General features: G+C 39.5%; 1 protein-coding gene across 1 annotated transcript; it reads right to left on the bottom strand.

The window, feature by feature from the left end:
- Positions 1-43,225: 43,225 nt before the first annotated feature.
- Positions 43,226-71,703, bottom strand: TES (testin LIM domain protein). Its single transcript, XM_032998787.2, has 7 exons — positions 71,553-71,703; positions 59,468-59,553; positions 50,879-51,131; positions 49,401-49,736; positions 45,872-46,087; positions 45,160-45,318; positions 43,226-43,935 (listed from the first exon to the last, which is right to left on the bottom strand). The coding sequence occupies exons 1-7, from the start codon at positions 71,577-71,579 to the stop codon at positions 43,744-43,746; spliced, it is 1,269 nt and encodes a 422-aa protein (XP_032854678.2). The 5' UTR covers positions 71,580-71,703; the 3' UTR covers positions 43,226-43,743.
- Between the last annotated feature and the right edge of the window lie 386 nt (positions 71,704-72,089).

The following is a 72,089-nucleotide window of genomic DNA, read 5'->3' as shown; positions in this document are numbered from 1 at the left end:
GATTAGAACTCAATGTGGAGAATTTCATGTAAAGTCAGTATACTGTCTGTGCATTTTGATATCTGTGGCACTAAAATGCTTTAAGTCATATTTTCTCCAGTTTCTCTCCCAGTTCAAAACATTCAGTTACTCAAATATTTGTGAAAGGTTTGTTTCTAAAGATACCAAGTGCCCACATATCTCTCTTCATCTTATTTTAATCTTATTTGAATATTCTGTATGTTCTGTTGGAAGTCCTTTATCAGAAAGATCTAAAATCCATAGGATTAGTAAGTGAATGTTATTTCAAAGGGGCAACTTATTTCTGTATACTTAATTTCCAGCATATCAAGACATCATTGCAGGCTCTTGCTGAAAATTATTTAAGTAACCCAACTTTGTTTACTTCCTTTTGACAGGGATATTTTATGAGATGATTGTTAAGCTAGACATAATACTAACAACATTTTTGTTCCTCTTCTCTTTTTTCAGCTTGGAGTAAGTGGGAATTTAACTACTTGTTTCCAATTTAAGAAAACAAACAAACAAAAAAGAAAAATAAAATGATTTAGCTTATTTATCATGAGTCAGTCTCTCTGTTGTACTTCACCCTGGGCACTAGGAAGCAAAATTTCTTGATCTTGTTTTGCAGCCATCCATCTGGTACACACATCCACTGTGTTCAAAATGTTTGTCTGTCAGAACCCTCTCTGACAGGTCGTACTGTGCTTCAAAGTGGGCAGCACCCCCAGCCTGCAGCAGTGGCCTGTGGCAGGGAAGGACACTCTGCTCTGTCCTGAGGAGCTACAAGAGTGGCACAAAGGACACAGGAGTGGTACAGAAGATGCCAAGCAAGACAGCTCATCCCAACTGTGGAACAACTTCCTTCCAAAAAATGTTTAAAGTACAACTTGGGTCATTATACTGCTGCTGTCAGCTATTCAGTTGCTATATGGAAAGGCATGTAAACCACTCAGCCACTCCAGGAAAGTAGATGTAAGAACTAAGACACAGTCTGCTGGGCTTGATGAAAGATAGCCCAGATCCTGCCACTGGCTCAGAGAGGATGACAAGGGAAGCATGTAAGGGCAAGAAAAATGTGCGACAGTACTCGCCCAGCATGTTTTCCATGTTTCCAGCGTATCATGATTGAGGGGTTTCCTTAGCTGTAGGCAGCATCTTTATATGACACAGCCCTTGGTGGCCTTTTCTTTCAGTGGTCTATCTAGTTGCTTTCTAAAACCCTGTAAATCTGTATCTGCAGTAACATTTTCATAGCTCAGGGAGGAATTTCCCCAAATCAGGACTGGGCACACCATTCAAGAAGTGGTCACTATATAGTTTTATATCAGGGACACACATAGCATTGCAATCACTAGAGTACATGGGCTCTGTGAAGGGTGAAGTGCTCTGTGCTGCTCACAAAGCAAACTGGCAGATCCAGCAAGGACTTTAAGCCACCTTCCTCTCCCAGTGCCATTGCTCTGTGGGTGAAGAGAAGCCCTTATACTGCAGGGTCACTGGGGCAGATCCTGTCGAGTGCTAAGTGCCCCACAATAAACTAAAAAAAAAAAATAAGCATCTGACATAAAGAAGCATCATGAGGGAAAACACTGTGCATTTGGGACAATTCTTTAAGTCTTGAGTTTGTGTTGTCAGGTAATTTCTAAATTTTCTAAACCACTCACAAACCCACTTATTTGTAACCTGTGGGGTGTAAGTACTAGAATAAAATGAATTCAGAAAGTGAACTTGACAATGTCATATTTTATGTCTTTATCTTTTCATCCGTGAATTTTTCTGTAGGCCACAAACTAATCAGCAATAAATCACACATCTTGACCTTAGATATCTTTTTTTTTCTGTAAATTAATCTCTTTGGATAAATACTGCACTTTGGACCGGTCTATTAATTTTATCTTGTTTTCACCTGTAGCACAATTTACAGTGTGGTTGTCCACTTTTAACACCACATGTGCTCATGTTAGGAGATTACCCTTCCCCAGCAGGGAGGAAATAGAGACTTGGTGTAAAATCTTTTATCTGTGCTTTCCACACAAAACTCAAATGCATTTAACCATAACAGAGAATACAAGGATGTGTGGATGTTAACATGTTTAAACAGCATCCCAGGCTGCTGCATTTTTACTGTTATGGTTACCCATGAAAACTGGATCAAGCTGGCACGTTACTGTCATTCCTTCTTCCTGCAGTGTAGGTATATATATTATATGTTTTATTCTCTTAATCCTTACAGCCAGCAGCAATTTAGATTAAATGATTCATTTGAACATCTGTTCCAAACATAAAATGTTGGATCCTATTGAGGATTTTGTCCCTCAGGGCTATAAGGTTTCCCAAGATTGCAAAATAGAGGTGCGTCTCTCTTCTCCAGTTCCCTGTGACTTTGGGTGCACTCAGCAAAATTGTCAATCCTTTGTTTTGTCAGTGTTCTATAGAATAAAAACCCTATGGCAATATATTTAACAGTGGTAGTATTTTGATGGTAGAAAATCTTTTGCATTTTTAGCAGTTCAACAGAGTTTGCCTGTTCGTTTATCAAAACTGTAAATAGAAGCAAAATAATGTCAGTGTTAGTAATACATGTATTTAATTGACTTGGCTTAAAATGACATGGTTTCCTAGAAGTATCATATAAACACCTAAGGTAATGAAATATTAGCTAGCAGTGTGAAGTGAAATTCTTTGAAGTTTGGGGAGGTTGCAGGAATGCTCTAATATGGACTGTAGATATGGAAGTTGGAAATTAGATTTAAAATTTTCCTGTTCAGCTGCCTAAACTCTGAATGCCTGAACACCACTAAGCACTGATTTTTTTTTTCACTCCAAACTTCCCCAGGGGCATTCTCTGCAAATGCAAAACAGCCTGATATCTGTCTCACGACTGAGTAATTAGTAATTATGTATAGAGTAATACCTAATGGTATATCTGTGCTGAGTACTCCCAGGGGTGCATCCTTACTGCCAATCTATCTGCTATGAGAGATGGGGGCTTGGGGAGAGAAGGCAGGAGTGCATTTGTACATCTCTTCTTGAAACTGTGTTACTGTACAGAAGGGGGAAAAAAAAGAAGTAAGAATCAGTGCAACACGGCGTGTGACAAACCATAAGGACCATAAATCAGGTCTTCCTTATTTCCTCCTTATTTCCCTGATCAATAGGCTCATGAGTCATCTTGCTGACAGCTTATTTCCCCCCTTTCTCATTTCTTTTTCCATGCCCTTCCCTGCTACTGCCTACTGCAGTGCAACTCTCATCCTCACATATTTCCTTATTACTGCTCTTTCGCATTTCAACTCTACGTGGCCAGGTCATTGCTTCTACCTTGTTTTCATGTCCAGAGTATTTAAGCAGTGAGATCTCATAAAGCACACAGCTCTCACATCGAGATCCACGAGAGTGGCCCCTTTATGGTACAGTTGCATAGAGGACCTTGAGAGGATGAAGAGTCAGTGGAGAAACTAAAGACCAAGTTTCAGTAAGACTATTGTCCATGCGAAATGGGATTTGTCAGGGATTTGTAACACAGGGAATTAGCAATTTTCTTAGGGTTTTCAAAAAGTACATCCTACACCTTACCCTTCTACTGAAGTCAAGTCCCTCCTTCATATTAAGCAAGCAGAAGAATCTCCCAATACAAATACCTTAAAAAATTCTTTAACATAGGGAGAACATGAGTTTTCCCTTGACCTTCTCTGGACAACAGCCACAGCTGGATTTTTAAAGCTTGTATGAGAAAAAATAAAAAGGGATCTAAATCTTTATTGACCTAATAGTGCATAGAAACTGCATCTGTTTAAGTTATTGGCAAAACTGGCCATTCACATCTTCATCAAAAATTTTTCAAGAAGATAACAATTTTTAATGTAATTCTCAGGATAGTTAGTGAAAAGGAGTACTTGAATCATGTTGATTTAAGTAATATTTGTCACATAGCACTAGCCATTATGACTTTTTCCATAATTGTAACAACCTATCTGAAGCGCTTTAAAAGAAAGTGTGTTCCAGACACTCCCTGTTGCTCACTTCTGCATTTTAATCCACTGAATCATCCCAAATGGTGTCAGGATGCATTTTTGGAATTTTCATAACCTTGCCTGCTGTTTTAACAACATATGTGCCCAGTATAGTTCAGCCGTATAGAATTTAGTGATAGAGAGCAGGACAAGTTGACTAGGTGATTAGAAAAACAGGATGTGCAAATGAATTTCTGTACAAGACTAGAAATATAAAATAATTCCCGCCTAAAATGCTCAATTTTTAAAAGAATAGTTAATGGAGCTTCTTCAAATCCAATGCCTATTTTTTAATAAACAACCCTCTTCCAAGAAATATCAGCAAAGAAAAACTGATTTTGTGGAGAGCAAGGTAAACAGGGGGTATATTGCTGTTCACTTGGGCAGTGTGATGGTCTTTGGTTAATTGGTTTTGTTCTCTGTATGCCTCACTTGAATGCTTCCTTGGCTGGTGTAGCCCAGCCGAAGCAGAGTCACATGCTCTGCTTCCTTCCCAAACATCTGCCCTAAAGGATGTTTTTTTTTGATTGTGTCTGCCCCGGTAACATGGGAGCAAGGGGCTTCCAGCACCCTCCTTGCCCGAATCTGAGCTACTGGTGAAATGCCATCTCCTCTGCAGCTTCCCCTCCTTCTTGCAGCATCTGGGGACCTGATGGCCTTGGTGGTGGTGTGGACAAGCCGTGGAGTGGCCCTGTCTGGAGTCACCTTAGGGCTGTGTTTTCCTGCCCTGTCCGGGCAGCAGCAGAGGGATGGATCTTGACCCCTGCCAGGATGCAGGAGCTTGCTCTGACTCAGGTGCCTGGTGGAGGAGGAGGCTGTACAGCACAGCCTGGGGCTGCAGGGGGAAAAGGCATTGTCCCTGGCACATGTTGGCACAGCAGAGGCATGCTGGCACTTGTGCAAGCTGCTCCTGGCTCCTAGTGAGGGCTTGCACCAGCGCGGCCAGCGAACAGGGTGTCCCAAGCCTGGAGGAGATTGCAGAGCAAATTCATCCACCCAGGTCACCGACATAGCCTGGCCTGGTGTGCCAGCCATGTGCTGCTGCCAGGGAGTCAACAGGAATTTTGTAATATCTCCTCTCAGTCCCAAACATGGCAACAAATCTTAGATAACAGAGTTCAACAGCACTCAGCATGCTGTCTCCTTGTTTAGCCATGTCTTTCCCTAAACGAGCTGGCTTTAGGAAAATATTTGGGGGAGCTTCTGATATTGAGCTGGGTTTCAATGGTGTCAGCTTTTCTAAAATGCAAGAATGTCATAAAGAGAGCATTGAAGATCGAAGCAATGCTGGGCAGAGCTCTGACAGCCAAAGGGCACAAGGTTTGTACCGGGGACACCAAACAGGGAGGGAAACATAGTAATGCTGCTGTCCCCTCAAAACTGCAGGCATGTCGTTGTGTTTCCTTTCTGTTTGTTTTGCTGCTTCCCCTCTAAACTTTTTACATCATTCTGGCTGCTTTTCCGAGCTGTGGCTCAGTGGGCCGGTTTGCTCATTGGAGTCCTCCCATTCCCCCTAATGCAAGGGCATTAAATCATGTTGCCATGGGAAGGGCTGTTTTTTACCTATTGTACGAGGCTCCGCAGCTGGGGAGGATGGAGAAATGGTATCAGTTAAATCAACACACCGCTTGACAAGTGCGTGAACTTTTGTGATCTACATGTTGAGGAAAAAAAAAAAAAAAAAGAAAGTGGATTTTGGCTTCTTTGAATGCACTTGAACTGGGCAGTGCCCATACCACAGCTCTGACTAACCTGCTTGGCACAATCAGGATCCCCGGGCTTCTCCTTGGAGGTAAAGCACAGCACTACCTATTACAATTTTTGAAGCAAAAATACCTAAGAGGTACTGAGGAGGGTGACTCCCAAAAGGTAAAAACCAAGCACCTGAGCAAAGCCTCCCTTTACCCTGTGATTTTCTGGGCATTATGGGCAGCCCGGCTGCAGCCCAGCAGCTCTCCCTGCCTCTGCTGCTGCAGCTGAGCAGGGATTACAGGAGGAGAGATGTTGGGTGCAGAGACTCTGGTCATGCTAAAATTTTACCATGGAAATTGACTTCATGCAATTAATAAGAACAGGAAATACTTCTTGTTTCTCTCAGGAGGGGAACATTAAGCAATGGCTTTATCTTAATTTGTCAGGCTTTGCCCTAGGGACCAAACTTAAATGGCTGGAAGCCAGTGGAGGACTGTAGAACTGAAGCATTAACACTCTGATAAATAAAGAAGAATTAATTTTAATTAGTTTTTCAGCTGAAAAATAATGAAGTTCTACATGCCAAAAAGCTGTAGTGGAGTAATGGAAAGGCCTGTGCTTATACAATAGGGCCTGATTGCAATCTCAGGGCTCCAGTTGTATTCGTTTGTAGCGCGAAACAAAGGAAGGTGTTTGGATTCTCTCTCTTTATATAAAGCCTCTACTCCAGCACTCTGGGCTGGTCTTCAACCAGGCTTCCCACAGTCCTGCTGCCAAATCTACAAAATTTTCCTGGCTGACGTTCAGGAAAGTACTGCTCCGGCTCTAGGATGGAAAGTTAAAAGACTTTGCCTGGATACACTGAAACATATACAAACAGTGCTTGACGTATGGCATTGATTCATCCTGCACAGGCTGTCCCTGCTGTATCCCCAGGGGAGAAAATTGTAAAGCTCCTTAAAATCACCTCAGTCACTGGTGTTAAATGTTAGTGAGAGGAATCATCTTAAACACTTGTGGAGATGCTTCCCCTTGGGGGATTAAGAGCATGTAGCCAGACTGTAGCACTCATTGGATCCTGGGTGGTTTTAGCCTGGGATAAACAGCTCAGATGCATTAAAAAAATAATCCTATGGTCAGAGATACTATTAGCCACTGTGCTTAAGAGGCTGTCCTGACTATTGGAGGAATGATAGATGTTTAGATGCACAGAGTCCCTGATGCCTATTGAGGAGGTCTAGCACAGCTTGAGTCACAAGCTTGTATTTATTTACTGTATCACCATCCAAATAGTAACAGATTAAAAAAAAATCTCTACTCAGTGAAGGGTGGAATAGGAAATGTCTCACTGCCATGAGCAGCCTAACGAATATGCGCCTTGTTTATGAAATCACAATATGTTTGTGAAGGCAATTGTCAGCTGGGCAAACATGCCCCTGCCTCTGCTTGGCCATCACCTCTAGGAAGCAGGACTTGGGAGTCTGTTTCTGTGGCTGCCCTGCTGTGCTGGTGTCCAGCGAGGAGCTGCAGAGCAGGAGCAGGGGCAGCGTACCTGTGGCTGCAGGGCATGTCCTGGAAGGGGTGGCATGGGGCTGTTCTAGCCCCCCCCGATGCAGTCACCTCTGCAGAGGGAGAGATGCACACTGTGCTCTCTGCAGCGGAGCCAGCTGCAGGCTCCGGCACACGCTCCTCCAAGCCAGGATGGGCTTCGTTCCTGCCACACGCCTCAGCTTTTCTATTTGCTTCTCCTTAAATGGCCTGGACATATAAGGGCAAGAATTTACCCTTTGTTCATCATTGCTTCCATCTACCTTTTGGCCACAGAGAGCAGAACCGTTATGTTTTTCCACACTTAAGGAGCACTCTGCGGTCAAAATGACACTGAGGAGAAGAGCTCAATGAAAAACCAGCAACTGTCCTAAATCAGGACCCCATGAAAAAGCACAATGTATGGTATTGTCCATGCTTGGGGTTAGAAAAATGTGAGTTATGCAGCAGAAGACATCAGACTGGCTTAAAATCGAAGTGATGAATTTTTTTTTTTTTTTTTTTTTTTTTTTTTGCTGCCTGGCATTTTCAGGCTTAAGGTCAAGTTGTCAAACCTCTCTGGTGGCTGTAAACTCTCTTTAAAGTGAATTCAGTATTATCTGGATAAACTATGTAGTTCTGGAAGCCAGGACTCCCCAGATATCAACAAACATTAAAAAAAAAAAAAAAAAAAAGCCAGCACTGAAGCATTGAAGTCAGGAGCAATCACCCATTTCCAGTTTGTTAGGAGTCAATTTAGATTGGCTTTCCCAGTGGCAAGCTGCGATGGACAACAAAATACTACTTCTCTACTGCTACTCCTGCAGCAAAAGGATATGATCGTTTCTAGGTGAAGTTGCAACGTGCAGAAATCAAGTGGAAAGAGCCGATTGCCACTTACTACAACAGCAAAAACCAGTTTGTAAAGGAAAAACTATGTGAAAGTTAGGGGATAAGAAAAGTACATTTATATCATATATATTTGCTGTATTACCAATCCCAAGAGTCACAGTTATGAAGCAAATAAACAACTCTATTCATAAAGTCAAAAGAGAAGAGACATTAGTTTATAGTTCTACTTGGTTATGTTTAATTAAATGGGGTGTTTTATTTATCTCTTCTGCAATATTGTTTATAAGTGATGGCTGGTACCCAAAGTTTTGGATAAGCAACTTTTTGTTTAAAAATTCAAAATATGAAAATAAAAGACTGAGTAGATGGAAAAAAAAAAAAAAAAGGATTTTTAGGGACAGAAGAAACCTTCAGATTATCCTATCTGTCCTCTATAACACAGGCCAAAGTATTTCATCTTTTTATTTTGTAACCGATCCAAGAGCTTGCCTTTGGTTGAGGCATATATTCATAGAATCATAGAATGGTTTGGGTTGGAAGAGACCTTAAGGAACACCTAGTTCCAACCCCCCTGCCACGGGCAGGGACACCTTCCACCAGACCAGGTTGCTCAAAGCCCCGTCCAGCCTGGCCTGGAACCCTTCCAGGGAGGGGGCAGCCACAGCTTCTCTGGGCACCCTGGGCCAGTGCCTCACCCCCCGCACAGGGAAGAATTTCTTCCTTCTATCCAATCCAAATCTACCCTCTGTCAGTTTAAAACCATTACCTCTCATCTTATCCCTACAGTCTCTGATAAAGAGTCCCTCCCCATCTTTCCTGGAGCCCCCTGTAAGCACTGGCAGGCTGCTCTAAGGTCTCCCCGGAGCCTTCTCTTCTCCAGGCTGAACAACCCCAACTCGCTCAGCCTATCCTCATGAGGGAGGTGCTCCAGCCCCCTGAGCATCTTTCTGAAAGGCATCCAATCTTGATTACAGATTGAGCAGACTGATAATCCGCCACTTTATGTGATGATTTCTTTAAATAATGATGTATTCTGATTTTAAAATAATTTTTTTTAAAAGCTACATTTTTCTTTTAACTTGTCTGTCTTTCCTCTACTTGCTCTTGTTATGATTAGCATTTTAGTACCTGGGAATGTTTTTCAGTAGGATGTCTATGCCCATGTGTGACAAAACCACACTGATTTTTCAAGATTAGCGTTTTTCTCAAGGGGAAAAAAAATAGAAAATAGGTAATTTTCTATTGGATTGAACTAAACTGTTACGAGGAACCTTCTGTGACATGTGTATGAATTATCCATGGGACTGACATCTTCCTGCTGCTTTCAGCTCTAGAAAATCTAAGCCTTAAACCAATACGTCACAGAAGATGTGAATGGTTATCATTTAAGTCATTGGCTGTATCATTCAGAACCTGTGTCATTGTGGATTGAAAATTTAGGACTAATGCAGAACAGATTAAATGCCTTCTTCAAGATTCAAAGATCAACCCAGTGACAAGTAGTCCTGCAGATCTGAAAAGGTGTTAAAAGACAACTAAAATAAGTGAAATAATTTTCAGATAGTATTTCTTTGTATAAGTAATTGCAATGAGGATGTCATGTAACATTAAATAGAAACAGACCATGTCACGGTGCAGAGAAGAGTCAGCGAGCTTTAAGCCAGACCTGCTGTTTTGTACCATAAGATGCAGGAGGACAAGTACAAACCCTATGGAGAGGTTAAGTTTAAGTATTGTAGAAGAAAGACTGGGAAAACTGTGGTTTGATTATAGCCTGTTGCCATTGCACTTACAAAAATGGTATCTGACATGAGACAAGAGTAATACAGATCTGGACATTAAAAATGCAATGAAGAATGCTTATCAGCCAAGTAATTGTGATAATCTGGTAAGATATGTAAGTCAAATGGTTAGTTTTGCTTTGTGAAAATCAATTGTAATTGTAGTGTTACCGATTAGAGCATGATTTCCATGGTTAAACCATATGTGTCAACAGCACTTTCACCTCCCAGCTTCAAGTGCTTGGATTAGGTCAGAACACAAGGGTGCGAGGTTTGTAGGAAATGATGTGAGAAGTCCCCAAAGGCAAACTGAATAAATGGGAATGGTGGCAGCAGCAGGCTTTGCTGCTGTGTCCCTGTTCTAGCTGGGCTACTCTGGCAGCATTTGTGCAAGACACCATGTGCCTGTAAGATGTGATGTTCGGAGAAGTTGCTGGAGTCTTATCACAATGAGAAGACCATCACTAAACCAGCTCCAGGCCCCTGTGCTGAGGCACTGTACTTCGAAATAATGTTTCTGGGGTGAAGTAGCCTTCCAACTGATATTTGAGAATCAGAAGGGATATATCTCTGCATTGCCAAACACTGTCTTCTCAATAAGCATATTCTCAGCTAGGTAGGCTTTTACTCTGTCAGCAGAATATCACAGATTCAGGGTCCAACAGCACACATACATGAACTGCAAGTTTTTAGAATGGGGCATGAACTCTAACCATTTACTGTTTTCAAATAGGATGTTAAAAAGTTGAAACAATGAACACCATAAAAAAAAAATCACAGAACTCATTTTACAAAAGGAAAAAAAAATGAGCTGCCAAAAAACAGGAAGTTCTCGAAAATGCTTGAATTTGTAACTACTATTCAAATTTAACAATAGACTGTGAGAATGACGTGCCCAGTATAATAGCTATTAGGAATATCAGATACATTAAGGAAAATCCACTGCTGAATGAGAGGTCTACCCTAATAATTTTCAGCATGTCAGAAAATTCATTTCAGTATTCAGTTTTTATCATCACTGCTTGACATTTGCAAAAACCACCTCTTATCTTCCATCCTAAAAAACAATGAACATACTTTTCTTGTTACTCACATCTGTGTCATACAGGAATATTCCCATTCAAAGTCATTTGAGAGCAACCAGTGTAACTGAAAGGACAAACAAGACTGGTATATTTGTAGCTGTAACTAGAATGTATTTATTGGCTTAATGTTGAGCACTCTTACAGTCTCACTCATCATTTGTAATCTGCTTGCTTTCTGTGTGTTTAAGCTGTGGACACTTTTGACATGATACTTTCACTTATCATGTTTTCACAGCACTTCACAAAACCTTCAGTTTCGTGATGCTTTACTACCACAGAAAGAAGAAAAATAAATATTGCATAAAGTGGCAAAAAAAAAAAATTCTTAAAATTGATTTAGATTGGCATTTTTAAATGTGATTGTTCTAATTTTGGACCTGTGTTCCTGATTTTGCAGGTTCTGCATCTCATTCTCCTGTTGCATCTTAAGTTATCATGGGAACTTGGACCTGGACTCATCCTCTCTCTGCTAGCCACTAAGCAGAGATGACAAGATTAGGAACACACTGAGATACTTGTGCAACAGAGAGAGGTGAAGAGTGTGCTTGAGATCTCATACCTGTCCAAAAAGTCTCTGAGCAAGAATCTGAAGAAGTGACTTCCATTGTCCTTTACCATAAAATTAATGTGATAGAGTTTGTGAGATTTATGTTGTCCAAATTTCTTCTACCAATAGATAAATATAGTCACAATGAGGTCAAAGATTGTGATTCTCAGAGGATTTTAATATTGGGAAATCTGACATTTCTGCATAATCTAAAATTTCTTAAAATTATCAATAAAAAAATGTTTTGGATCAAAGCTTCTTGGCATATTGTTTTGAAAAATATTTTTTATTTTTAACTAGGTATAAAAAAAATTATTTACAAACTTAAAAGACTTCAAAATATGCCAACCAAATATTCTATTTTGAGACAATTAGGATCACCTGAATGTTTTCCTTTTTTTGAAAATTATTTGATGCAAAACTCATAATTTTTTGAAATGTCAGCTTATAGAAACTAAATTATCTGTTGGAAAAGAGTTTCTTTGAAGTCTTTCAGCCTCTTTTATCTAGAAGATTATGGTTTATAATATAGACAGAGAAGAAATTAGTTATTAGAGAACCAAGTCAGCCACTCTGATATATTCATGCTACTGTACCTAAATTTCTATCCATGGGAAAGATAATATGTTGGGAAAGGCTGTAAAGGAATCGAAAGCCACAACTCTGATGTCATCACTTCAATATCTGTATGTTACACTGTTTTTCTAGGTCAAACTAATCTGTGTAGCTCAGGCTGTACATCACCAGGGCCTCTCTGGCTTGCCATCTATCTGTCGACAGACTGATATCAAACACTTCTCCAGAAAGTTAAAGGATTACCCCTACGAGCCTATAGCCTTCTAACAGATTGTCCTTGTTCAGGCTGGCCTAGAGTTCCCGTTGGTCTGGCAGCGGGAGGAGCTGCAGCCCCCTGAGACCCCAGGGGCTCCCCAGGTCCCAGTGCCCTCACCTGTGCGCGGGGGCGGGGGGAGCACAGCTGGAGGGCTGGGCCCCGATTGGCTGATAGTCCATGTCACGTGACATTGTGCTCACTATATAAAGGCAGGAGTGGGCCAAGAGGGGCTCTGACTTCCTGGAGTGTTGCTGTGGGGCCTGTGTGTTTGGGATTGCTGGCCAGGAGCAGGTGGGTGTCGGTCGGTGGGTAGTGAGCAGCTGTATTGTACATTACCTGTTGATACTGCTGTCAGCGTATTGTTCTGTTACTATTATTAAATTGTTTTTATCTCAACCCGTGAGTCTCCCTTTGCCCCTCTGATTCCCTCCCCATTCCCAAGTGGGCGGAGGGTGGGTGAGAGGCTGCGTGGCATTTAGCTGCTGAGTAGGCTCAAACCACAACACAGATGAATTTATTTTGGGTTGTTTATTTGAAAAAAATTGATGTGTTTCTTGGGGCCAAAGCCATATTTCCAAACCCAGAAAGCATAAATGTGCTTTATGGCACTTTTAAGTAGGGCCACAGAGCTGATAGAAATGGTGGGGTTTTGTTGGTATTTGGGCTCATGTACCTGATGAGGATGGGGTTCCTAGTTCAGTGTGCCTGAGAACATCTGGTCTGGATGAGACATCATGAGAGACATTGCTACTGCCTAGCTTTACACATTTAACATTATGACGCTAGCTCCCCAACTGTCCTGATGCTCAGGTAAAAAGGAACATCTACAAAGAAAACCAGAACAAAAAGTGTGATGTGCTGAGGGATATGTTACTTTCTGTGACCATTTTTTTCCCTTCTGGAAGTAAAATAGTGCTATAAAACTCAAGGACTGCAGTCCTTTAATAATACCCACATTTCTTCAGTGAAAAATATTAAATTGAAAAAATCCTAATCAGCTCTAGTGAAAATTCACAAAAGGTCAGGATAAATAAACTGGGGAGCAAATTTCTGGGGCAGGTTCATCATCATTCATTGCCTTTAAGTCAAGAACACATTTCTTGCTAAAAGATATGTGATGTTTCATCTGCGATTAATGGGATTCGGCACAAGAATTAATGGATAATGTTTGATGGCCTATGCTATGCAGGTCAGATTAAATGATCATGATGGCCCTTGACCTTTGCAGCTATTAATCTTTTATGAAAGCAAAGCCATAAAAGACAGATGAACTCTAACAAAAGGGAACTGGAGTCTCTGGAGGACTATTGAAAGGATCTTTTGAATTAGCTAATGCAAGAAAAAGATGTTTGGTGATAGAAAGGCCTTAAAACCCCTGAAGTCGCACAGATTATTTTTCATTTTGACATGAGGAGAAATTGCATTTCAGTTAAAAAAGTGTGTGTTAATATCCTTCTTGTTTCCCTCCATTTGGGGGTGTGGTCAGAAAGGGGAGGAGATTTAATGAAAAATGGGAACATGAAAATGTTGCAGGGTTTGCCCTTTCACAGGTTTAGAAAATATTTATCATTCAAAAGGCCAATTCCCTCTGGGAGAAAAGTAGAAACATAGTGTCCCTCTGGTGTGACCAAGACTTATAGCCCTGCTTAGGCCAGAGGCAGTCCCTTTGGCCTCCCCAACACCATCCAGCAAGCTCAAGGTGGGGCTTGGGTGGGAGGTGCACTGCCAGCGTGGTTTAGGAGCAGGACCTGGGTGCTTTGCTCAGGTGTTGGCAATACTCAGCCAGGAGGGCACTGCACTGCGTTTGGTGAAGGCTCAGTCAGGAGGTGTTCTGGTCTTTGGTCCTGATCATGGTGAGCTGGAGGGGCTGAGGGACACCTGAGGTGGTGCCTGGAGCCCTGTAAACCATGTCCTGAGGAAGAAAGGGCCCTGTGGAAAGACTTTCCAGAAATGCCTGTGACTTACTATGGGAGGAATCTGGATGTGGGAGGACTAAAGAAGCTTTCTTCTATTTAAGCCAAGTCTCAGCCAGCAGGGCCATGTACCTCTCCCCAAGATGGACTGAGGAGTGATGATGGCACTGAGGCAAACGGGAGATGTATGAGATATCTTTCTAACAGGTCAGAGCTTTCCTGCTTAGAAAGTGCTGGGACTCAAGACTGCCAAGGACATAAGCATCAGAAAATTAAAGATGATCATGGCCTGTGGACCTTATGGGGGGAGGAACATTGCCTGTAAATGCTCTGCTGTATATGAGATCCAGGTAAACCCACCTGGGAAACTGATAGAGAGCTTGCAGCGTAACTGCAATACAGTTGGGATAAGCCAAGGAAGAGAGTAAGAATGTGCAAAATGCAAAAGTGAGATCCTGAAATCATTTATCCTCATGTGATAGGGAGGGTTGGTGGAATGGAAAATGAGGATACAGCGTAGGGAAAATCAACACCTGCAATTTCATGTATTTTGAGTGCAAAGAAATAACATGAAAAAGTAATTCTGTTTCTCTGCCAAATGAAAGCAACTCAAAAAGATTGAAAAGCAATATGACAGAATTAATTGCTGTGTAGGGCTGAGAAAGGTTGGGAAGATGAAAATGAATTAATCAGGGAAAGCTAGACCAGTAGAAAAAGGTAAAATAGAAATAAATCAAGCTCAGTAGTTTCCAAAGTACGCAGGATGTCTATCACTAACTTCTAGGATGTTTCAGCACTTAAAAATTTTCCTGATACATACAATTAAGGACTTATGAATTCAGTTGCTGTCATAACTACTTGTGTCTTAATTGTTTTTCTCTACCATGAACTACATTACAATTTGAATATATATATTGCAATCTAATAGCGGGCATAGTATGCTATGGCACCTGGAGAGAAACAATTAATCTCTCCCTAAAAAATATCTAATAGCACCTGGCTCTTGAGATTAATTTCCATAATCTCATCAAATTTTTGTAACTCTATTGAAACTCCTTCTGGGGTGATAATTAAAAATCCTGGATATACTGGTACATTGCAAATGAGTGCTATATCTTGAGCTGGTGCAAGTGGCAGCAATGAAACTGCAGCAGCTGGTTCTCACTGAGAATCTGATCTGACTAATGTACAATTTGCCAAATAACCATGGTCAGAGATAAGTGCAGGGAATGGACGTCACCAGATCTGAGCTCACTTTTTGACAGCTGAGTTAGAGCTGGAAGGAATTTTCTTTATGGTTGTCCCACTGCTGTCCAGAGAGAAGAAGGGGACAGCTCGTGATGCAGTCCCACCACCAGCAGCTCAGGCCCTCGCAAATCCCAAGGATGGCTCTGCCAGCTGCTGGTTTATAAGACATACCTTGGTTAGGAGAACAGAACCATTCTTCCTTTTCCAGTTCTTGTGGTTCCCAGCCACATAATGCCCACCAACATTATTATATGTATGAAGGAATCCGGTGGGTTTTCTAATATCTGTCTGTATTTTTTAGTTATTACATAAATAGGGCTTCTCCACTGAACTGTGGTTTAGGCGATCTGCTGGCTCACATGTTGAACTTTTCCCACAGGGACGCTTAAATTATATGAAATGAGAAGATGATGTTAGGTGAACAGCTTTTCTTTTCTGCCTGGTTTCAGTTCAGTCCCAGCTACAAGTGCACTCGCGTAAGTGCTCAGCTCCTCCCTGGAGCTCACGTTCCTGCTTCTTGGGTCGCTGACTCACGTTCACCAGCTGAGTCAAGGTGTAGGAATGGTTAGTGAAGGCTGCCAGCTGGACTAGTAGGAAAAACACTCGGGCTTGAGTTTTACAACAAATGGCAAAGCCTTTGAGCTCAGATGGTCTGGTTTACTTCTTCTTGAATAATAGTTTTCATTGTAGTCTCAGCTGCTGCACTTTCCTTTTTGATGCTTATTTGTCAAGGTTTGAGTCTGTGATGCCCTGAAACAGAACTGACTTTGGCAAGCACATGATGAGACTGGGGAAAAGTCTCCTCCCACCAAAAATCAAATAATAACTTGAGAGTGAAGGGAAAGAAGAAACACTATTTCCATGATTCCCACACTGCAGTGCTTTTTCCTGGCAGAATATTTGCTTCTACTGTCCATGTTACCTCCTCTTGATCAGCACCTCATTCTCCTCTTCCCCACACAATATGCAGGGGTGGGGACATGATTATATGCCTCAGACTCTCTGTCCATGGTTTTATTCCCATTTAGGGGTTACTGAAATAAAGCACATAAAGAACAAAGTTCTTCCAAGAGTGGTAAAAGACTATCAGTGTCATTTTTCAGCTAGGTGGGATTTCTGTGAAGCACTTGTGACAAGGCTTATTCCTCAGAATACTCTTTATAACAGGGTGAAGGCTCTGGCATTTCATATAAACTCCATCTCCAGTGATTTGTTTTTCTCCTCTGCAAAGAGAACACTTGCTTTCAGAGAGGTCCATATGAACCTTATCTTGGTTAGCATCAGCAAATAAACCCATGGCTTTTTCAGCTAAAACACAGAAGTCTTTATCCCTTATGCTGAAGAGCTGGTAAGTTCATGATTTTTCCAGGCTCACATCCTTAGATATTTGGGATCTACACACACATGTACAAGTAGCTTACACAAATGAAACAAAATTATTAATGCCTGATTCCCGTTCATCAGGAATTCTAGATTATTTCCCTGATTTCGGTATAGGATCATGGTTTATAGCAGGCAGAGGCTGAGTACTTATAACAGAAGTTATAAACTGTATGTTATTCTTCAAGACTGGCACAATAATGTTAAAACTGAACACATTATGCAGCCAAAAGATGTTCCTTTACCTTGCAGGGCATAAATTACATGTAGATGGTCTTCTTGTGTGTTTATACAACGTTTTGAACATGCAGTATTTGGGCCAATAAATTATATTGCTCCAAAGTTGACACAAGTATTTAGACATCTTGCTGGGTTATTGACTTTGGAAAGTCAGGTACTTCCCAATGGCAATCTGGTTATAACAAACAGCTATAACAACAGTAATGCATAGCATTTTTTCATTCTATTAGCAATTCACATTGTCATTGTATTATTCAAAGTTGGCTTTAATTAGCTGCACGTTCTCTTGTGTATTGTTCAAGACAAATTGGTAGTACTTCATATCTGTTGTTGCTACTCCTGTTTGCTTTATGATTTCCTTTTTCTTTCTGTGCCACTGCCTTCTCCTTGTGCCAGGCCCTAATCTGAACCTTATTAATCATTCTTTTTTTGCTGCCATAGAATACAACAGTATTGGACTTGGAAATTTCAACATATAAATCTCTGCTGCTTTTTTTTTTTTTTCAGTGTGGTCAGTCCACTTCTTTGTTTTTTCAGCATTAGGCCTTTGGTAATATCCTTTCAAATGAAACTCTGAGATATGTTTTCTGTCATCCTGTTTTCTCACACTTAAACGTCCCTTTGAATTCTTCATATTCTTTTCCGCTGCTTTCACCTACATCTACAAGTTTAATTTTTCTCCAGATGTACTTCAACTCTCATCCCAGTATTGTTATGATACAAAAAAATTGATCACATATGGTGGTTTCATAAATCAGTAGTTTGATTCAGTTTGGCATCATGTTGATCTCTAGGTACTTCACTACATTCGTAAAAACCTGCCTCTTTGATCAAACGTTTTTTCAGCTATTTTTTTTTTAAACATATTAAGGATATATGGCTTTTCCCTCCTGCTAGAACCTGCAGCTTAGATGTGACAACTCTTTATTTTGTTTTCTTTTCAATTACATTGCAATTTCACAATCTCGTGATCTAGAGCATATTCAGAAAGCTAACATTACCCTGTTTCCATTTCATTTTCTCAAACCAGGGATCTGATATGCCACACTGTACTTTTCCCTTTCTATTCTATTTTAATTTGCCAGGCATCCCAAAAGAACCTGCTTATCTTGACATACTGATCAAAGGCAAGTGAGAAAGGAAAGCACCAAGAGTAAGAAACTTCAAGGCTTTATGCTGGCTTTATCCTTCTCCTAAGTGAGACCAGACTCTAGGGAGAGCTGGCAACTTCGTGGGAGATAATCACACAACGGTAAGACAGCACTTTGCTCATTGACTTAGGCTGTTATATCCACAATAGCAGTACTATTGCTGCCTCCGTGCACCCTGCCCTCTCTCAAAGAGCGTGTCTTGAAGGTAGTTCTCAAAGTCTCTACACCAGTACTGCATAAAGCTTGAAGAACATAAAAGCTTGTCACCTTTACAACCTCTCTTGGCTTGGAGAAAACCATGCACCATCAAGCAATCATTTCACTGCTAGCAGTAGATTTTATACTGTTACCACTTCTATTGTAAATGTTACTCCAAACTCTCCTCTCTGATCAATCTGCTTTATTAAGGTTTCTGGGGCTTTGCTATGTCTCATACACAGAGATACAATTTGCAGTTCTGCAGAAAGAAGACTGTATTCCAGCTTAATTTTTGTTTGTCAGAATTGCACCTTTTGGTCAGGTTTTTTTTATTTGGTGGGGGGTTTTTTGCCCTTTTTTTTTTTTTTTTTTTTTTTTATATACCTTTTGCAGTAACCTTCTTAAGCTTGCTGGACAGAAACCATTAGGCTACTTGTATTAACCTTTAGTCTGCTTGTCTTTCGGCCTTGTAAACTGAGCTCAGTTCTCAGCTTCCCTTGATCCACAGGACTCTTTTGATGTTTTCATTTAGACACTGGTTCCATGCATTGCTTTCTGCTTCCTTTGTGGTGGAAGCTGGGGGCCTCTCAATCACAGAAACCCAGTAGCAATCAGTTGCCAAATTCATGCATACGGCTTGAAGCCCTCCAGCTTTGTGTGTTACGTGGGTTTACAGTGCACCTCTTTAGAAGGTTATGATAGCTGAAACAAATAGTAGACTAAAAATTTCTAAAACCTATATTTATTCCTCATTCTAGCTGACATAGAAGTATGTCACCATTCACACAAAGTTGTAAGACTGGACACAACCTTCTCTGTCACTGGTATTTTGGGTTCTGTCTCTTCACACTCATAGGCCTTTTCTAAGTTCAAGTCAGATTGCGTGTCTGTCATCTTGCCTCTGCAAACATATCCTTCTGTCAGGCCCTGGGGTCTCTCTATATGTCCCCAAGCCATTTCCATGGATTGCATTTGGGGCACAGCCCCACTCCTTCAAAGGCTCACAGCCTTGTCGTGCTCCAGCCTGCGCTGACAAGAAGCTCTTCTGAGCAGCCCAAGATCACACTTGTGTCCAGACATTTCATTTGGGAGGGGAGGATGATGTGAAACAATTTTGAAATTTCCAAAGAGACATGGAACAGTTGAGTCTGATAGGTAGACATCTAGAAAGAAAGAATAATAAAATAATGAAAACCAGAAGATTTCAGATATCTCTCTTCAGGTCATCTCCTCAGTAGTAAACTCATGGTTTACTTTCCATACCATAGGTCTCTATATATAGCCAAAAAGATGAAATTTGAAATTTAATTTAACTGGCATCAGTTTACTTCATCCAGTGAATCACTTTTGTCTGTCTACTTATTTTTATGGTTCCCTTCACCATTGTATATGCAAACCTACAAAATAATTATGGATTTGTCATCACAACACTTTTCTAAGACAGAGAATTATTATGAGCTTATTGTAACAGAAAAATTGAGGTGCAGAAAAATTAACTACTTGCTCAAGGTCAGGTAAGGAGTTTCAAACAGATGCTCAGTCCCAGTTCACTGACTTCCCTCCCCCATTTGTACAGGGTTATATATATATATATATATATATATATATATATATATATATATATATATGCTTTTGTGCTTTTGAGAGGTTTATGACTGATTAATAGCATTTAAGTCATTTATTAAAAAAAAACCCACCAACATTTAGTACTGCTGACAGTCATGCTTAATTGAGATTCTTGTCATATGAGTCACAAATTACATGTATTATTCAGAGGTTTCATAGACAGTAATATGACTGCAGTTTATAACCCTGCTCTCCCAAGGGACATACACTAATTTGTTCTGATGGAATCACCAGGAAAAATAAGGACATATTTATATCCAAACTAATGCTGAGAAGACAGGTGGTTTTGGTATCTGAACTTCTTTTTGTGACTCTATAGGCTAAGTGTCTTACTGTGCCTCTCTGCATATTTCTTTATATTTCATTACATAACCAACAGAACAAATTGTCATTGTTGTGACAATAATTGAATGTGAAAAGTTGCAATTCTAATAAAAAATGTGGAATGACCTACTTTGTAATCCCGTGGTTTTCCATTCCACTACATACCGAAACATTAAAAAAATATGAAGTAGTTTTAATACGGAGTTTCTCGGTTCTCTAGGAAGGTGACTCAAGCCAAACTTAGAAAATGTATGGAGCTGTGCAGATAATTTTTATTTGTTCAAAGGCTGAATTCCAAAATTTAATGAAAAAAACCCTGCTATCCTTAACATATTCATTTTAAAAATGGTAATAAAAATAAAATGAATTTAAAATATTTGAAACAAAATAAACACTTTGCTTGATCAGAAAAATTAATAATTTATATAATTGTAAATAAGATCAAGTAAAATTCAGTAAAAAAAAAGAATACTATTTTTCAGTTCAGCTCTAGTAGCCTTACTCTCCAAAGGTTACAGCATTCAGTTATACTGCAGTAGAGAATGTAGAATCCAAACAATTTTAAGTAGCAATTGCAACTGTTTCTGTCCGAAACAGGTCGAAGTTGCTCTGCTTTTTAGATCCATATAGAGTTGAAAAATGTCTGCAGGTATTAACATTCTTCCCTGTTCATGATTAAGTGAGTACAATGTCATTCTCTTTTTTTTTTTTTTTTTTGTTGACTGGGACATCCTGACCAAAATTATTTCTAATCAGGTGACTGAAGAATTAACCTAATCTATGATGATGTTTTACTTTTTATTTTTAATAAACAAAACCCAAATTTATGGTCTCAGCTCCAAGCTAAATTTTGCTGCAGAGGGTCCCAAATGCAGTGAGGTACCTGTCAGGCTAACAACATAGATGCTTATCTGTGGATTGACAACTACTTTCAGTCATAGGCAACTGTTATCTTTTCCTCATTTAATTTTAGTTCACTTTAGATGACTATTCCTCTGTGTGGGACCCTGAGCATGCACTGCTGAGGAGGCAGGAGAGTTAATTCTAGGAGTTAAACATAGCACTGCTGAATTATGGAATGACAAAGGTCTTCCTTTTCTCTCTGAAGACAATTACTGTTGGATTGTGACATGTCTTGGTGGTAAGAGCTGTACTTAAAAACTGAAGTCTTGCAGCATTAGACAATTTTGATGAGTTACTAAAATATGCAGTTAGGAGATGAGTACATCTGGTGAAATCCTGGCCCAGTTACCACCACCAGGAATTTTGTCAGTGACTGTAATGGACTAGTACATTCACCCATTTAAAGAAAGGAAATGATTTCATGAAATCATTTCATTTCATCCAGCTTTCCTGAGCCTCTTGGAGTGTACATTTCCCAGGAAGACTCAAATGCGATCCCTAATCTTTATCTCAAAATGCCTGGCTTTCTCTGAACCAGCGTCCTCAGGTTTTCCTGCCGAAAATGCTCCCGTCGTTGTCCAAGTGCAGGTCACCAGGGCTCTGGGAGGAACCTCTGGTTACAGCATGTTCTGAAGGCAACTCACCCAGAGCAGGGGGGGGGAGGGAGGACAGCGGGGTGTTTATTTCCATAGTGGCTAATTTCCCAAACGAAGAACCTAATTATTCAACTCCCACGCTGAGTTTATGCCTGTGAATACAGTAAATGTATGTCAGTAGCTGCAATAGAGAGGGCCCGCGGTTCTAGAGAGCAGATGCTGGGGTGGTCCCTGCTCCCCTGCAGCACCTGTTGGACCGGGGTCTGCTGTTGGCTAACTCTTCTGTAGTACAAGGGGAGGTTATATTATTGGGTACATGTTAATTCTTGCTGGTATTAGTCATAGCCTCGGTGACTCATCAATCTGGCTCACAAAGTAAAAGCAGATTTACCCTTTACAGGGTTTGGCAGTTGGCAGATGATTGTTTCCCCTCTGTGAATCAGAGTTTTATTTATTTAGTGTAATCAAGAAGGAACTGTCTGTTTTGTGACCTTCTAGGTTAGTGAAAGGGAACAAAGGATTTCTCTTTATTATTATTATTTTTTGGCATCATGCGGTTAGTAGAACAATGCGAAACTATAATAAAGGATCATACTCTGGTTGGCTGACTGCTTGGACTGTAGCTGTATGTCCCATTATTATTCCAGTCGATCTGAAGAATTCTTTTACATGGGCAGATATAACCATTTTATTACAAATAAAGTAGAACTCATACTCTTTATAATCAGTCAGGAAAAATTACTCCTTTCCAGCAGATACCTACATAACCATTTAATGTGTAAGGCACCTAAAGTTCCTCAAATAATTTTGCTAAGCTGGAGAAAAATAATAAGAGAATTTTTCACCATGCCTGGCTATTAGACAGAGTACATCCTGCCAGATTAGAGACATATCTCATGCAAATTACAGGAAAAAAAAGATCAGATGACAGGAAGGGACTGTGATAAGCAGCTCAAGGATGGCAACCTGGGTAACAGATCTAAAATACATATAAAGACTGCTCAGTGACAGTGGAGTTGAAAAAAATTATAGAAAAGCTAAGAATAACTAACCAGAAATAATTAATTGGTTACTGCTTCTTATATAGCTAAGGAGAAAATGCCATTTGGAAAGTTCATGTAGTTCCTAAACTTTGTATTTTGTTTAAAGAAAATGGCTTCACCAGCATGAAGCACACTAACTCACTCCCTGGTCCTGGCATTCTGTAGGCATTTTGCTGAGACTTGTAAATTATCTTCAATATGTTCAGAGAATGCCAACAAACACTATTCATCACTACAGCTCCATTTGTTGCATAGTTTTTGAATATTTCTAAATGTTTTTTTGCTTCTGCATTTAGTTAGTGAAAGGTTTCAAATGCAGTGAAAAACTTTGGTGCTCAGTGAAGCTAAGCAAGATTGAACTATGTGGAATGAAATGCCACCAGCAGTGAAGTAAACAAGAGGGCTTTTATTTTCAAGTTTATTTCAAGAAATTTTCATTAGTGTCCCCTGTGGTAAGCTGCAGTGGGTCTGTGTGTCCCAGTGGGGTGGGCTGGCTGTGTGAGGGGTGCATCTGCCATGGGGTGGGCACTGGCCTTCCTGGTTATGGTGTGAGGGGTCTGAACATTGCATCCTTGAGGGGAGGGCTTCTTGTCCTCCTCACTGCATTTCTGTGCAGCCACACTGTGAAGGTCATAAATGTGCTGTTTTACTAAGAGCCTCGGTTGAAGAAGAGTATGTTTGGAAGAAAAATGTCAAAAACTCTAGTTCATCAAGCTACATACTTAAAATCGCAGAGTAATTGACACTTCTTTTAAATCAACACTTTCTAACTTATTAAAAGGCTTCAACTTTGAGATGGGGAAAAATCTGTGTTATGTGTAAATGAAGCATGACTGCCTACTCAGTTTAGTGGGAATGGAGGCATTACAATGAAAGCTCCCATGAACATTTTCTTTATTAAGCGGATCTTACTAAGATTAAATTAACAAATTGAGAGTGTTTTCCAGAAAATAGTATGCTTCACTTAACAGTTATGGTCAATGAGTTACATCAAATGATCAAGGGATGCTGCAGGTTATTCTTCATTGGGATCTAAAAGGACAGGATAAACAATTATCTGTGGGAAATTGTTTCAGTGGAAGGTGTTAGTGATACCCTGAGATTTCTTTCATCCCTCTATTTTTATCTATTAAGGGAAAGACAAAATGATGGAAACCATGTCTGCTGATCTGGATTCAGAGATGTGTAATTTGACCTGAAATATTGATTCCATTTCTGTTGAAGACAGTGGGTCTCTAAACAGACCCCAATTCATGCTCAGAGCCATGGTGGTTTTGACTTAAAAGAAGACCTAAAGAAGTGCTTATCTTGAAGAATGTGCTTCATTCTTTACTCTGACCCTGATAATACTGTGACATACCACTGTGATCACCACTGTGATCACCATTTAGTTTGGCTTTGCCTGAAATACCCCCAAAGAAAATGCTCTTGAATTTCATAGTATGGGCTATGAGATAACCTCTTGCAAGTAAGATGTTCATGAATACAGCTAGATCAAGGAGAAAATCACTTGCACGACACACAAGTATGTTTTTTTCTCCCACTTTCTTTTCCTCAGGATCATAATACTTCATAATGAGACCAGCAGCTGTCAACAATATGAGAGTAAAAATAATACACATTATTAGTTGCCTGTTGTGCTAGGCACTGTGTAAACATACAGTAATTTAAGTTAATAATATTCATTATTATTTTACAGTTTTTGATTTTTAGTGATCTCCTTCAAGCCTTTTTTTCCCGTTTTCTTGTGCTATGTCAGAGTCTCAACTATTGCTTAATAATAATAAAAAATTCTAATTCACATAAGTGTGCAGGAAAACCTTAAGAGTTCAAAACCAGACACAGAATAGAAAGAAGACAGATTTTTTTTTTCTTTTAAATTTCTTAAGTGTCACAATTTTAAAGTCAACCTCCAAGTTTATTTGTGCTTGCTCTGGATTTGGGGGACTACCAATACTAAGAAGAAATCAGACCCTCTGCCAAACAAAGCACTCTGTCTACATATATAAGATAAGCAAAGGGTGGGGGAAGTAAACTATTGTTAAGAATGTGGAAATTAAGTGCAGGGAGATTAAACCGCCAGCACTTTCAACACTTGGTTATGAAGATAAGGTCAGTGCCCAAGAGAGCACGGAGGCAGTCTGCAGGAGAGCTGGGAACTGACCCTGGCTGCTCCAGGGGAAGGGAGACAAGCGGCATCAGGTATAAATGAAGCAGCACTCACCAGTGTAAAAGCTGAATCAGCTGAAAAGCTTAGTACTTTCTTAATGAACGTGACAGTGAAAAATCTCAATGAACTGCCACGACTGTCCATATTCTTGTGTCTAGATTAAGGGAGGTAGTTGTGAGACAAAGAAGAGCAAGATTATTGTTCTTCAGAAAATAGTTCAGCTTGGGAACTGCTTGCCACAGGATGCTGTGAATGCTAAAATTTTGCACAGCATTATGGGAGAACTGGACAAGCCAATGGGCAAGAAATCAGTAAATATTACCAAATAAAAACAAACCAAAACCAAACCACACCCAACAACCAACCCGTATTGATCTCAGGAAAATTAGTTTAATTTTATCTGAAAATGACTTAAGGGTGAGGATACATTTTAGTGAAATCTCTTCGGTTTAACTTGTTCTCATACTCTTCCTTAGACCTTGAATCGTGGTTGCTGCTGGAGACAGGATGTTGATCTAAATAGGTTTTTGATGTGCCCTACTACAACTGTCTCAAGGCTCTAATATTATAAGGGACACTTACTCACAGCAGCTGAAGATCTAGCCCATCCACTGTTGGAAGTTCTCTTAGAACCATGTGGTTCTTGTGGCTACCAATTAGTTTCTAGAGATGCCTTTCTCCAGGAATCTCTTGGTCCTACAAATAAAGCAATTCTGCATGGTTCTAGCCTCTGTAGACTGTCTGTGAGTCACTTGGAACTGCAGCTTACGGAAGGGGTCAAATGCTTTGTTAACGAGAGTAGGTTGCACCACACTGGAAAAATCTTTTTTCCTCAGTATACCCTTGATAGTGCTAAAATCTAAGAAATTAGTTTCTACAAATAAACAACATCTGTGTGTTATCAGTATTATCCGTCTTCAGGATGGAACACATTCATCTGGGTAGAGCCTGGAAGCCCTCCCAGGAACATTTCAAATCCATTTCCTAGGTAAAGCAAACAGATATTTATGCCCCAGCCCTACATTCCACACTGACTCCTGTATTCACAAGGATCCCCAGTGACCTCTCTGTGTCCATACAGGTTAACTACACTGAAGGACAGAGCATTACCTTTTATAATTAATACAGTATGTTATTTTGATGAGTATACTTCAATTTTGTCACTTCTTCCTAATAAAAGATTTCTATTTAAATTGGCATCCGGGAATTAATTAAAATATACAAAGGGTCTTAAATGAAAAAAATATTATGTGTCCATGTAAGCTCAAATCAGATATCTAAATTATCAGATAAGAAATGCAGCTCTTGAATACAAAGGTGCTCCAGTAGGTTTATTTAAAAAAAAAGTACATTTCTATGTGATTGAAAGATCTGGAGCTGATGTAAATAATTTGGAAGCAAAATAAACCACACTGCAATAATATATTAAGAAGAAATATGTGTAAATCTTAAAGATTTGTAGAAATATAGTTCAAATTTATGAAAAAAAAAATCATCACGATTTTACAAAAAATGAAAATTTTATTATAAATATTGCCATCATTAGGGAAAACACCAGAAGGAAAAGGTAGGTGGCACTTCAGTTTTCAGTCTTGATTCAACAGAGAGAAATCTTTGAGTGAAAAAAAAACCTGGAGGCTGCAAATCATTTGCTTTCCTGAAGCCTTTTTACTCAGGTAGGTGTTATTCCTCCTAATAACTAACCATGTGTGAATTACTTCTTCAGCAGACTGACTTGTGGATTCACACAATTTAATCAAGCTGTGGCTCAAGCCTACATTGTAATATAATTATTTGCCAGACAAAAAAAAAAAGAAGTAGAAAAAGTCTTACTTTTTTTTTCCTACCCCAAATCCACTAGTGAAAGATTCAGTGGTTCTTCAGGTTCCCATTTTTAATTCCTGTTGCCTTCTTGACTGCAAGAAGTTACCGGCTTTCAATTAACTGGTAGTGACTGACTGCTCTAAACGCACTCCTAGCCTGTTGAAAACTCAAAGTAAAATGAGTTTATAAATAGTCACTCATGAATATTGGTTAAGCTGCCTGTTTGACTGCATGTTTGCAATGGGCTAAGACCATGAGAACAAGTTATTGCAATTTGAATGACAGGCAATTAAGATGTGCTAACTTGTGCTTGTGGGAACATATCATCAAAGAGCCTTATCTGGTACTTCACCACATTAAAAAATACATTGTGTCAAGGTTGTGATAAAAGTTTTATTTTATTGATAGTACATGTAAGTTAAAATATGGCCATATAGCAAGGAAAATTTTATATCTTCTACATTTTACTCATCTTAGTTTCTTATGATTAAGCTTCCTGTGTCTCCCTTCCAGTATCAAGTATACTTCCGTAGAAAAAGACATAAGATATTGTAACTTTTTTTTTGTATGGTTTTTATTAGCATTCAGAGGATCTCAGGACCACACAAGGAGGTCTTTGGCAAACATCAGATAGAGTTTTCCACAATGCTGGGTGGCTGCCCTCTTGAGAATCTTCAGCTTCAGTTATGATCAACTGGTTACGAAAAGACTTCAATATGTAAGAATTGAAGTGCTGTTCTTTTCTGTTTCAACAAGTTATTAATCCATTTTTAGCTGAGGCTCCACATCTAGATAAAAGCTCCTCTCCTAACATGCAGCTACCTCTCCCTCCTTGAATTATTTTCATCAGAGACTTAGGTATAAATTTACCTTTTTTTTTTTTTTTTTATCACTGTGGGTGTGACAGCAATCTGCAGATTCAGTAATTGGTAGGTAGGAAGAAAATAAATTATTCCTCTCTGACAATTTGGCAGCCAAGTGATTTAATCCCTTGTGTAATATTAAATAAAATAAATTTTAAAAAAAGGCCTTAAGAGGATGATAGCATTTATTTTCTCTTTCTGCTTACATGTGATAACAGAGAGATGAAGTCTTTAATTTTGTATTTAATTTATGTCAACAATTTGAACCAATAAGGTTTAAAGTTTTAAACGTAATGTGTAAAATATTTAGATTAAATGTGGAATCAGAAGAAATTCTGAAGAAATTAATAGATAATTACCCTGAATAACTTGATGAATGTCAGGTGTATAGTTTAAGCTAAAGGGATAACATCAAGAGAGACTGAGGAGAAGAGGAAAGTGTGGGTACAATTCAGTTCATTCACAAATAAATGTCTAAAATAGAATCACCCTCTGGACATGCTTACCTCTCCTCATTAATAAGAGGCTGAGCTTTGACGATTAGCTTCAGTTTGACACTTTACTTTTAAATGGCTAAAACTAGGTGACATGAACCTTATCTTGCCATTATCTATTTCCACCCAATACAGCAAAACATTTAATAGCAAGCTTGTATTTGCTATTAAGACAATTATAATAATGTAAGACAAGTGCCATAAATCTTTCTAAGTGTTTTGCTGGAGCAGGTCCAGAGTGCTCATCAGTTTTCAGCATCAAACACTGTATCTTTAATGGTGTTTAGCACTTGAAATTCCCATTGATATCATTGCTCTAGCGTGCAGTTACAGCTTCAAAATGTGAAGGCCAGACTTGAAAGAATTTGTTTATCACTCATCCATGCTGCTGTCTTTACTAGATGGAAGTGAAGATATAAAAAAAGAGCTTGCACATCTCACATCTGGATGAATACTGAGCATCTGAAAGTTATTTCCATCAGGGATCTTCTTAAAAAGGAATGTTTAGAGCACAGACACTGAACTGGGAATAGATTCCACATACAATTATTAAACTTAATGATCTACTAAGCTTACTTAAGGCATCTATTATAGGTGCAATTCAGGACACACAAGTTTAGGAACCAGGTTTCCTTTACAGTTCATGGAAAGAGACACTCAGAGAGCCAGTGGGAACATCAGGGTTAGCTGCCCATAATCTCCAGTGTTACCCATTTTGCTATTTAATTGCAACATTGATGCCTGGTTGTTTCCTGGCAAGGCATAAAGTACACATGGAAAAATAAGATATAGCAAGAACACAGAGCACCTATTGAGTCCATTTAACTCCCCTGTAAATTGGCAAGCAAATCATGCTTTCACTGAAGTCTTGTGTCTAAGCAGCACAAAGGTGTTTTTCACACAGTATTTATGATATTTTGCAGTACTATGTCACAGCAATCTAGGTAAGTGTCCTGCAAAAACTGTGTTGCAGTTTGAGAGGCTAAACTCTATTTGTGCACATATCACAAAGGTACAATAGAAGTGACTAAACAATGTTATACCTTGGCTTTGAATGTGGTGAGTATAGCACATTATCAACCTGCCAAAACAAACATGTTGTATTTGTGACAAATTTTCAGAAAAATAGATTTTGACTCACTTGGCCACCAAGTTTTGTTTCCAAAATGACCTGAAAGAGTAAAATACTTCTCTTGTTCACATTACTGTTGTTTTAGGCCAAGGAGAGGATTGGCTTAAGCAGCTCTGCTCTGACTTTCATTATACTGTTTGACTTTATTACAAATCTAGTCAAAACAAAGGCAAGAAAACATTTCAGATTTTGAAGACTATTACATACTGACTTATTTACAGTTTATATAAAACAGGACTTTGCATTTGCTTCTCCGAATCCAGCTGCCACAATAGGTGTTTGGCAGTGCTGCTCATCCAAGATGACTTACATTTTTTGCGAGGCTCCACTGCAAATAGCTTAATTCTGAGAAAAGTCTTGCCTAAGATAGATAGTGGCCTAAATCTTCCTAAATCTTTACTCTCCCAATTATGGTGGAAACTGAAATATCTGCTAAAGTTGGTGGATGTTGACCGGTCACTGTTTTAGAGAATTGCACCAGCAAAAAATAGATTTCACCTTGGATGGACCAATTTCTACACTTCTATGACTTCCTTACACAAGGAGAAAGGGAAATTACCACCTTGACCTATTTCTTGACATGAAGCATTGTTTATTAATTTAAAGAAGAGATCTTATCCTGACATGCTTATTAAGGCAAAATGTGGATGTCAGTATTTCTGATAACTCTCAGACTTGCCAGTTTTACAGACCACTCTAGTTTTGAGAACTGAGCTCTGAAATCAAACAGATGTCTAAAAAAGAGCCACCTCTACAATTCTGAATGAAAGAGTGGGAGCAAGGGAGATGTACTGCAGTTGTCTGCAGGACCCTTCCACCATCTCAGGTATGGCATTAGTAGAAAAATGTAATAAAGAACATGTCAAAGATGGCCTGTTTGTGATATACTGTTCTTAATGAGCCCTGCATACAGCTCTGGCCTTGCAGAGGGGCACAGGATGGTGCAGAAGAGAAAAAGAAATTCTTGATCTGGTAGGAGGGTTACAGTCCAGTCTCAAAACAGGAATTCAGTGGTTTGGATTTTCACATCCCTTCTAACGCCAGAGCCATGAGACTCCAGCATCCCATAAATCTGAGCCTTTGAATCAGAGTGAAACACAGATCTTCAGATGTTTGCTTCCACGCCTACACATCAGAACAGATGATATAAAGTATGACCTCAGAAATTTGCAGAAAAGTTCAGAGATTCCCTCTCCACTAGCCCATCATCTGTATGTGATTGTGCTGACATTGCTGAGGGACTATAAAGCCAATCTAATCTCAGGTCATGTCTCAACTGCTAAATAAATAGACCAGACGCAGAAGTAAAGCACTTGTCTCCTCATCATCCACACTGTTCAACAGGTTTTTTCCTTGCTCTGTTTTGGCCATCTTCTAATAGCTCCTTCTAAGTCAACACCTAGTGCAATCTGGCAAACTAAGAGACAGTTCATTTTGGGGACCCAAAAGCAACATTTTCCAAAGGAAACCACTTTGACTTCTTCCCAAGACATTTTTCTACCAGTATTTGCCAGACTTTGCATCATCACTTATTTCCAAACGGTCTCATGCTACTATTCCAGGCATACCATGCATACAGCCTCAATATATAAGTAAGCTGCTGCACAGTCCTGATAGTAAGAGCTTCTAGTAAGCTTTGATTTAACACAGGAGAATCTATCAGTAACACACAGATGTTCTGGACAATGGGCTTTTTGGCCTTTTGTCCTAAGTAGAGCAAACTCTTCCCCCGTGACATTTTCTGATTTAAGCCCCAAAGAAATAAATCCCTCCTAGACCTGTGAATTATCAGGCATTTAAATTGGCTTCAGACTGGTAGGTGTGTGCATCTGGCCAGGTCTCATTTCTGTGTCTCCCCTTCTGGCAGTCATTCTTGTAGGGGTCAGTATTAGCAATAGCAGAGGTGATGGCATTGGCTCAGTGTTAAAGAGCTGTGCTTAAACAAAAATTATACCTTCATATTTCTTGTCCACTTCATGTGAAGTAGAGAATCCTGTGAAAATAATTTGCTAAACTAGATTACTCAGATCTATCATTGCTTCTTTATGGGTGACAGCCCCATCCCTATGAATGTGAAGTGAAGGATATGAGGTAGCTAATGGGTTGGGGCCTTGACATCCCTCAGAGGCTTCTAATTCCTGTCCTGTTACAGGATTCTCTAGGGGACCCTTCCCTGCAGAACTCTCTTATTACCTCTACTAATGTGACTGAGACCTGTGTACCACCACATATGATGAATGCTGGGAGGCTGCTTCAAGGTGGGAGTCTTAACTTCCACATCCTATTCCCTTCCCATAGACTTTTGTCAGTGGGAACTTGTTATCAATTTGAAAGGTGAACGACTTGCGGGCTCCTCTCCCCTCCCCTCCCCTCCTCTCCCCTCCCCTCCTGAAGTTAATTCAGCGTACAAGTTCAACTGGCTGAACTAAGTAGTGAAAGTTACCTGCAATAACAGCCTCAGGGTATATTTCTGAAATACAAGAAACTGCACCTTGAGCCAAGATTCAGAGCATGGGAGCTGAGAGGCAGAGTACAATGAGAGCTTCAAGGCCCATGTGTAATAACCAGGTAATACTGGCCAAGAAATCCTCCATACTGAGTTTGGTGAAACTGGAATGTTGTGAACACAGGCAATTACCTGGTTTAGAACATGTACCATGTTCTACCCTCAAATTATTTAAAATTTATCAATTGACACCAGAAGATTCCAGAAACATTATTGCTACCATTCTCATTTAAAAAATGAGACCACTGCCTTTCTATAAGTTGTTAGCAGTGAAAAGAAGCAGCCAGCCCCAGAATGATACCTCTGGAGTTCTGGTGCTACATGATCACCATTAATTTTGCATCTACCACTGAAAATAATTGTGTTATTATTGTCTTTCCCCAGAAGTGCACCACTGTAATTCTAATGAAACTAATTAATTAATGAACTGATTAACTAACATAAGCATGCTTGAAATTCAGAATTTCCTATCCTCTGTGGACTTCACACTTTATACTACAAAATTGCTTTTCTGAAATAATGAAACCTGGCAAAAATGTTACTGAATTTGATCCCCCAATTTTTCTTTTCCCTCTACATCTTTCACCATAAGTAATTTCCAGTAAAACAATAGCATTTCCTTCAAACTGCTCACAAGATAGCCGATACTGCACCTTTTCTTGATAAGTAGGAACAAATCCTCCATTTAGGCTATGAAATTTGGGTCAGATTTGGATGCAGCACAGCCCCATTCTGCTCTGGAACAGTGTGTGCCTTCCAAGTCTGGTCAGATGCACGTTGTACAACTGTGCCTGAAGGCAAGTGGCAGCGGTTTACATTAAGAGCAGAACTGGGCTTGGGACAGTGAGTTCAACAAGCATGAGAATAATGCTTCTTTCTTTAGCCATCTCCAGGCTCCACCCCGTTTCTCAAAATTGCTGAACTATTTACAAATGTTTAAGAGAACCTCTGTGTTATTAGAAGAATGTTTACACTGCCGTGCATTTCAGATGCAGGCAGAGCTATACAATCAAGGCCCACCCCAAAGACAAGAGCTGTGCTGTATTATCAAAATATGTGCTGGTTCTACCCTCCACTACCATACAAGGCAGTTCTACATTCCTGCTGGTAACCTTTTATTACCTCCTAAGTTTTCCAGATCACTGCCAGATTTCTTGAACTTCATGGAATGATTACAGTCTTCATAAATATAAACCTCAGATTCTGTTTGGCAGTTTTGTATGGGAATGCCAGAATGAAGAAAATAAAAAATATTTTGGAAAAGACTATTAAGACCATTTGTGCATGGTAACGGCTGCAGTTATACAATTTACAGTTTCAATAAATTTCATCAGTTAGAGTGAACCAAGCCCCAAAACATCACCATGATGTTGTTTTTACACCCATCTTACATAGGATGTTAGCTGAGGAACAGAATGCCCAAGAATTTAGACAATGTCCTGTTGCATTCACCAGAGGACTGGAATTAGATGTCAGATGTTTCTCTTTTGCAGTCATAGTCTGCTAAACTATGTCGACTTCTTATGCCTTTAGACAAGAATAAATTATTACATAAAGAGGACTCCAAACTGCTTTTATTGGTACTCTCAATGTATTATGATTAAATTAGAAGGTGCCAAGCATCCACTTGTTTGCTGTAAATAAGAAATTTGTAAAGGAATATTCAGTTTTAGAGATAAATCCCCCAGCATATTAAAAAATATTAAAAAAAAAAAGAGAGAGAATAAAAAAAGAAAGAAGCAATAGATGCAAGTCCACAAAAGCAGCCTGAAAAGCTGCTGAATGCATATCATATAGAGAGTTTTCAAATTGAAAAATGTGCATTGAATCCATGGAATGAGAGAGATGCTGTTTGTATTCTGCCCACAATGTTCTGGCTTCCTATTCTGGAAGGTCATTAAAATGTTTTCTAAGAACTGATGAACTGTTTACTGATTTTATTCTTACTGATTATTCCTGAGTTCTGTCCTGAATACACTTTCAAAGTTATTCATTAAAAATGTCTCCTAGCTTGTTTCAACTGGAACATTAAGCTATGTTGTTTTTTTTCCATATTTTCTTTGATGAAGGTCTGTGCCCAGCTGAGACAAGTTAAACCCTGATAGCTTCCATTGTGTCAAATTCCTGCACAATCTAATTCTTTTATTTGCAGCTGGAGACCACATAAAGGGGCCAGTACCTAAAACTTATTTCTCAGAACATGTCATTTTTACGTCCAGAATTTGAAACATGGAAAATGTTAGTGCCAATATAACCAGCATGCTGACTAGAGTCACCCCACCAAAACACACCAGTAGGAAATGCTGAAATTGCTGAACACAGATTTTTCAGCCTGTTCTGAAGCTTACTAGTGTCACACAGAAATGTGTGCAGACAACACTAAAGTGTTACTTAAGGTACTTTTGGAGAGACTCTTCAGACTGAGTCATGTGTGGATGCATTTTCTGTGTAGGGGATGTGTGGGTGAGAGAAAGATGGAGGGACAGAGTCTCTTCTCCTATAACCTCAGCCAAACTTGGCAGACAGTTGGAGGTCTAACACGTGTTAAGTTCCTACAAGTTTTGGGAAACTTGCAAAACAAGTTTTGTCTGTTAATGCTGAGCCTCTGTTGAGCCTCAGCCTCTAAAAGACAAGAGAAATTTCACATGGGCAAATGAGATTTAATGAATTCCCTAACCATGGGAAATGCTTTAGTCAGAGTTTATATATTAAATAGCAGAAAAACCTCAGACTGTTCTCACCTGTATGGAGTCTCTGCTGTCTATTAAAATGCAGATGAGGATAGAAGTCATAAGTAAATTTATAAGTATGGTTTCCCAGTTAGATTCTCTGAAGTCTGTAAGGAATAAACTTCTGCTGCAGCTTAATATAATACAATTAGATTGTCAATTAATCACAAAACCACTGGGAGCTAAGCTGCTTTGGTTCAAGTACTCTGGAATGCTTGTTCCCAGTCCCAGGATCCAGCTGCACTTCTTTACTGGGGTCTTTGGGCTTAATTAAGGAAGATACAATGGAGCGGTGATCTCAGTTAGAGGAAGAAATAGCACCTGGCGGGTACCTTTTTGTGATGTGCAATATTGAAAACTAGAGCAGGCCATGAGATCCAAAGAATGAAATTGCACCCGTTGTTGGAATCAGCAGGTCAGTGACTATAACTTGGCTGGACAAGGCCTTGAGTAACTAGATATACCTATGAAGTATGAAGTGTGCCTTGCTTTCAGCAGGGGATTGGAATAGATGACCCCCAGAGGTCTCTTTGGTTTCATTCTTTCTGTGATGTTATGAGCTTTCAAACCCTGAATTTACAGTTAAAAGAAAGGTAGTAGTTTTGCTGTTATTATATTTAGCTGTTACTGTTGCACGAACATCTGTCCTGGAGGCCCTTAGCTTTTGGAAAATTTGAAAGGCCATTAGTGTCCTACTTGTTTGGGAAAACAGGTATTGGCTCAGACTTTTCCAAATGCCTTTCCTCACTATTCCTGTGTTTCACACCTGATCTGATTCAGATCTGCTGCCTAGGAAGTATCACAAAATCAACCTCAGACAGCAGACTTCAGCATAGACCATTGGCCCATTATCACACAGAAAACAATTTGCTGTTTTAATTTAAATGGGGCACATCTATTAATCAATATACAGTTGTAACTGATTAGATTTTAGGTATATCATAAGCATGTAGCATTAGGAGCTTGGATTACTGCCGAATAACAACCTTTTCTTAACACCTGTCCTCTTGCTGTCCTCCTCTTATCTCACAGCCTTGATTATTGCGGGCTGTTCCCTAAGCTCATGCTCTGTTTTCTACCCATAGCAATTAAACAGCAGCATCAATTTTCCTTGTTTAGAGCAATTGCCCTTCACCACTTTAAGCTTTCTACCTTTTTATAGCAAGTCAAAATTATTCCAGAGTGTTTCCATGATTCAGCATTATCTCCTCTGGCTTATTTCACTTTTTTTTACCCTTTTCCTACTCTACTCATGCTCATCCTAAAATACCTCCCCTGTGCCTCCTCCTTCTACTCAAATTCACGATCATGATATTTTTCCACTCCTGCACAGCCTTCTGGACTTGCAGCCCATCTCCTCAGCTTATTCTTTTTTTTAAGCCTTCAGAACATCTCTTTCAGTTCAAAACTTTTTCTTTTTTTTTTTTTTTTCCTGCATAGTATTTCCCAGGGTGTTGCCTTGTGGGTGCAGCACGTGTGCTCAGTGTAGCACAGACGGCATCTGCTGGGTAACTGAAGAACATCATGTGGCTGCTCTGAATATTTAATTACTGAAAAAAAAAAAAAATCAAGTCTTCAGTCATGTAAACAACTCATCCAGGGCAACCGATAAATACTCTTGATATGTTATGACGCTACAATTTTTTAACAAATGAAAAGTTAACAAATATATGAAGCTCAACTAGTTACTCATAAACTGGGTGCAAAAGTTTTCTACAACAATGCTAGGCTTGAAGCCAAATCTGAACAATACTGGGCTTAATCTGTAGCAGAAACATCCTCTTGTTTGGGTCATTTTTCATTTGTTTAGGGGAGAGGCAATGGGGAAAACTCTGATCTGTTACATTTTGTTGTGATTGCTCATAGCAACCACAAAACTCAGCTTTGGTGCTCTGGTGGTGGCACAGCAAAGCAAGTGCTGCCTAGGTGCTCACCAGAGTGCAAGGTAAAAAATATATGGCTCATTTTTTGTGATTTCAGCAGTGGACCTATCATGGCAATCTACAATCTGAGCCTAATCCTGGCTCAGATGGTTTTGCCCTTTTGTTTCCTAAAGCTTCTTTATCCATCATTTTGTTAATAAAAACATCGTAAAAATGAACATGTTATTTTCAGTACTTTGATTTTTTTTCTTTCCATATCTCTTGGATTGTTGATGAACTTTAGATGATTTGTTTTCCATTTAACAACTACTTCTGGGACCTCTTTGGCAGTACACTTCATTCTATTAAGTACCATTCTTAAGCCTTATACTTAATTAGTACACTCAATTAATTTATCTGCTGAAGTATTGAATAAAGGTAGACTCAGAAGATCCTGGGCAATAGGCTTTTTTGGCCTTAACGTTTTGAAGCAATAGGGTAGTAGGTGCAATACAGGAACACAGATGATTGGTTACAGCCTTTGTAAGTGTTGAGAGTCTCCAGCTTTATACCATTAGCAAACAGCTATTTACAAGACAAAAATGACCAAATCTACTTCTGTGTGATCCTAGCTAACATTCAGCTAACACTGAAACTCAGGCATTGTCTGCCTCATGTGTAGTTTGAAGTTGACTATGACATTCTTAATTGCCATGGCCTACCTCTGACAGCTGGCATGAAGAGTGCCTGCCTGGAGGTGACACTACAATTTGACGGTTGGGATATTCTCCCAGAAGGTGTCAGGCAGAATTTGGACCTGAAATTCTTCAGGACAACCTTGAATCCAGGCTTCCCACTCCTGGAAGACAACGCTTCACTCATTCAGAGATACAAAAGAATGTGAACACAACCTCCCTGTTTTTCACACAGGAAACTATGATGAGAATAATGTTTGTACTCAATGGAGTATGGTGGGCATGTGGACAGCAGACCTTACACCAGCACCTGGACTGTGTTCCTGTCAGTTCTAGGATAAAACAGGGCATTCTACAGTCCTGACACATGAAGAGGTGTGGAGACGTAGCAAAAAATTTGCTATTGGTCTGTGTGTTGGGTTTGTGTGCCAGCAATTTTGGTAGCAGGGGAGGGAGCTATAGGAGTGGCTCCTGTGAGAAGCTTTTAGAAGGTCCCCCAGCTCCAAGCTGGGCCCGCCTCTGGCCAAGGCTGAGCCAGTCAGCAGTGATGGCTGCACCTCTGTGATAACGTATTTAAGAAAGGGAACCTGGGAGGAGGAGGAATTGTGAGGGAAATACCTATACAAACACTGAGGTTGGCTGAAGAAAGGAAAAGAAAGAGGGGAAGGTGCGCCAGAGCAGAGACTTCCCTGAAGCCTGTGGTGAGAGGACAGGTTGTCCCCTTGCAGCTCATGGTGGTTCATGGTGGAGCAGATGCCCATCTGCAGCCTGTGGAAGGCCCCATTCTGGAGCAGGTGGTTGCACCTGAAGAAGGCCAGGACTCTGAGGACACCTGTGCTGTAGCAGTCTGTTGCTGGGAGGACTGCAGCCTGTGGAAAGGACCCACGCTGCAGCAGTTTGTGAAGAACTGCAGCCCTGTGGGAAGGACTCATGTTGGAGAAATTCATGGAGGACTGTCTCCTGTGAGAGGGACCTTATGCTGGAGCAGGAGAATATGAGGAATCCTCTCCCTGTGGAGGAATGAGTGGCAAAAACAATGGGTGATGAATTGACCATAACCCCCATCCTCTGCCCAGCTACGCCGTTGAAGGGGAGGAGGTAGAGAAATCGAGAGCAAAGCTGAGCCTGGGAAGAAGGGAGGGGTGGGGGTAAGATGTTTTTAAGACTTGGTTGTATTTCTCAATGTCCTACTCTGTTTGATTGATAAATTGAGTGGTGGTGGTGTTCAAGTTAAATTGATGTTCTTTTTCTTCCCCAATCAAGTCTGCTTTTTGCCTGTGACCATAATGGGTGAGTCATCCCTCCCTGTCCTTATCTCAATGCCCAAGCCTTTTGCTTTATTTTCTCCTCTCCATCACTGAGGGGGAAGGAATGAGTGAGCATCTGCACAGTTTCCCTCTGGGCTTAAACCATGACAGCCTATCACATTCTTTTCCACCACACACAAAAGCATTTATATATATTGACATGAACCAGACTGGAATCTTCTCTTACAGTGTTTTGTTTAGGTTGGGAAAGAAGAACACATTGGCCTGTGGACTATTCTTGTGGAGGTGATTTTTATGATGTCTTTCCACTGAGATGCCACAAGGTACGGGGCTCTGTTGTGGTGGAAAAGCACATGCAGGACCTGAGGACATCATACAGGAATTCTCAAATTTTTGGAGTAAGTCCCTGGCCTTGAACTGCTGCATCTTCATACTAGCTGCCTTCATCCTGTCCTTACAGGACAGCCATTGTGCCCCTATTCTGTTGGAAAGCTTGCTGCTAGTTGAACTGTCAACCCTTTCCTGGACTGCTGACATCCTCTTTGCCGCCCATTGCTAGCTTTAGCATCCCAAACCCATGTTAAACTTGGCAGAGGTTATTAAACCAACCATTACCATCCTGACACCCGTGCCTCACCACTTCTGGGAACAGATCGTCTAGAGCTTCCAAGCACCTTAAGTCAGTCCTAAACGTAAACAGTTTTGTGCTAATGGTCATTACTTCAACAAAGCCAGATAATTTTGCTTCACACTGTCAATTGTGTTCCATAACACTCAAAACCTAGGATTCTGAAGGAAAAGGGGAAGTTGCTGTGTTGGTTGCTTATTAGAATGTATTTTAAGAGATACAGATGTTAGATTTCCAGAGCTGAAACATACCTATACAAAGCTGCTGTATGTTTTTCTTTTCTTTTTAGCATACATATAAACATAATAAATTTGAGATGCAATCCCAAGCTCAATAAAAATTACAGGTTATTCCTACCATGTATAAATATGTGTTACTAATTCGAAGATGCATTTATTTAGCGTTGTTCTTTAAAAGTTTTTGCAAAGCCTTTGCCAGCTTTAACTTTACAGACCCACAGGATAAATCTTTATTAAATAAAAGGCAATGTTGGATTCTGACTATATGATAGTGGTAGTGGTCTCATGAAATCCAAAGCTATCTATGTCTGTACAGTAGGGTGTCCTCCAAAATACCACCCTATGTAGAACTGGCTTGGCTAATATTTGGAATGACGTACACAGGTTTTACAATATGAATTTAAAAAAACCCAAAACTAAGTGTGCTAAAAGCCCGTTATGTGCATTAACACCCATATCTTGTGGGAAGCAGGGCGAGTTACACATGCTCAGAGTGCCACAGATCGTCTTTGCTCTCAGGTCATAGAAGAGGCTGTGTTAAAATGCTTGTACAATGGGCCTCCTGGGCACCTGAGCTCTGCAGTCAACCAACAGGTAACACCCAGATGCTCCAGCCAAGGTTATCAACAGGTTAAGTGAAGCAGGATTTACTGAATTCTCAATAGCATTGTCTGTAATTTTGGGGCACAAGGCAAATTTCAAAATTTCAGGGAGTGTTAAATGTGTAAGTGGAGAGAAACCTTGCAATTTTAAGTGTTCTTTGAAAACCCTGACTGCTACTACCATACAGAAAAGAAAAAAATCAAGTTCCTAGATGTCCCATTTAGGTCACTGACAGGACAGTCTCTTTGGTGCCCTCAAATGCACCTTTGGTGCTTAAGCTGCATCTCATTTTCATTTAATCCCTATTGTTATGTTGCTCTACTGTATAACCCCAGTTGTTCTTCACAGCCAGTTGCTAAAAACACAACTCTACTCTAAAAACCTCAAACTTTGAGTAATAACACTCTACATTGTCACAGTAGCCATATAAAATGCAACACAGAACATAAAGCTAAGACAGGCAGAAAATAACATCCCAAAGGTAAATTTGGGCTTTTCCTTCTCACACGTTAATAGTGACAAGGCCAAACTTGCCTTCAGCTATGAATCTTTGTCTTCATTTGGTGTTTGACATTTAAAGAGTTAAAAATCAAATATGTCACTCTGGCAGTAGCATGATAAATAGAGCTGGTTAAGTGCCTCTCCAGGCTGTTTCTTACAGCCGATTTACTATTTATGAAAAGAAGACTATGTTGCTATAATGAGTGCTTATAAGGCTTTCTTACCACCAAAGTTCTACTCCTAAGCATAGAACTTAAATCTTCATACTTTTGTGTTCAAAATTTTATCTGCAAAGTATGTAGTTTTATTATTGAAGTATGTAAAAACTTCCAGCTTCTATTCTTAGCTTACTAAGATAAATAGATCCAAAGGGACCTCCATGATATGGAGCCAAAAAATACAAGAGGAAAAAAAATAACACTTAACTGCCAATATTTTTATTATGGCAGTGACAGAATGAAATCTCTCTAATACCTGTTTTCAAGCTCCAGCATGTTGACATATCTTTCAATTAAGATGAAAAGCGTTATATTCAGGAACATAAATTATTTCCTAGCTCATTACAAGAACTGTTTAAAACTCCTCATCATCTCCTGATCTATTGTGTAGTCACACAGCAGTATGTGTCCCCTCTATATCATCTGCACATCACACTTGACCTTCTTAGGATATGATCCTTTCTAATTATTGCATGGACATAGATTAAACTTCAGCTATGCCACAGCAGAAACACCTAGATGCATCAGGTTCCAGGGAAGAGAGCCAGAAAGGATCAAGCAGGCAAGGGAAGATTTGCAGTAAGAGCGCTAGCTAAAGACACCAAGCCAGCATGTTTGAGAAGAGGCATGGGAAAAGCATCCCAGAATACAATGGACTATTGAGATGTTTGGTTTGATACAAATTTCCTTTGAAAATTTGTCTTGATGGAACTAAGTCCCGAGGTAGTGACTGCTCATCCTTTTAAATAAAGGTTATACAATAATAAAGTTTAATAAACAAAACTGCACAGAACAAGACTTAAAGTGAAGACAGCCATCAGTGCAAGGAATCACACTAAGGAGGAATAGAGCTGTTACATGAGGTGGCAAGCAAGGGGCAGGGGAAGTTGTACAACAAGCTTTTCAGAAAGAGTTCTGTTATAAAGATCAGCTACATCTTCTAGAATAGATGCTAGTGAGTGGATGAGTACAGACGCACTCAAGACAAATAAAACTCAGGTATAATTAAGCCATCCTTATAGATAATAATTAAATAAGACCTCATCCCACCCTCCAGATGGCATTCTCACAGCATGTCCTGCTACAGATCAAAGAACACTTAAATGGAAAAATGGAAATACCTTCTCCTACTGAGGCATCCTGGTTTTCCTCGGTTTAAACTGCAAATCTGGCAAGAGTACAGCCCCATTGGTATGAGCTGAAATACATACATATTTTTGTACATCCTGAGGATACCCGAAAAAAGCTGTACAGGCTTCCAGAACATGGACCTAAAGTTTGCATTTCACTTCAGACAATATATGAAGTATGTATCTCATACCAGTGTCTTATTTTTGCAGTACTCAAAGGATCACAACACACTTTATTTTCTCAGCACATTAGCTCACCTGTGTGAATTCAAAACTTTTCATGCCATGTCTCAAAACATAATTAAGGCCACAGTTTATGTTAACAAAAAGTACATTCACACTAAGTTCTGAAGTTGTGTATTTGTTGAAACAAGACCCATCGCGTTGCACCTATAAGCACATCAAGAATATTACGCAAGGCAGTAAGCACTTTGCTGCTGTATAGGTCTTAAATTTTTCTTGAAATAATGTCAAAGTTAAAAGAGAAGTATGGAAACATTTTCCCCTCTTTGCTTTCCCTAAAGGAGATTCAACACGAACAGAAGTAGTAGACAACTCAAGTGAACAACACTAATTTTTATTTGTAAGTGTCATAATACAGCCACCATAAAACTTAAGAGCTGAACGGAAGAGTTGCATAGATTTTTTTTTTTTTTTTTTTTTTTAAGCCAAAGACTCTCCATTCACTGTTTGGCATAAAGGTAGCTAACAAGTTTCACTGTAGATCTGTAATTCTTAAGAGAAAGAAAGAGAACCACACATTTGGTTTATCTAGTAAGCAAAGCTAATAAACAGCTGTGAATTTTTTCACTCAAATACTGGAAGTCTTTTGGAAAAGTCTTTTTTGCGCTTTGGTCAGGAAACTACAAATCAAAAGCCTAAGTATGACCCTTTTGCAGAATTACATTCTTGGAAATGCATACAGTATTGTGTGCCACATCCCTCTGACAGAAGGCACAATTTATGAAAAGAACATTTATGGAAACAACAAAAGTCAGTTCTGAAAGGGTAAGAGTGACACCCACTAATGTTCCCGAACTGGTTGTGGTTTTTGTCTGTTTTGTTGTGTCTTTTTTTTTTTTTTTTTTTTTTTTTTTGGTTTTTTTTTTGTTTTTTTTTTTTTCTTCAATTTGGGAAAGGCCTCCTCTTATATTTTCTTCCTCCCTCCCCCCCCCACCTGCAAAGTAACTTCAGTGTTTATAAAATGAAATTTTCCAGGCATGAACAGTTGTAAGAAAGAGATACATGAGTCAACGGTTTTCTACTGGTGCAGTTACTTTACCAACTAGATGTGAGAGTACTCACTATCCCTCAAGAGCACGTGTCAACAACAAGCAAGTGATTATAGGCAACGGTTTGTTTTTGGTTTTTTGGTTGTGTGGTTTTTTTTTGTTTTTTTTTTTTTTTTAAGGCTTCATTCTCCCTGAATACTCTAGGTCTAGTGAACAAAAGTGTATGTGGCAGTAAAGCTGATCATTTTGTCTAAAGTGCTTGATGAAAGCAGGGAAACTATAAAACCGATAAATTAGTAAAACCAAAAGTGGAAGAGTTACATTTATCATACAAAACAAGAAGAATTAGAGCATTTTCACATTTTCTTCTTCTATTAGACAAGATACATCAAAAAGATCCTTCATGATGAAGAGATCCCTTAAAGTGTATATAGTTCATAACACATTTTTTCTTGCATTTCTGGATACAAAGTCATTTAACATAAGACTCAGGAACAATATCCCAAAAAAGACAGTATTATTAGGGCTAAGAATGAAGATTACATAGCAAGTTTTAGTCATTAAAAAAAAAAAAATTTGGAAAAATGCCATTTAGTACTTTCAATAACTTTAAATGCCCTGATACTATTTATTTTACAGTAGAAATGCAAGAGCCTTTGGAACGCAGCAATGCTTGGTTCTGTGCATGTCTTCTCTTAAGACATCATTTTTTTCTTACATTCCACTGAGCAAAAGACCATCCCTTCCACCGGCATGAACTTCTGACCAATCAGACACTTGCTGCAACAGGAACAGAGGAAGCATTCCTGCGTAGCATGCCAGTTGAAGCTATTGTATGTCACACGCTGAACTTCTGGGTCTATAGCATTATGACAGCCTTGGCAGATCTGTTTAGAAACAAAATGACATTTAAACAAAGCATACACATTCCCTCTGCAAGTCCAATAAAAGCTGGAATTCTTAAATGTTTTTGAAGAGGGACAGATGTTAAAAGAAGCCTTTGAAATAAGCCTCCAGCTTTTGATTTGCCTTTATTTGTAGAGTTTCCAATCAGAATGCAGCTAAGGAGACAAAACAAAATAATGAAATGCACGTAGGAAGTTAGTTGTTGCTGGGACTAAATTGAGACAGTTATGATGGTTAGGATTTCCCAATGCCCAAATAATGATAAAAACTTGTGCCAAACAGCACAAATATTCATATATTAACCCATACATTTAAAGAGATTTGTTACAAATCTTCCTGTGCATTGGCAGCTGTAAAGCAATGCCAAAGAATTAAAGGTTTCTAGAAAGTCCTGAATGTAACATCTTGAAATCTGGTTGTCAAAATTTATCATTTGGATCTCAGGGGAGTTAGCACTTTAAGAGGGGAAAAAGCACCTCTCCAAAAGATAATTCCTCACACCTACCTCAGAAGATTATTAACTGCCAGGTAGAGATAATAGTTTTTCCCTCCATTAACTATATAAACAGTCTAGATGCACATTAGACTGGACTCTCAACTACAGCCAGTTAACTGGTAGATATGAATGGACCAACATCTCAGATCAGAGTTCCTAAGAATCAAGAACTACCATCGTTCCCCAAACTTCTCTCTTTATCCTGTCAGTCACTCTCCTTTTTAACTTATGTGGTTAGAAATACAAAGAAACAAAGTACTTAGACTGCAGTTGCCACTAGAGGCTTTTAGCAGAACAGCTGAAGTTGAATCCCACTGACCACAATGAACTATGATTGTCACAAACTAAACGTTTAGCAGCATTGCTCATCTTCACCTACTTTACTCCCATTACAAAATCCTGCTTCACCACTGGCAAAGTTAAAGGTATTTTCAGAAGAGCTCCCCCCCCCCCATCCAGCAGCTTTTATTCAGTTTTATGAATTGACAAAATACTTGTCTGCTTCTAAGTTTTCTTTTTTCTATTTTTGGTTTTGGTTCCCCACCCCAACCGAAAAAATGGAAAAAGATGATTGACTTGAGCTTACACTTGCATTCAATTTCTACTCAGATAGTCCCACACTGGGAGAAAACTATGAGTTTCAAGCTCCATAGGTGTACCTTTCCCCTTTCCTTCCTTCACAGCACCAACACATCTGTAAGGATCTTACCGCAGCATGGTTCTTCACATAGCAGGGTTTGCAGACTGGCTTGTCATTCACCATTACATAGATTTCTCCAGCCAACACACAATCACAGTCAAAACAGCAGAAGTGTTTCAGGTGCCAGCTTTGACCTTCTGCTTGAGTATATTCATTGCTGAATATTAGCTATTAGGAAGATACAAGCCAAAATTAATATAGGCATTTGAATAGTATTTATTTTAATAAAGCTAGCTACAGGATGTTTTATAATTTCCAAAGAACTTCTGGTGATTCTACTGTTTCAAATTATTTCAACAACAAAATGAATGCATTCACTTGTTTGTTTCCCCAAAGCCCCCATTTCGTTTAAGAGATAATAGATGCCAAAGACACCAGGCAGGCCGTTCTCTGTACGCTGCACAGCGTGTAATTTAGTAAGGCACTCCCCCTAGTGCCCTTCATTGGGAAACAACTGCATAACTGGGATTTCATACAAGAGTTTTATTCATGCACTACATCCTGTGTCCCTGTAGACTGCATAAAATCTCTGCCAAATCCAAAGTCAACTATGGATCTTCCTGAATGTGGTGTGTCCATATCCGTTTCAGTTCCTTGCAACTACGACCAGTTAAAATTGGTGAAGACACACCACCTCCCTGCACTTATATGATTACTAAAAATCATACTTCTCAGGGGAGCAAACTTGTATGCTGAAACAAAGGACTAGGATATTGCCTACCTCATCACATCCAGCACAGCGGGGTTTTTCACTATCACAATAGTGTCTTCCACAGTACAGGTTACCATTCTTCCAGAAATAGATCATGTCTACTAGAAGTTCACTGCAGGTGCAACAGACAAAACAAGCTGGATGCCACAATTTGTCATACCCAGCACGTTCTGCATAGACAGCTGGGTCACCTTCTTTCATGTTCAGTTTGCAGCGGTAGCAAGACTGGAAAGAGGTTATTGAAGAGATACATTTATAGCAATTATGTATTACCAAAATATTTAATAAATCCCACCTTCCCAGACTGAAATTAAAGCATTAGTTTACTCCAACAATCAGACAGTAGTGTGACATGATGCCACAGTACACGTTTAACTAAGTAATTCAAGATGATATACATTTTACTAACCTAGCACTAGCACTACTTAAATGGATTACTGTATTTTGCCAGTCACATTCTTCCAATTACAGTCCAGTTCTTAGAAAAAAAAAACCAAACACCAAAACAACAGGCAATTAATGTTATTTTCTAAGTGCCATACATACTCAAGAATAAGGAGAGAATAATAAGAATCTTCCAAAGCTAACCAACTAGACTATGACTAGAATACACAAGAAAATGGCTATACTTAGGAGTCATAAAAAGTCTCAAATCCGCATCACTACTAAGAAAAAAAAAAAATTGTATTTCAAACTCAATTCTTTTTAAAGCTGTGTTCTGGGAATGGTAGTCACTTCTGGCTGTTGTCCAACAGTCTGTGATTAACAATCTTGGGATGGGGAAAAGTGATTATTGAAAAGGGACTACAAAGTTTATGAACACAGCTACACTACAAATAGTTCCAAAAAGTTAATAGTCAGACTTCTGTGCTATACCTGCTTACAGAGGGTTTTGTCATCAAGTTAACACACACAGGTGGTTTATGTTACCGAAATAAAAATTATCTACAGTTTAATCACCAGTTTGGCACTTCCTGCCCTCCAGTTGGTCTGTGGACTGGGCTGAACATCCCAGGAAGGTTTTCTCTGTGATTCACATTACTACAAACCCAGCCACAAATGGCTTTTTTACTTGTGTGTGCATATATATTTATATTAAAAAACACAAAAAACAAACATGTAAAGAGTCTCAGCTGTAAGGCATATTGATCAGATCCGCACACTTGTTTCAGACAAGCAATTTTAAAATATACATAAGAAGACATCAAAAGGGGAAGAACAACAACTTGGAACAGAATAAAAGAAGAACTAATGGAAGAGGAAGTGTAAATATATATGTATATAAAGCTTTTTGACTCTTCTTTCTACTTTAGATCTCATACTCCAGGAGTCAATTGGAAGGTTTAGTAGTTGTATGGACCCAGATGAAAGCAAGACAATTCATGTACCTACCATTTGCAACGCCCCCAGCCCAGGTGGTTAATAGGTACATAAAGAGATTTACTTCTCCACAAGATGAAAATATGCAAATCTGATTTTCAGCTTTCAATCATGGTGAAATAGGGTTTTTTTGTTTGTTTGTTTGGTTTTGTTTTTGTTTGTTAAACAAAGGCACATATTATACGTATATTTACATTAACAGTGGAGACATTGTTTCTCATTGTTTGTGTTTTGTTGTTTGTTTTTTTTAAATCAGGTGTAAAAGAATTGCAATACATTCCTATAATGAAAATTATTTTTTCAAGAGATTCTATTTACCACAGCTACAGGAATACATGCTTTCAGACTCAGTCTGAAAGACAGTGTACAAGAATATTTGGAGAGCAAAGATGTAGAACTAATAGAAAAAAAGTGTAGATGAGGATGGCAATTCTTTTGCAAGGTATTTAAGAGTTCTCCTCTGTATTGGTTTATTTTGAACTGTTAAAAAAAAAATGTTGAGATAGTCTCAGCTACATGGTGTAGTATTAAGTCACATTGCAGAAATTGGACAAAAATCATATTTAAAAATAATATGCATCTAAATCGTGACTAACTATTCCAGGGTAAATGGCTAACAATAGATAAGCAACTCAAACATTTGCTTACACTATGAAACATTTCCAAGCCTCCTTCTAAATCACTGCCAACAGTGATGAGATATGCCTGGCCTGAACAGTAGGTGGTACACTCAGGTGTTTGAGTAAGAAAAATTTAGAAGTGATAAATAAATGTAGTGTAAAAATGAAGCATCTTTTGATACAATTACTCAAGAGGACAGAGTACATCACGCCAAGGGCAGGAGGCAGTCCAAGCCAGTTGGCCAGCAGGGTACAATGCAAGGTCTGTATTTCTGTAGGTCTTTGAGGAGATAAGCAAAGAATTGCTGTGGTGAAACTAAAGTAACACAGCAGGAGAGGCTGAGTTAAGACAAAATGACAGCAACCTAATCAAGCCACGATAAAATAACTTTTTAGTATCTCAGGATCGCCGTGACAAGATAATGGCAAAAATAACTGAATAATTAATTTTAGAAAGTAGATACAGGTAACCAAATGGCACAGCATATGGCCAGTTAAAGGAAGTGTCCATGTTAGAAGCTAAACCTTGTTAATTTTATATTCCATATGCATTACACTGTAAGTAATATACTGTGTCAGTTTAAAACATGACCAACAACAAAAACGCACCAAAAAAGCACACCACCCTCCACAATAACACTGAAAGCCATATTCTACAACCATGTTAACTTTTATCTCCATATAGAACTTTTATAGTCATTTTCTGTAAGTAACTTGGAGACAAATAATTTTTGTGATTCATACTTAATAGCAACATTTCTGGAAATCGAGTTACAGGAGCTTTGGCCATTCTGAAGTGAAGGTCTATCTTCCTGTTTGTATTCAGAATTGGTAGCAGACACATGCACATCAGAGGTCAGCAAGTTACATCAGAAATACTTTATTAAGCCTATAGTTTTATAAATATAAATGAAAACTGGGTAATTTTACATACCTTATTTCTTGTTGAGCTATTATAAGGCAGAAATCAGATGCCAAATTAAAAAAATAGATCAAAAAATAGATCTGAATATGAAAAGAAGGCTAGTCAAAACAGCTGTTATACAGCTTGGCTTGTTGGACAAGGGAGGGAGAGGTGTTACTTCATTGTTTCTTAGTTTCATTTAATTTTAAATACAATTTGTTAAGTGGGTAATTTTGGTGCTCTTCCAAGAAAGACGAGGAAACAGGCTTCTAAAATTAAATTGAACTCTTCAAGAGGAGAAAAATGTAGCAATTAGTCTGTAAGACTACACAAGTTTCTTGATTATTATTCTGTAAAAGCCACCCTGCTATACTAGATTTCCAAGCTAACATGTTTTTGCAACTAGGATGAAAAGGTTGCCTAGGAAGTTATTTGCTGCAAGGCACTAAATATGGTCAGAAACCAGGGTTCTGTGCAGACATTCACAACGTTTTCCAGTTCCCCTTCTTTCTTTCCCTTCCCAGATTTTCACTATTCCAAGTTAACAAAACAAGTTAATTGGGTTAAAACAACCAAAGAGAGCACTCTGATGGTAATACACCTTCTTGGTTTATCTTTCCTTTCTTATACTTACATACTGAGATGCCTTTCGATCTGGTGACTTGTCCTCCATCGCTCCTACAGCAGCTGAAGTGCCTCTGTCACCATTGTTCAAACTATTCTTCTCAGTAGCTCTCATTTCCACCTCACCAGGGAGCTTGACATCTCCTACACCAAGCGCCTCGTTTTTGTACTTCTTCACAAATTGTTCCATCTGCTTAACTTCATTGGGGGAGAGCTCGTGGCATTTTGAAGGATCCTGATCATGAGCAGGCAGCTGCTTAGCCAACTGCTTCTTCCTGTACTGTGCGCCTTCCGAGCCAGCAACAGGCTGCTTCTCCTTTGGTAGCATCTGCATATACTGTCTAGCCTGAACCAAGAAGAATTAGATATCAGATGCCACTTCAAATATAGACCCATCCCTTTAAGCAAACACACAACTAAAATCATCTCTACTGTTGTTAGCGACAGTCTAATTTTGTCAGAAACAAGGTTCTTGCCATAAACATTGAGCTTCCGAGACACAGTAGATGGAGATAAAATACAACAGATGCATTAATTAGCTTCTTCCCAGAGTAAGAGACAGGTTTCTTTTTAAGCCTTTTACAACATGCAGAATTAGAGTTATTACCTCTCAGAGTAAATAACATTTACACAGCACCTTGTCCCTTCAAAGCTATCTAAAAACTACTGACCATCAGTACAGCTTTAAAAAGAAGTAGCTGAAATAGTCTGCCTGGGACACACAGCCCAGTGCAGAAATAATTTCAGGTAAATAAAGGTAAAAAGCTCTAGTTTTAATGAAGCAAGGGCAAGCCTAAAAATCAAAGTGATAACTAAATGTTAAGTAACAGTGGACTTAGATGCAAAAGGTTTTGATTAATTCACTGAAAAAGGATATTTTGAGAAGTAGGTCAGAGATAACATAATTCTAGCATGGATCACACAACACTGAAGTACAGAAAATTATCAATCAAAGTTTGAAAAGTGAAGCAAAATCCTCAGAAGGCTATCTACCATCTCATCTACTTTAGCTGAAAACATACGGGAAGGCAGTTTCTCTTTTAGATGTCAACACTGACCTTGTTCTTACCATATACAGTAAAAGCTATATGCGAGACTGTTTAAAGTTAAGGCGAACGCTCAATGACATAAATTGTTGTGGGGTTGTTCGGTGGGGGTTTTTTGTTTGTTTGTTTTTTGGTTTTCTTTTAAGCCCACACTCCATGCAAATTTTTGGAGTTCACTAATTCTCCAGAGACTTAGCAGATAATGATTAATCCTATGTATTAAAACCCACTTCATCTCCCCAGTTCAAGAAATACCGTAGACAAGCATCTGTATCTGCAAGATGACAGAGGCAAAACTCATTAAACAGACATCATATTTTCAGTTCTGAGGAGAAAGAAAAGATGACCACAGGAAGCAAATTTATCCTTCCAGTAAAGCTCTACTTCTTTATCTCCCATCAACTCCTGCCTTGAACATGAAGAAAATCTGAGTTGGACTTACAAGTGTCTGATTCTGAACAGGAGGAGCCCACTCATATGTCACAGTATTGATGGATATGTTCTTCTTGGCTGGCACTGGATTCGTCAGTATCATTACATTGCGTTTATACATGGGAATGCCATCATTCTTCAACTTTGCAATAAGGGTTGTGTATTTTGTATCTTCAAAGAGTTTCCCCACCTTCCGATCTTCCTCATTGCTTGTGAGGACATCATGCTCTTCCTGGCCACATTTGCAGTTGCGGCATATTTTTCTGAGATTTATGGGAACAATGACAAAGTTACAGCTGAAAATTACATCTCACACCAGCTGTGTGCATTGTAATAACATCACTGGGAATGCAAACCCATGTTTTCAGTGCTTTGATTAGGGAATATACAAGTTATCCTGCAATATGTCAAACACCTCTTGAGAATATTCTTTATTTCTCCTGTTGTATTATTTACATTCTTTGTTCACCGAGTTTGTGGTCAGATAGATGGCAGTCACCTAAACTAATGCATTTTGAATATGATGCTGTATCACTCCTTTGGTTACATCTCAGTACTGATCACACACATACATGTCCATTATCACCCAAACTACCAGATTTATTATGGGTAGTCACCCATAAGTTAATTTACATGCATCAACATTGTGCATTTACTTGGGCTTTTGTTTTTTCAGGTTCTCTTTATACACTCAAAATTACACACACTATTTTTTCTTCATATGGATTTGTGTATCCACAATATTTGCTTATCACAGCGTTGCTATCAAGTGGAAACAAGTATTTCCTAGAAAGGAAAAAAAAAAAACAAAACACACACACAGCCATATATACAGTGTAACTGCACCAAGTTCTGTTCAAAGTTCAGCATTTAAAAGAAGATGAAAGAAAAGTAAAAGGCTTATATGGACAAAGCCTTCCAAACAGCTCTGAATCAAGTCAGATGTACTCTGGCACATGCTGTACAGAAAATTTTCACAGATAACATCCTTAAAAGGTAGAAGGCTTTACTTAGATATAAATGGTATTTCTTCATATCCAACACATTTGAACTCATTTGATTAAGGGATATTAGATAGCAATTTATTACCTTAAGCATAATTAAACAATTCACATATAATAAGCAGAACCTTGGATTAGACAAGCTGCTTTGCTATTTTATTAATCACTTTCCCAGAGCTTCAGTTCAAAGGAGTCTGCGACAGTATATGAAAACTGGCAAAGCTGGATGTTAACTAAAGGTTATTATAGCCCAAGAAAACAGATCAACCTTCTGGATCTCTGGAGTTTGAAGAGGAATGAGTAATATTTTACCCCATTATTTATTCTTCATATAGCAAAGAGCATAAAACTACTACCTATAAAACACTTCTCAACCCTGCTTGTCAAAGCCCACTGACCTGTTCTACATCTTGCTTTCTAAAGTCTTGAAGGCAATGGTATTTAACAGATACACAAGGACATGTCATGACTACAGCAGGCCAGGTGATGGGAAAGGAAGAAAGAAGGAAGACCTGCACATAACTGGTCATGTGAAGTCATGCATAGCCAGCTCCAACGATATACACTACATGTGCACACCAGTTTATGATGTGGGGTACTATCATTTCAGTGTGTGATGTATGATGCCCTGGTCATATGATTATACAGTGACTGTAAGTTATGGTAACCTAAGTCATGAAGCCCACTCCAAATAAAAAGAGCTAACTCTGTAACACAAATGAACCGCTCCACTCTAAAAATAATGAGCAAAATAAGAATGTTAATTAGAACAGACTCTGCTTTGCAATGCAAAAATCTAAAGAGATCAGTAATTGAAGTGTAGGCTGTCTGACAGCTTGCATGACTTCCAACTCATTTCCACAACAGGAAAAATGGACAGAATTTCAAAGCTGATACTTATCTGAATACCGAAACACTAAGCACTTTGCAATCTCCCAGTTTACCAAAACATTCAAGCCTGAACTAGCATTGCCCATTAAGCCTAAATGCTGTACTATGCATCTCAAGCTCTCACAACAATATTCTGCAAGATCTTCAGCGTCAGTCTATGAGTCCTTTACCTAGCTAATTATTTAGAGACTATTTATATACTAATATACTAATAAAAGCAATTTATATTCACTTTGCTCACTTTTTAAGGCATGCATGTGTTTGTACTTTATTGCCAACTCTCAAATCATGTCTTCCTTGAGATCTAATATGGGGTCATGGAATTAGATCTCACTTTTTGTATGTTTAGTTCATTATTACATCATCATTATCATCATGCAGCTATATGCCTCAAAGCAAACCATGAACTTGAATTCAAGCAGTTCGTCCATTTGAACAACAGTTTACCAGGTATTAATTTCACTTTTTCAACATATTAGCAAAAAGCTCCAGTTTTAGTCTTGCCTCTTGACAATATGTGTTCTAATTATGTTGGTGAATGAACAGACATTCTCAAGTAACCTGAACAAACTCATGCGAGTAAAGTATAGTCTTGATGTCCAGAACTGCTCTGCTTGCAAAGCAGAACTCAGTAAGAACAATTCATGCTGTTGTAGCACCTGTGTCACAAACTGTCACAACAGCAGTGTGACAGTTTGTGCAGCTCTCCTCATTCTGTACAACATTCCATTTTCTCCCCACTCTTCACAACTACAGTGAAGCAGCCTGCAAAGACCAGACCATCCCCAACAAACTGTAGGGGAATTCTTCCCCTGAGACTTTCACAAGCACAAGATAAGCCACGAAGGCATCTTATTTTTGCTCATGTTACATTATGAAATTACACGTCTGTTTTTTAGTATTATTCTCTCAGAATCCAGAACGGCTTTAAGATCATGTTTCTGTTTCCATCTACAACACCCCTGACTCAATTGCTTTTATCCTCCTCAGTCCCACCTTGAGGGCTTAACAAGTTTCACTAATTTCAGTATCTGTGAGAGATTTTCTGTTGTCCTGATAAACAGATAGTTGCAAAGAAATGAAAGCATACTACTTGTCCTCAAGGTCCTCAGGTCCTTCCTGGGTCCCACTGCGAAAACCAGCATAGAACTACTGTGTCTTATACTTGCATTGAACAAGAATGAGATACTCACGAATCTCCCCCCACCCCAGACTTAAAGAATTTGACTGTATACATTTCAGTCTAACATTATCTCCTTGTTCTTTCAAGATTAAGTGAATAGCTCTTTGCCTACACAAAGTTTGCAAGAAGCTGTTACAGGGTCTATGTTGCAAACTTACAGATGTAGCTGCCCTGACGTTAGAGTTGTGGATAATTAAGACTCCAAATGCAGGAGAAAGCAATACAGAGAGAGAATGTGAAAAATGCTGAGTCACAACCCATGTCATCCGATCTCAGTAAACAGAAGAAAAATCCCCCAGGCTGTTGCCATTTCCCCTGCTCCCTAAGGCTCCCCTGGATCCCAGCCACATGAAGATGTCTGTACACTAACAGCCAAAAAAAGGTTTCCTGTCCCGATTTATGATCCATTTTCTTGAATAATTTCCAGCCCTAAAAGATAGCCAGTTGACATTTACACACACACACACCTCTTCCTGCATAGTACTGTTTACAATTTAGTCATACCTTCCTTCACTAAGTTGTCACATCAGTCCTGTCCTTTAGTCACTGTCCCTTCTCCTGAAGGGATATGGTCAATTACTTCTACTTTGAATAGGTTGGCTCCTCATTTGTTTGACTACAATGCAGCTATCTTACTGAAGCAACCCTGTTCCATTACTTCAAACTTATACTTCACAAGTCTGTCTGATAGCTGATACCTCATTTTTATTTTTGGTGTTAAAGCAAACACATGTGCCAGGAAAACCAGTCGCTATTATTTATACAAACACACACACAGATATTATATATATATATATATATATATATATATATATATATATATATATATATACATATATACACACACACACACACACACACACACACACACACAAGTATATGCACAAACTTAACTTTATACCCTTTGACTCTATCAAGACAACGGGCAGTGAGAATTTCTTGTTCTATCTGCATTGTTAAAAAGATTCTCCCTTCATTTGAGGGCATTCAGCAAGTTCTCTACTGAAGGGGGGGTATTAGAGACCCCTGGTTATATGTTCACAGATCTCAGGATTTCAGCAATGGAGGGCAATGTTCTTCCAGTCAAAATTCAGCAATTTTGGAATCTTTTCCCATGCAAACAGGGAAGATAAGGAGGAAACTGCAAAATTTGTGGAATTAAAAGTTGCACATTGCTGTAAAAGTCAGATCTAGTAGAGTGTGCCTTGCTTCTCGGGTAGGTAGAATGAAGGAGGAAGGTAAACAGATCCCACGCTCTCTTTCAAGCTGGTGAATTCCTGTGTCCTGGATGTCTAACAGCAAAGATCAAAGACTTCCACAGTTCCTTCTCCAAAAACAAATGTCAACCATCCTCCTACTTTTCCATGTTTTGGTGTAGGTGTATGGAGAGGAAAAATGAAGTCGGATCATTACCCTTCCTACACTGGCTTTGCAGTGGCTCCTAGTGACAGGAGGCAGCAGTTGCAAGCACACAGCCGCTCTCAACAAATACCTGTTAAGTCCTGAGGCTTGTGTCCTCCACACGGGAAAACTACAGCTTGCTACAATTCCTTCTGTTATATTTCTTGCTATTAATGCAGCTATAGTAACTGCAAATATTTTGAACTGTGTCTCAGTACTTGCCTGTCAGCTGTAGTATCAGAAAATGTTAAAGCCAACTTAAAGCTCTCCCTGCCTCCCAGGGATTGTGTGCAGAGAAGCCAGATGCTGAAAGAGGTCATTTCCAAGCTTAAGATTCTTGTCTCCAGAAGCTTTTTAATACCTTGGCAAGCTGCACTGGAGACAATTATCACTTTCTGGTATATACATGACCAAGATAAATCAGAACCTTCCCTCCTGCTGTTAGCATCTTCCGACTCCTGTCCCACACTTCCCTCTAGTGGGAAACATATTCCCAAAGAGCAAATGTGTATGGGAGCAGCAAACATCTCTGACAGCCAACCTGGCCTCCTAATCTCGTGGGGGCCATTCTGCAGCCTGGAAGAAGTCTAACACCTGAACTGAGAAGACCCTGCCCACTGCTGCTGCTACACTTGGAGAGAAGCATGAATCTGAGGACAATTTTAAAAGCAAAAAGCTATTAACACACCAAAATAAAGCAGGTAATTGGTCACTGTTCAGCTTCCATTGTAGACTGTGGCTCATATTTATTTTGTGTTCAGCTCACAACACCGAGGCTTTCAGAACTTCAAAATTCAGGAACAAATTTTACTAAGGGCTTTGTTTACCACCATTTCTATACTAGCCTAAATTAACAGTTCTGCACCAATATAACCATCACACACACTGTGCCAAGAATTATAGCATGAAGTACTTAAAGATCACTTGCCACCCTAGAAGGGGCATTTTCCAAATGCTCCCAGTATAGAGAAGAAATGTGTAGCAACCGTGTAAAAAACAGCTACTATATAGATATAATTGGGTTTGGGGGGTTTTTTTGTGCACTTTCCAATCTGAGTCCCTAAAGGCAGAATTCCGGCTTTTTTGTACAGAAATACAGAAAGAAACGACATGTTAGGCCTTTGAGGTACACTGGAGTTTTCATGTATCAGATGAAGAATTACGTGCTCTGCCCAAGCTCCTCAGCTCCCCCCAGGAGAGGGCAGCGTCACCCTCACACAGGCCACAGCAAGGGCTGCAGCCTGCAAACACAACCGCTGCCTCGCTCACCCTGCCGGGTCCCGGCTCCTGTACGGTGCTGCACCGCGGGTCTGTGGCTGAAACCGTCTTGGTAGCACTTGCTATTGCTGAGCGCTTCTGACAGCGTCAAGGCTTCCCCTTTCTTGGACTCTGCCCCCACCTCGGCAAGTAAGCTGGGGGTGGGCATGAAGCTGGGAGGGGGGCACAGCTGTCTCAAATTGGCCAGAGGGGTACTCCATACTATATAATGTCACGCTCAGGAATAAGACTGGGTATAGGATGAAGGAAGCAGGGTTTCCGACTTCCAAAGTAGACACTGCTTGAAGACTGGCTGGGCATTGGTCTGCTGGTGGGAGGTGGCAAGTGACCACCTTTGCATCCCTTGCTCCCCCACCCCTTCCACCTGTACCTTCCTTCATCTATTAAACTGACTTTATTTCAACCGACGAGTTTTTGTCACATTTGTTCTTCCTCTTCACTCTCCCACCCTGCTGTGTGGGTGCTTGGCTGCTGGCTGGGGTCAACCCACCACAGTTACTCTTCCCTGGAACATGTAACAGTTTCTCTAACTACAATCCCTACATCAACACTTGTCTTTTACAGATGAGCAATAGTGAAATCAGTGATTGAAGTTGAATTGATTTTGATCATTCATGTTATAAAGACAATATTCTGTCCACTTGTGCTACAGTTTGCTTCTACTTAAAATCCTTTCAGATTTTAGGGCTAACATAACTAAGTGAACAGGTATTTGGGATCTATTCCTTTCTGTTCAAGTTGCGGAATCCAAAAATCTCTGCATCATGCAAAGTACATTAATATATTTTTTTCCTTTGAAAACTGTTTACACAACACTGATTTCAGACTTCAGATTCACACCCTTACAGTCCCCCATAGCAGCTCTGCTGGAGAAAGAGCTATTTTCTAACCCATTCCCAAATTGCCTCAATGACTAATTTTTCAACCATTTCAGAGGTGTGTGCCATATTTGTCTGACACCTAAATGATGCTTCTCAGACTACTTCCAGCCACCTTATTTACCTGGTCTATCCTATATAAGATTCAGTTTCCAAATTAAATCTTAATCTTAACTAAACAGTCACCGGTTTTATGTGTTTTTCTTACTTGCTCTTTAATCCACTGCTGTCTACAAGCTCTTGCTTTCTAGGAGAGACAGGGCTCTGACAAGCTATATATTCAGGACCTGTCACAACAAGCCCTAACCACGGGAGCATAGTGAAATGTGTATAAAGACAGACACACAAAAACCCCCTCCAGATACACACACAGAAGCAGACACATTCTAACCTGGTAATCATGCTATTATGTGACTAAATCACTTCAGACATTTTCTTTCTTTTTATCCCAAAATTCTTTCCCGTTAAAGAAGAAACTAGGAATTACAAGGTCTAACAATGGGAACTAAAAAGAGGACAAAAAGGAAGAGTTGAGAAAAAGTTAGCTAATTTTTTTTTCTCACCCACTTGTGATTTCGCCACCTATCACACTGCCTATGAACAAAGAGCTTTCACGTAGGAAGTGACATAATTTCTCATCTAACTATGGATAAACAACACTATCTACTCCTACTTTTTTTTTTCCATTTTATTGAATTACCTACATACATTAACTGTGTTCCATTTTACTTTACTAGTACCTCTACACAAGTCCCCTCAGTGACTGTGTACTGAAAAAGTCTTTCCATAAATTAACCCTTTCTTTTATCTCTGGATGATCATGTTTGTTTATTAGTGTATTACCACTTCTTGCTCCATGTCATTTTTTGTAAGTTGCTTCTATAGCTAGATATTATAAATACGTAACCAAGAAGCTGTATCCTCATCAGCCTATAGCAAGTTTTTGCTGTGGTCTGTTTGGTTATTTTCTGAACCGAGTCCCAGATGCAGTCAAATACTTGGACAAAGACGTAAAGGCCAGTAGGCCTTATCTGTACCTGATGTCACTATGGCTGGGATGTAAAGACTACCTTGAAGAAACCCCATAAAATAAAACCTCACTGCAGATACAGTTATGAACAGCTAAACATCACTGGTGAAATGTAATAGTTTTCATTGTTAGCGTATGCTAGTAACAATTATTTTTATATTGTTTCCATGCTGTTTGCTTTGAAAAAGATTTTATTTTTTTTTAAATCAGAATCACTAAGCTACATCTTAAAGCACACCCAGTATAATTAGTGAACCGGGCTAGCTAGGTATATACATTAATATACATATATACACCTTGTTTCAGTAAATGAAGAAAGGTTTTAATGGAATACAAAGTTTCTGCAGAAGTAATGGTATAGACACAGCATAGACTATTTACTGCTACTATCATCAACTCTTACCGGTTTAGGAACAGTGCATCATCTAAGGCCAAGTACTAATTTATTTGAATTATGATATTATCTTCCCACTCTAAGTCATTTGTAGATGTATACAAAGTTCCAACATCTTTTCAACATAGATAATATAATTTTACCTAAAATCTTGGATCAAAGCTTACATATTTGGTCTGGAGTAGAGAAAACATTTTATTACAGAGATAAGGCATACTTCCTCCCTGTCATCTCTCTCAGTGTAGGGACAGAGATGATTTTACAAACCTATTTCAACCATTTGTTAAGCTAAAGCAAATGCTTTAGTAGAAGTACTACCATTGACTTCAGTGAAGACAAAATGTATGTTCGTAAAGGAGTACATACTTAAATACTCTTGTAAACCAGTTGAGACGCCCTGGCCCTGAACCTAGACACAGCTTCTTTAAAGCATCTGAATAGCTTGATTTAAACAGAACAAAAGCAGTTACTTACACATTTGCATACATGTGCCAAGATCTGCAGTGCTGAGTCACAGCTTAAGAGACATCCAGTGTCACTTACCTCCAGAAATGAAGCTCAAATCCTTCACACTTATCCTTGCATTTTAAGCAGGGGGCACCAAATCCTTGCTCATGGCCTAAGCCCATCTGTGTACAGAACAAGATAACTACAGTCAGCTTCAAGAAATACACAGCACGAATGACCTTACTGCTGCCTTTATCATCTGCAATCCACGACTAAAGCGAAAGATTAAGCATTTGACTACAGTGACATCAGAACAGTATTTTGGGGTCCACCCACCTTTCTACTGTTCCTAAGTGACAGTGTTTACACAAGCCTGTTCATAAGACTGAGCTAGCAGGCAGAAAGTTAGCCTTAGCCAAAGGCAAGTATTTTTCTGGTGGCTTTTCTCCCCAGCCCAGCTTGCTCTGAAAGCTTCACACAAGGGAAGAAGATTCTTTGCAACCCTTCCTTAGGTCTGTGGCTGTGAAACCACAGCGAGCAAGGCTATAAAGACCTAAAGTAAAAGGACATTTAACCCAGCTGTCAGGACAAAGTGATTTGCAGTATACAACTTGGTAAAATATAGAAGATCAAGAAATAAACAGATCCCACACTTACATGCTCTAACCTGGGCATCTGATAGATGTTTTCTTTATTCCTAAATGCCTAGTCGCATATTCCCAAGTATATTTGAGACTGCTCTTATAGTGATTGAGAGCAGAACACACCCTTTGCTGGACTTACAGCAGCTTACTTTCCGAGAAGGAATTAAAACAGTACAGTTAGAAAAAGCAGTGATTATAAATGATACGCTAAGGGTTTCACTAAAAAGATTAAAAGGACAGACAACCAATTCATAATGCAGAGGAAATATGAAAGAATATAAAAAAACCCAGCACAGAGTAAAGGCTAGGTATTCACACAATATCAACTAAAGAGCAAATTTAACTGAGTCACAGCCACTGGAAGTTTGAGGTGAATAAGGGAGACCAAGCACCATAACATAAGCATTCATATAACACAGCAAATTTGAAATGCTTCACTCCAGATCTCTAAACCTTTGGGGAACGTTGCTCTTAAATCAGACAGATGAAGGACCATGGAACTGCGGCCACAGTTGGCTGTGCAGGCTCATGCCCAAGATGCAGAGGGGAACCCATCCCCGCATTACCACCCACTGCTCCAGCAGCACGAGGAGCAGTCCCAGTTAGCTGTGCGTAGAGGCAGTGGGAGCCATGGTCATCAGGAGGGAGACAGCTCACCTGTAGGTTGTTTTTTACCATGAATGGTAAGTGAGCTAGAGCTGACAAGTTCTGGTACTAATCTTAGCTCTGGAAACAATAATACAATGCCAGGTTTAATTAGCTGCAGCAATACAGTTTTATTATTAACAAGTTTGCAATTTACTGAGAAGTCATATTACTGTTGTACATGCAAGGACATAAACAGTTCAACTTTCAACTTGTTTCTGTCCAAAATGAAGGAACACATTATTCACAATCTACTTGCTGAACACAGAACACACAAGGTGTAGGGGAGATGAAGTTTTCAGCTATTTTATAATTTGAAGGATCACTGCCTCCACAGTCATTAGACATCCCTGAGGAAATTACAGTTTCCCTGCAGATTATGGTCTATTTAGAGAGAAGAGATACTTTGGCTGCTATTAAACTGCTGCTTACAACTGCACAGATGGACATGGAAGTATTTCTTCCTTTCTTATCTGCAAGAAGAAATACAAGCCTGTTGTGATCTTGGTGACATCTTTATCAGCCTAACGACTCAAGTTCACATGCTATAGGCACTACCCTGAAGCCAGACTAATAGACACCTAAATAACTTCAAAGATTAAGCTTTCTTTCATCAACTAGATTTTTGTTTATGTTTAATATATAAATCTAATGGGTTAATAAAAGTTAACCTCCACTGAAGACAGGTGTTTACAAGGGTCTTCTCATTTGGAATCCAGAGCCCCACCATACACACACCGCACATCAGAAACCAACTGAGGACTCTTGTCAAATCACACATGAAGAGAACAAAATGTTGTCCAGGATGTTCTCTAAAGAGAAAGAGGAAGCTAATGCAATACAAAACAATTGTGCTTTTTTTTTTTTTTTTTTCCAGGACAGGTTGGTTTCTGTTTGTGTTCCCCCCCCCCCCCCCCCCCCCCCGTGTTGGTTTTTAAAGTCATCCTCCCTAAAAAGCTGTTACAACTGAAAATGTGCTTGCACTGCCCTAAATGAACAAAAACCACCACCACCAAAAAAAAAGCAAAGCCAACATTAACACATTCTCACTGCTACTTCAGCTACAAACTGGTATTACTTCACATGCCTGGACTCTCCCCTCCTTTAAAAAGAGGGGAAGAGGAAGAAAGAGGAATAACTATAGTTTTATCAGTGTTGCAGTTAGAAGGTTTAGAAACCTAGAATCACTTGTGTATAGAGCACTATTGTACAGTACACAGAGAAACTGCCTTAACATTTCACTAGTTCCTGAAACAGAATCTCAAATGCAAGTATGAAAATGGTTCTTGCAATTTTTTAATATAATTTCCAAGCCTCCTAACATTTAAGCGTTTAAGCTAAAATTACCTTTCCAGAAGCAAATTAAGAGGAGGAAGTATATGCTGTCTAAATGCCCCACCCAAAACATACTCCCTCTCCAGACTAAACAGACAACAACCAGTCAGCCTACTCCCATCTTCACAACTAGTGGTCTCAGCACAGAGTGCTTCAGAAATACAGGATTCCACATGCCCTCCCCAGTAATAATGAGTATAACATTACGTAAATGCTTATGCAGCTTGAGACAAATAAACTGAATTAGCTTATAGGATAGACTTGGTTTTCAAATGTATTTCTCAGTTCGCTGTGAAACAGGAGGAAGAGAATGACATTTCTATACACAAAGTCTGGTCATTATGGTGACCATAGGTTTAGCTCGAAACTAAAGGGCACAGGGAGAACTAAATGAGACATGATTTCAGGTGCCTTTGTTCTAACAGAGAAACTGTGTGGCTGGTTGCCAAACATAAAGATATAAAATAACAATAGCACACAGTGCTTTTGAGTTTGACTATCTAAAAGTCAGTGAACATTGAATATTTCTCCATAGTCCTGTAACACCTCCTTCCGTGGTAAGGAAGCAGCTGCCTCAGAAGTGACTCCAGCAGCTGATTCTGCTCTAATTTGGGCAATTCAGAGAGCCTAAAGCTTCAGTGTGCTCCTTCACTGCTGCTGCCTACATCTATTCCCCATGCCTTCGGAAGGACATGGCCAGCCCGTGCTGGAGCAACGAGATGCAGAGCAGGCTGAGCACACACTGGAGCGGGAATGTATGCCTGAGAACAGGAGGGAATCCATCTTCCCCATAAATGGAGTTATGGGAGAAATGGCACAGATAGGTCAGCTGAAATACTGCCAGAAGAAGGTTCCTGCCTGTCTATTCCCATTAATTTTCGTTTTACAGCAAAAGCTATCCAAAACCATCTGGTATTACTAACATACCCAATACAGATTTAAATAGTCTGAGTACAGAAGATGATATAAATATTATTGAGATCTACTGCATGCTGCTTTCAATATTAAATAGTCCTCAAGGGCAAAGAATTTTAAATGGTTACAGCTAAGTTAAAATTAGTGAAAGACTGCCCTGTTTCCATTCAGACTGGAATCCGGTGTCAAAAGTTGGCTGTCTTTACATGAAGGAACCATGCATAGAAGCCGTCATCTTAAAAACCCAAATGGTCCCATTCAAGTGTCTAATACTTTGTTCACATGTGTAAGAGAAACACAGCAGTTGTTATAAAATAGTTTAAGCCTGGCTTATCAGAAGAGTTTATTATTAAGTTTACTGAACATGACCAAGGAGAGAAGCCCCAAAAAATCCTATTTTCCCCTCCTACTAATTTAAACCTGACAGTAAATGCTGAAGTCCTGCTTCAGTGCAATTTTAAAATAATAATTTCAGAATTTTTATTCCTGTAAATACAGGAGATTTCAGAGACCATCAGACAAGACAAGACATCTCCCCACATGGGATGGTATGAAAAAAATAAACCAAGGATGCAAATAGATTCTGAATGTAGAGATAGATGGCCAATATGAATGCAACTGTATTTTGTCAGCTATTGTTTCTCTTATGTGGTAAAATATGGATAAATTTGTTCCTATGTCGAACAAACTGTGCCACAGCTCACAGTACTGGTAAAAAAAAAAAGTAGTTAATAGTTAAAAAAGTACAATGTCACAGAACTGAAGATTATTATTGACAGTTACAGGAAAAACAAAGATAAGCCCTAAGGAACCTTAGATGAATTAAAACATAAGTCAGAGCAGAAGTTTTTAAAGCTTGCCTGTACTTGCTTTTAATAAGCATAGATTATTTTCAGTTGAAAGGGCTCTCTGTAGGTCACTCAATTGCCCACAAAGAGCTAGTACAACAAAATCCTATTTGCCCAGGGCGTTGTCCAGATACAGATTCAACAGCCCGTTACAACATTGGACCACACATAGGAAAGCAAACCTGCATGTTTAGTTAGAATTTCTCACATTGCAACTTCTGCCCACTCTCTCTCAATATTATCACTGTACAGTGACTAGAATCCAATTCTGTCTTTTCTATTCCCTTCCACTAAGCAGCAGGGCACAAACAATAGAGTATCCTGACAGAGTTCCTCTGGAAGCCTTTAATTATTTTAATAGATATCATTTAACAGTCATCACACCCAGCACAAATATAGCCCTCAAAAGCTGGTTGCTCTGACCATCCTGCCCCTTTACAAAGGAGGCCCTGGGGTGCAGCGATAAGAAAACAAAAGAGTAAACAAAATGCAGAATCCACACTTCTAGGTCTCCCTTGCACAAGATTTCTCTTACCTCCTCAGTTTCACCAAAAGACCACAGCTAAGTCAGGTTTTGGCTGATTTTCCTTCCTCCCTGTTGAGGACGCTCCTGTACCACCAGACAGGTGAGCTGTATTAACCTTTCACATTGACACAGACAGTGAGACAATACCAGAGTACTTAGCCTCTGCAGAAGATCAGAGGCCCTTCTTCCACTGTTTGAGACCTCTCCAGAATTTGAAAGGATGTGGCCATACAGTGAGAAAGTTGTCATTAGTGGACTGTGACAATTAAGAGTGAGCCCCAGAATAGACTTAAAACCTCCTCACGGTCCTTTTTGCAGATCTTTCTCCTGTGCCCTTGAGTGCTCGAAGGGCAGAAGCGAGGAGATCCATGCTAAAACTATTCTTGAATTTACTATAAAATCCCAAGAATTTTCTGGCTTGAAGATTACCTGACTATTGATCCATTTGGATGTTTGAGGGGCCACATCAAGTAATACTGTTTCCCATTTCCAATGTAAGCTTAAGAAAAACACCTGTGTATCACCACAGAACAGATTACTAGCATATCCTAATGTACTTTAGGAACTTCTAAAGAAGTAAATGTAAAGCCAAGTATACAAAAAAAAAAGACTACGAAAACAAGACACATTAGAAATCTCATGTGCTGTGCATGCTTTATAGCCGAGACCTGATCTTGTATCACTGTCTTCTGTACCAGCAGAAGTTTTCTCTAGTAGGGAAACACAACAAATTGGAAATTAAAATAGGTTACAGCACTTAAAACTTTAAAAACAGAAGAGCTATGTTATTTCTTATTATTCCAGAATGAAAAAAAGCCTCAAAAGACATGTTTATATCTGGACAATGCTCTTATAAGACTTCTACAGACACTGTGCAAGAAGAGAGAAAAAGAAAAAATCTGTAGTAAAAAGCAGTATCCCATGAACCACTCCGTTATTATTTAATATATCTATTAAGATTGATGGCAAGTCTGTCCTAGCTTTTTTTAAATATGCATTTCAATTTAGGGAAAAGTTGACTGGAATTAAGATGTAGAAGCTTGGGTAAGGAAATCCATTTGCACAAAAAGAAGGATGCCAAAAAGTGGTTGCATCCAAGAAAAATATTTGAAAGATGATCCGGGCAGGACAGTCAGAAGAATAAATCAAGGAGCTGCAGCAGTCTATGATAGTACACAAGTACTAAGAATTTATTTTATTGTGATGTCTTCAACTAAATATCAAACAGTTCAGAACATAAATATTTAAGAAACTGCTACACAGTTTACTGCCAAAAGACTAATAGCTATTAAACATCTCAGCTGGATAGAAAACAAGTGGTGTTTATTCACAAAGTCCAGTATTATGCTAGCTAAGTTTGAATGCAGCTGACATGCACTATAACACCGTCTGTAAACCTCCAACAGAGCACTATCCATCACCCAATGCTGCAGAGTTATTTTCACAGAACTTGGAATATTTTGATTTAACATCAGTGCTCCTGCCCAGTTGCATCTGCTAATATTAGGTTTTCAGAAGCAGACCTGGAAATCAACGCACTCAATTAGGATCTTTAGTCATGCAGGAAAGTGCATGCTTTTTTTCAGCCAGCGCTTTTAGAAGCTGCAGCTAGACAACCTCAGACTGAAAACGGGGAACAAAGGAAGGCTTAGGCAGACTTTAACTAACAAGACGACTAGAAACACACATACAGCAGTACCAGAGTACAGTTACATCTGGCATAATCTGGAAGTGTTATGACAGAAGCTGCCTTACTCCCTCAACACTTGACCTACTCATTTGACCAAGTCTAAGACTCTGGATAACGGGTGTGACAAGCTTACAAGCTTTATTTGAACATCCCTAGTCTTCCTGCTGGTCTCCAGCACCCAAAAGAACCTCATCAATTCTGCATGTTAGCACAAATTATGTGTTATGGTTTTGTGTTGTTTTTTTTTGTTTTGTTTTGTTTTTTTTTTTTTTTTCATATACACCCTATAGAAAGCATATACACACCCAACCCCCATATATATCTATATATTAGTTATATATATATATAAATCAAACATGCATATCTATCTAAAATAGATCGTAAAGTGTAAAGATATATACTGTGCTGTATTTAAAAATTGTATCTACCCCATCACACCTGTAAACTATATTTGCAAGGGAAACCATTAATTTGCAAGACATGTTCAGTATACTTTCTTGAGGCAAGAGAAATGTGTTTTTAAGCAAGCTTTACCAATGAAAGTTCATTCACAATTGCTACTCACCATTATTATTATTATTTTTACTTTGAGGAAAGGAAAAACATTTTTTTCCAGTTACACTTGTAGAAACAAATCTTTTTGCCTTTAATGACAGAATACTGTCACTTAAAGTTAATTTTCCATCTCACTGTTTAATACTTCGCTTATAATTACACCATATCAAAGGAAGTTTCACCTGGTCTTAGAAGTCATGCAGTCCTGCATTCATAGAGTTTCTTGGCTTGCTATTCAGGCCTTTTATGATATTTTATGGTCAAACACCTGTGGAGTACTTTTCCCACAGAAAGAAAAATTTAAAAAAAAAGTTTAATTTAGCCTTGCCATCTTTGTCAAGTTGATATCCAGGCATATCGGACAAAAAGTAACTAGGGGTGTGCATTCAGCCAGGTGCTCCAGAAAACAATTCACATAATTTTATTTTTTTTTTAGAGTTCGAGGGGTAAAAAAAAAAAAAAATATCCCACCACAACATATGCAGGAAGCAGTTGCTCAGTTTCCTTATTAACAAAATTGAAGTAGTTTCATTTCCACACTTTTCATACTTCTCGCAGGTTCAACTCACTCATGAATAAAACTGCATTTCCTTGATCTTACCACACATGAGGAACAGCAAAAAAACTCTATCTTGGGTTTCCATGGTAGTAACACCAAAACAAACAGTGACCTCAACAGGAAGCGTAACCCAGCAGATATTACTAAATCATGCTTTGCAAAACACAAAAAAGTTGACTTTGCTCCTATACATACTTGATTCACCATTCATTTATCAAAGAGCATTACAGCTGTTGACTTAACAATGACTAAAGCACTCTGTGTTTGGCTTTCCACGGAACAAACCAAGTCTCATGCCACAGAAAAAGAACCATGCAGACATTCCACGCTGGAGAAATTGCATCTCCTCCCCAAACTCCTCTGCCCCTTCTCCATCGTAATCAAAGTTCCTTCTGTAAAGCAAGTATTATACTGTGAAAGCTTATGCAGAACAGTCTCACTGCCAGATTCTTATTTTCTCTAGTGAAGCATGAGACCATGCTGCCAGCAGGACTGTGACCTACTGATTCATTTTACCAAGTTCACAGAGGTGACAGACAGGGCAGGAATCCAGACTAGCAGAACTTTATTCTAAAAGAGTCTTCAACAAAAAGCATTCAATCTTTATTTTCCCCATACCCTCAAAGCAAGGTTTGAGAACACAGTGTATATTGTATTTGGGAGAAATAGCAGTCTGTTTGTTGTACAAGTACTTTTCAAGCTGGAGCTACTGTTTTTAGGCTTCAACTCTGTTGTACAATCTCGTTTTATATACAAAGCTATCTTCACGATCCTCAAGTGCAAGAGCAAATCCAATTCCTCCCGAGAAAAAAGAAAACCGTACAGTGAGCCTTAGACTCCCCATCCCCTTTAAAGGGAAATTATAACAGACTGTAAGGTATCACTTAGTATTCACATAGTAGCTAAACAGACTGTCTTGGAACTGTATTTCCCCACACTATTCACTGCCTAGACATTTGCCAGTCATTCTATGTCTCTAAGAAGCACGGTGACCTGACTACAAACCAGTTATACATGTATCTGTAATAACATCTGTTCTGCATATATTCTCAGTGCTGAAAATTCATTCTGAAATTTGCATTTCCTGCAGACTGAGGCTGTCCAGAACCCAGGGATTCAGACTAAAACAGACATCCGGCTACACAGTAGACTTGCTTCCTCCAGTCACTTGCGAAGACAGCAATATGAGTTTTATAGCACACAAACAAACTAACTAGAAGTTAAATGAAAAGTCTGAGCTGAAGTAATGGTGTCCTTAGATTTCTCACAGCCAAACAGTTAAGCAGGGTATGTTAACACAGGACTGCTGCTTTTCTCTCACAAGACAGTAAATATATAAGCTAGTCACTGCTAAAAGGATAGGTTAGAAACTGTGGGACAGTAGTTCTGCTGAAGGATGAGTAGATTGTTTGAGCCTTAGTTGTCTTGTACTGGAGAGGAAACAACTCCTGTCAGATGAACTGTGCTATAACTGTTAAATGTGGAGAAAAAACCCAAACCTGTTATCAACAGTGAAAATAGACTTTCCTGAGACAGTTCAGAAGCGTGTTTTCTCTTCATACAAAACCAGACAATGGTATGAATGTACTATTCACATACATATACATGTTTTCCTCCAGTACAGCACCAGTTCCTTGAAAGCCAACAGCAGCTCTCCAAAGAGACAATGCAGAAGCTCACAACTGAAGAAAGGACTCAAGGACTACTGATATTTGGAGAAATCTTAGACAGTTCATCTCAAGTTTTCTAGAAACAGAAAACATCCCATTATACTACCCTGTGCAGTTATACATTAGCAGCTGTGGGCAGGGAAATAAATCTTCCTGGAGTATCAGCTGAATGTCTGAGCTTCCACGCCACATGATGCTCCACTGGGCATTCATTTCCCTATGCTCTGATGAATGCCAGGGTTACAGAACATGGAACTTCGAAACTCAGACTTTGAGTTCAGAAGAGCAAGGGAATGGCAACTTACCTGGGGGACAACATGGCAATTCCTGTTTTCTTATGCCTAGTGTTGTTGGAACTTCCCACCCAACAGGGAGGTTAGCTATTCATTAGTCCCTAACATTTACCTTCATTTGCCAGGCAGTAAATAGATACAAGTCACTACCAAATAAAAAGTTAACATAAGGTAGCAAGCAGATTTTGTACAAGAACTCAAGTTATTTCAGCTCAGGGTACGAGACAAAGACAGGGGTGAAGCCCACAACATGTGTTGAAGTAACCCATTACTGCTGATGGACTAAAAATCTGTCATGGACCTCTCCACCTCAAGACAAGTTTCTCTGAAAGGCCAAGTAGTTTACTGATTTTGATAAACTTGACTGGAAACTTTCCAGAACATTCTTCCACTTTTCAAGAAAGAGGGAAGTTGGCAAAAAAAGAATGAAGTAAAAGATAAGGAGGCAAACAGGTTGAGAATAGGAATTAAAGGATGGAGATTGAAGACATGCAGCTATTGCAGGGTTGAGGCGAACTATTATTCTTTCATTCCAATGTACAAAATCTGAAAAAGTTTTGATTAAGAAAACATCAGTAGTCAAAAAAGAAGGGAATTACTTAGTACCAAACACACTGGTACATAGCAAAGCTTCCCAGTTTTCCCTGCACTGACTTGTCACAGATCCTTGACTGTTCTCTCCGGAAACGAGCTTCACCCAAGACAAAGGAGGTGATAAGGAAATGTGAACAAGGGAGGGAAGAGAGGAAGAACAGACACAGTTTTCCAAACATACGTATAGTAGAAACAGAGAAAACATGAAGTTCTTCACATCATAAACACCTCTCAGCAGTATTAATACTAAAGCTGAACAGAATAGAAAATATAAGTTACTTTCTACAAACAGAGCTTTTCTGGTTTCTTTTGTGGCAGTAGCTTCCACGTCTGTCTAAGCACATCCAGAAAAGTCTTGAAGAATTTTTGAAGTTGATGAAGAAGAAAAGATGACCAAAGAAGAATATGACAAAAATAGTCAAATAAACTTACAATGCACACAACTAACCATTACAGTGCAATTTAAAGCAGATGTTCAGCAACTACAAGGTCACTCAAACAAAGAGTCCACTTTGCGTGGAGAATTTTATCACTATTTCACAGCACATGTTTACTTTCTCTTTAGATGGAGAAATTCTGAATACGAATGCTCCATCTTCCACAAATATGCATCTCTCCCCTCCTGAAGTTTAAAAAGCTTTCAGTGAACAAGCTCTGTAACACAATCAAATTTAAGTTTTAAGTTGTGCTTAGAAAATACAAGCAAATCTACTCAGTAAGCTTGTTTTCATTACATACAGATGGCCTAATATTGGCTGGGGGATATGTAGTTCCCAAAACCAGGACCCTCATCCAGGTTACATTATCACAACATAACATCACTACGAGAAAGCTGTAACTCAAGGCAAACCCGCTTCACGAGGATTCAGCCTCAACTTAGCAGGTAGCCTTCTACACTGCACAGCTACTTCTGTATCAGTTTCTAGCCCGCAACCTGGAAAAGCATGCGGATACACAAAAGTGCATACGCATACCTCAAAACACTTAAATATAACAATTCAGGAACACAAACCATACATGTCCATACAACACGCATTTCAAAAGACTAGTTTTCATATCTGAGTGAGGGTTCTGTACACTTTTAACCCACGTTCATAATCAAAGTTCCACCTGCCTTTATCAAATAGCATTGTAACAGATACTATAAGGAAGTTCTTACTAAAAGAAGTCATCGCTTAAGTGCTGCATTTGATTTGCAAGAGCACTAAAACCAGAGATTTAAAGGTGTGTTCCACACAAAGTGAGTTTTACATATGAAGTTTTAAACAGGGAGTTTTGGAAACAGATTTAGTGCAATTGGTTACCTCCCACTTTCTGTTACTTATCCTTCACTTATTGACAGTTTGACTCCAAACTAACTAGCCAATATGCCTTTAACAACCCACAAACCAACCCAAGTTTCTGTCTCAGGAGGATAATCCACACAAATGCTGAGAACACATTATTTGCAATGAGCGAGTCTCACCAAAGGTCTGAAATTAATCTTCAGCATATCCACAAACAGCATTTGGGCTGCACGAATTTATGTTTCGCACGCACCTGCACATTATACCTGAACACAACTATCAGATCTCGGGGACGTTTTTTTTTTGGAGGGGATGCGTGTTTTCATTTGCATGACAGGGCAGGGGTACCCACTCGGCTACCTGGGGAACAAACTGCAGAGTCTTAATTAGCGCCGGGAGCAGAGGAGGAGTTTTTGGTTCCGCTCGCCGGCGAGACAGCTGTAGGTTATTCCGCAGGCAGCTCCCCCCCCCCCCCAGCTCCCCAAACCTTTGAGACGGGGCTCGGGAGGAGCAGGGGAGGGGCGCACCGCTCCGCCGGCCCCAGCAGAGCCCCCGGGGTGTGTGTGTGGGGGGGACACACGCCGACCGGCGCAGATAACCGGCGGGCAGCCCCCACCTTACCTTTTTCACTTTGCTCTCCAGGTCCATGCTGCCGCCGGGCCGGGCCGGGGTGGGATGGGATGGAGGCGGTTCCTGGCCGTCGACGCCGGGGGCGAGGTGACACCCGCCGCCGCCGCCGCCGCCGCGCTCAAACTTCCGCTGCCCTGCGGCAGTGGCTGCAGCCGAACAAAGGCAGGGCGGCAGCCAATCCCCGCCCGGCCGCCCGCCGCCCGCCAGCCAATCACCCGCCGCCGCCGCCTGCCCCGCCCCGCCCCGCCCCGCCCTGCCCGGTGCCGGTGCCGGTGCCGGCGGAGCTGGGCCTGGCGGGGGCCCGCCCGCCTTCCCGCCCGCCCTCGCGGCTCTGGAGTCATCCCTGGCGGGGTGGGAAGGTCACGGGGAAGGCGTTTGATGGCGCAGCATTTTAGCTTCCAGTACAGACGCCCTGGAAACGCGGTGATTCCCAAAGGAGGGAAAAAAAAAAAAAAAAACAAACTATATATATACGTATACATAGGACTTAAGTGATTTATTGACAGAAGTAGGAGGGGGAGGCGAGAG

Source organism: Tyto alba, unplaced genomic scaffold (genome assembly GCF_018691265.1).
Source record: "Tyto alba isolate M040663 unplaced genomic scaffold, T.alba_DEE_v4.0 Super-Scaffold_2, whole genome shotgun sequence".
Lineage (NCBI taxonomy): Eukaryota > Metazoa > Chordata > Aves > Strigiformes > Tytonidae > Tyto > Tyto alba.
Note: the sequence above shows the minus strand (reverse complement) of the source record. Positions and strands in the feature narration are given on the sequence as shown.

Excerpts from the sequence above, each read along its gene's own strand:
- TES (XM_032998787.2), bottom strand. The coding sequence starts at position 71,579 with ATGGACCTGGAGAGCAAAGTGAAAAAG. Across the intron at positions 49,737-50,878 it reads CTGTTCAGAATCAGACACTT|GCTAGACAGTATATGCAGAT; the intron begins GTAAGTCCAACT and ends TTCTTGGTTCAG. Across the intron at positions 46,088-49,400 it reads ATCGAAAGGCATCTCAGTAT|TCTTGCTACCGCTGCAAACT; the intron begins GTAAGTATAAGA and ends ACCTCTTTCCAG.